The sequence below is a fragment of the Podarcis filfolensis genome, assembly GCF_964270895.1.
Source record: "Podarcis filfolensis genome assembly, chromosome: 3".
NCBI lineage: Eukaryota > Metazoa > Chordata > Lepidosauria > Squamata > Lacertidae > Podarcis > Podarcis filfolensis.
In genome coordinates, this window is record NC_139606.1 from 98,481,529 (window position 1) to 98,553,617 (window position 72,089).

At 42.4% G+C, this 72,089-nt stretch overlaps 1 protein-coding gene across 7 annotated transcripts; it reads left to right on the top strand.

The window, feature by feature from the left end:
* The first annotated feature begins 3,681 nt into the window (after positions 1–3,681).
* On the top strand, positions 3,682–28,665 carry BICRAL (BICRA like chromatin remodeling complex associated protein). Of its 7 annotated transcripts, XM_083604960.1 has the most exons (13): positions 6,832–11,636; positions 11,742–12,599; positions 13,006–13,054; positions 14,722–14,770; positions 14,855–14,923; positions 15,492–17,189; positions 18,668–18,758; positions 20,236–20,336; positions 21,028–21,089; positions 21,223–21,368; positions 21,536–21,630; positions 23,433–23,535; positions 24,646–28,665. In XM_083604960.1, the coding sequence occupies exons 3-13, from the start codon at positions 13,011–13,013 to the stop codon at positions 25,449–25,451; spliced, it is 3,264 nt and encodes a 1,087-aa protein (XP_083461086.1). In that variant the 5' UTR covers positions 6,832–11,636; positions 11,742–12,599; positions 13,006–13,010; the 3' UTR covers positions 25,452–28,665. The 7 variants fall into 7 exon arrangements, with proteins under 7 accessions (XP_083461082.1, XP_083461085.1, XP_083461084.1 ...); XM_083604956.1 differs by lacking the exons at positions 6,832–11,636; positions 11,742–12,599 and adding an exon at positions 3,682–4,388; XM_083604959.1 differs by lacking the exons at positions 6,832–11,636; positions 11,742–12,599 and adding an exon at positions 4,488–4,759.
* Positions 28,666–72,089: the final 43,424 nt, after the last annotated feature.

Genomic DNA, 72,089 nt, shown 5'->3' on the forward strand with positions numbered 1-72,089 from the left:
TAGAAGCTCATCAACCATTTTGTCCAAGCCTGAAGAGAGTTTGGCCATCAGCCTGATGAAGACAAGCCTCCTGGTCAGGATGTTGCTAGCACTCCAAGCATCACTGGTGAGGTGGTAGACGATTTTGTCTACTTGGGTTTCATCAGCACTGAGCTGGACAAGCGTATTGGCAAGGCAACCATATCAATGGCTCACCTCTCCAAATGGGTTTGGGGGAGTGTGATGCTAATCGCCAAGATTACCAGGCTTGTGTGTTGAGCACACTGCTTTATAACTCATGGGCAACACCTCACTTCAGAAAATTGCCACTTGAGGGCAATTCCGCCACAGCTGGAAGTATGTGCCTTATTCTTGCCCATATCCAGCATATCTGAGAAATTGACTGGGAGATGTAGCATCATTTAACCTATGTGAGATGCCTGCAAAATATGATTTTAATTACCATTTCATTTACTTGTGCTGACATCAAGCAAAATGATTTGCCATTCCATGGTTTTTTCCAAAGCTGTATCACTCAACTCTGACTAGGTCTCAATCTCAACATATCTTGTAAGTTTTCCATGTCCAGAGTCATTAACAGATGGTAAATTTTGGAAATTTGTCTTTGCTACTAACATAATTCCTTCAAAGTTCTCATGGCCTGTTTTTTTATGCTTTGTCTTTGTGGTAAAGGAACTTACCGTATTTTTCGCTCTATAACACGCACCCGACCATAGCACACACGTAGTTTTTAGAGGAGGAAAATCCGTAGGCATGCCACCCGTAGGCATTCCCTCCATAACACGCACAGACATTTCCCCTTACTTTCTAGGAGGAAAAAAGTGAGTGTTATGGTGCAAAAAATACGGTATTTGCTTCATATCGAGCCAGTTGTTACCTAACATATCCAGTGCCTCCTGCAAAGTTCTTTCACTCTTGGGACCTACACTTGTATAGAACTCACATGGTCTGTACTGTTCCTTGCCTTTTCGGCCCTTAAACTGTTGCACTCCATGAAGGAATGAACTATTAGATTGGTAAAGCAAAGGCTGGGTTGGTGCCAAGCCTTTCATCCAAACCTTAAGTGTTACTCTGAAATATGGATTGGAGACCCATGACAGAATTTTTGGACATTTGCCTAAACAGGGGAACTGCATTTACTCTTCAGCACAAGAGGTTTCTGGAGTGTCTTACAAAAATCCGTAACGGGACACTCCCTGCCCTCAGTTTTGTAGACACAATTTGAGAGGACAAGAGATTGCAGGGAGGGGGAAAAAAATCAAGACACTAGTTCTTAGTTACAAAGTTCTTACAGACCAATGGAAATAGGTCAAGGAAAAGAAAAGCCAAAAGTTGCAGATCTCTTAGTTGCTTCTCACCATAACCAAAACAAGGAAGAGATAGCACTGGATGCAAGAAAAGAAAAGAAAAGAAAAGGGAAGAAAAGGGGGAAAAGGGGGGGGGAGAAAAGAAATGTTTTTCCAAAGTGCCCTAAAATGTGTATTATAGTTGTTCATTCCCAATGCATTTTGGAAAAAGTTTTAATTCTGCTGGGAAATCTAAAACATATAAAAAGGAATACATGATGTATCATTTTTTTTTTAAAACTGGAACATCTTGAAAACTTTTAAACACATCTTAACAAAGAAATGCACTTCAGAATAACTAGTTGAATATCACACCTCTCAAACTCACATATGTAAACAGAAAACCGGTGCTAGTATAAAACAAACCTATTAACTTAAAATACAAAATCATACTGAAGTCATACTGAACCCACTTGTACCAAGAACAGCAAATACGCTTTATACAAATTTAGTTGGGCATGAACAAGTATTCACTGACAGCAGGCTATCTTTGGGGCGTAGGGTAGACACCTTGGCACACTACACCCTCCAAGGTTTTGCTGTCATCCCTCAGCATCTGCTGCCTCAAGTGGCTGCCTCACTCTGTCCAGTGACTGGACCAGCACTATTCGCATCTCTCCCTGTCCTGCAACCTGATGGAATGGTGGCTGCCAGGTGACAGTTGATGGAGGGAGGAACCTGACAGAGTGGGCAAAGATAAGATGGGAATCTACCTTCCTACATATCTATAAATTGATTTAAGTGCATTCAGACACTGAATGTCTTTCATGCATGCACACCAACAGTAGGAGAAAGGTTCCACTCTTAGGCAGAGTAACCCATGGGTGCAGAAGCCATGGTATCCATTGTCCTGCCATTTCACTATGGCCAGGATGGGAAGGTATGGGGTCCCTTCCTCCTCCCCCACTGATGACAGCGGGATGCAATTAACACTGATTCCACTGATTGTGTGGGCATGTCAGAATTAGGTGGTTTTAGATTTGATGGATCCATGATTGCACCCAACACACTCAATTTTCCTCTGCCATCCGCCACAGGAAAAGCTATGCTGCCAAAACTTTTGGCTGGTGGGCCAGGGAAGCTTTGGCAATATGCCGTTCCATCAGACAACCTTACTCTCTGCTGGCTGAGTGGGACCTTCTAAGGCTTGTTTACAAAGCTATTGTACTACCAACCTTACTATATGCTTGTGAAACAAGGACCACTTATAAACGCCATCTCCAACTCCTTGAAAGATTCCATCAACCGTGTCTCCAAAATTTTTTACACATCACTTGGGAAGACAGGTGAACTAATATCAGTGTACTGGAAGAAGCAAAGATCACCAGTGTTGAAGCAATGATTCTTCAACATCAGCTTTGTTGGACTGGTCATGTTGTGCGAATGTCTGATGATTGTCTTCCAAAGCAACTACTCTATTCCGAACTTAAAAATGGAAAGCATAATGCTGGTGGTCAACAAAAGAGGTTCAAAGACTTTCTCAAGGCAAATCTTAAAAAATGCAGTATAAACACTGACAACTGGGAAACACGGGCCTGAGAGCGCTCCAGTTGGAGAATAGCCTTTACCAAAGGTGTCATGGGCTTTGAAGACACTCGAACTCAGGACGCAAGGGAGAAACGTGCCAAGAGGAAGGTACGCTTGGCAAATCCACTCTGTGATCAACTCCCGCCTGGAAGCCAATGTCCCCACTGTGGAAGGACGTGTGGATCCAGAATTGGCCTCCACAGTCACTTACGGACTCATTGTTAAAACCATGTTCCTGGAAGACAATCTTACTCGCCAAAGAAGAAGAAAGAAGAAGATAGTCTACATTGCCTCTTCAACTATTGAAACATACTCGAAGAACAAGATACTGTATATGAGTTTGCCCATTGTAATGTACTCTATCTATCTCCCAATGAGAAATAATCTGTAAGCCATTTTTTTTACTCACCAGAAAAGGTTTTGTGCATGTTTTCAAAGGCAGTTAACAAAAGGTTTTGTAATGTTAAAACAAGGTGGGATTGTTATGTTTCTCAACAGGAAATCAAGTCTTTCTTAATTATTTTAAAAGTTTTTAGCATGGGTTTTTTTTAAGAAGGTGGGCATTGCTGAACAATAGCATTTTTTTTGCACAAATAGAACAGTGAATATGGACATTGTTAAGAATTCTGGTCTATTTTAAACGAACTTTAAAATAATCCCCCCCCCCCCAGAACAGAAAATGTGAAATCTCATGGCCACTAATTTAATCTTTTATGAACTTATAATAGGCTCTTGTCAATAGCATGTCAAAGTATGGTAACCATCACAAAGTGACAATACTCAGGTCAATCCCTAAGAAAGTTAGGAACTGTGTACGGACAGATTTTTTTTTAAAATAAAAAGCTTATCATTCAGTTCCTTTGAAACATTTCAAACCTCAATTTCCTTTGTGTGTGTCATTTTGGGTGTGCATGTAAAAAAGAGTGAAAAATTAAAAGCGGCGTTTTGCTCTTTCCAAAACGCGCAACTGTGTCACACACTGAACTGGTTGGGGCGGACTGCAAAACGTTCTATTAGACCGGGCGACTTAGTCACTCACTGCACCATTAACTAAGAGCAAACTTAAGTTTTGCAAAGGGTCAGCAGATGACAGCTCGGAAGCGATCAAGGGGGCTTGATTTTCTTTGCGACCAAGAAACAAACAAACAAGCAAGCGAGCGAGCGAGCTCTTTTAAAGGGGACCCTCCTTTCACGCCGCGTTTTGCAAATGGCAAAAGGCAGCTCGCTCAAGTTCGCCGAAGCGCCGTTCCTTAATAATGCTCTGTGAATGCGGCTCGAGCTGCGGTGTTTCATTTTCTTCCCCCAGCCTGGTGCGCCGATCGCCTCTCCTTGTGGCTGGCTGGGTACTCCCGCACTGTGTGCTTGTTGTACTCTCTCTCTCTCTCTCTCTCTCTCTCTCCCTTTCTCTCTCTCTCCCCCCTCCCTTTCTCTCTCTCTCTCTCTCTCTCTTACACTGCCAGCCCCTGATGTGATGGCGAAGAAACCCCGTTGACAAGGCACTGCTTTTTCATGACGGTGAGTTTCCCTTTGAGTGTATTATAATTTTGTGATAAAAATTTCAAGGAAGAAAAAAAAAAACACACAACCTCCTTCCTCCCTTCCTTCGGGGAGGGAAAAGAGAGAGAGAGAGAGAGCGGGGGTGGTGGTGGTGGTGGGGGGAAGAAGAAGAGAAAGAGAGAGAGAGAGAAATCTATCTCCAGACCAGACAGAAAAGAAAAAAAGAGGAGCAAATTAACAACCAGGAGTTGCCAAAACCAGGATATTAGGTTTCAGCCCAGAGAGCTATTGGCTCCGGGGCTATGTATATAAATATATATCTAGAGAGAGAGGAGAGAGAGCGGGGGGGACGCGGGGAGGAAGATGAAGGAGAAGGCGATTTGGCGCGGGTGGGCAGGCTGCTAATTCGCAGGGAAATGAAATATTTATTTCTTTTTTGCAGCGAGAGGCCGCGGCGGCGGCGGCTACTGAGGGCACTTCCCAAAAATGCTGTTTCTTAAAGGGGGAGAGACAGGCAAGGAGAGAGAGAGAGAGAGAGAGAGGAAGAGGGAGAGGACAGATAAGGTTTCAGGTCTAGGCTGATAGCTGAGAGAGAGAGAGAGAGAGAGACGGGGGGGCGGCTGGGAGAGAGAGAGAGAGGACTGGGGTGGGTTTTTCTCTCTCCCCCCCCCTTCTCTCTCTCGCTGATGCCATGCAAATTTAGGAGAGGAGGGAGAGAGGGGAAGGCGAAAGAAGGAGGAAAAAAAACAACCTCGTTTTAATGACTCATTGATTGAGCCGGTTTAAAATTAGTTGTTGTTGTGTTTGGGGTGGGTTTTGTGTGCTTTTTCCTGGCCGCCCCCTTGGTGGCCATCAAGAGGGAGGAAGAGGGGTGTGTGTGTGTCTGTGTCTGTCTGTCTGTCTCTCTCTCTCTCTCTCTGTGTGTGTGTGTGTGTGAGGAAGAGGGGGATCGAGAGTGTGTGTGTGCGAGGGAGAAAGAAAAATAATCTTTTCAAATCTCCTCCCTCTTTTCTTCCCCCCTCGTTTCTTTGCTTTTCTCTAAAGCTCTCTGGTCTGTGAAGCACTTTTTCCCTTTCCTCCTCCTCGGGAAAATGGAGACGCTCCGTCTTCTCTCTCTCCTGGGCGTGAGGCTGCCAAGGATTTTTCTTTTTCTTTTGCGTTCCTCGTTGGATTTGCTCTCATCGACCACCTCTTATCATCTTGTCATAATTTTCCGCTATATCTTTTTAGCATGGGCTGCGCTTTTTTGGTTTTTTTACGGGGATTCCCAATTCGTTTCGTTTATATGGTTTCCCCCCCTTCTTTTGTTATTCGGTGTTTTTCTTTTTCTTGTCTCCTCCGGTATCGCGTTTAAAGGAATGGAAATGGTGATTGTTTCTGTGTATGTGATTCTACGTCGGTAGCATTAAAGAGGGTGGGGAGGGGGAAGAAAAAAGAAACCTTAATAGTAGGCTGTAATATACGTTTTTTAAAACGGCAAGAATAATAAATATTCTACATCTGTAATAACGCCTTCGTTTTTGTCTTTCGATGAACGTGAGTTTGTTAACTGCCGCCGGATTAGTCTTCCAACAAAGTACTTTTTGTGGTTAATTGATTTTCAGTTATGGTTACATTATAATAGCGGGGGATGGGGGAAGAGAAAGCCTTAGTTAAAAGACTGGCTTGAAAAAGCTCTGAAATGTTGGATCATTTTTGAGGTGGGTCGCCGATTTTCTTCCCTCCCTTTAAAACCGAAATGGGTTTCCCGAGGGTTGGGGTGTAAACGTCGGTAACGTTAAAACAGCTTGTTATATGTATCTTGTTCTGAGAGCGGAAACAGGTTTAGCATTCGTAAAAATAAATAAATCGCCTATTGCTGGGCGAAGGAAGGACAATGAGGCCTTTACTTTTCCCGGGGTTAGGATGTTGTTGTTTTTTAAAACCCTTAAACATGCATGGCTTTTGAATATCTTAAGCACTGATCGTGCTTTTCCAAAACTCAGTCGAGGAGGGTGTTTTCTCTCTCTCCGTATATGCGTTTACATGGCGGGGTTCGGTCTGGTTTGTGCCCCGCTTTGGAGGGACCAGGAGGAGAGAAGATGGCGCTGCCTGGCTACCGGCCAGGATTTGTGGCGCAGTTTCTCTCCGTTCTCTCTCGTCCCCTTCAAGCCGCCATTTTGAGAGACTCCTGACATTTCTAACCGGGCCGGGGCGTTGCCCTCCGTTGCTTCCCGCGGTCTGGTCTCGTTACCTCAGAACAGACTCCAAAATGCTCCCTCACGAGCAAAATAATAACTCCTTACCCCACGCACTGAGGAAATTTATTTTTTATTTTTTATTATTATTTCCTAGAGTAATCGCTTTCCTAACACCCCACCTCAAAATTTATGTGGAATGCGAATCGAAAGGTGTGTGTGTGTGAGAGTATATATATATTTTTAAAATGGCTACTCTTATTTTAAATTATCCAGTCCTAAGCACGCAGTTTACCCATTCAGTGCAATGGGTAGCTGTTAAAACGCTGCTGCTCCCTTTTGCCAGATTCTCCTACACTATAGTATAGTGGATATGGAAATCACTTAATCCCACGTTATGTCTGCCAAACAACAAAGGGGCTGCTGGAAAATAAGCGATATGTAAAATTTAAAAATGGAGGAGCAGCACTTTCTGAATTGGCCTTCTAGATTTCATTCGTCGCTGTAGGTGGGCATTTTTACACGGTGTACCAAGGAGGTCCTGTTTGCTAAAAATCGAATAAGTGAGCAAAATACGCCTTCTTGGGTACAGGCATCCCTGTTGCTAAAGTAATAAGGGAATAAAGTATGTGGAAAGCAATAGTCTGTGTTGATTGGATTGAATTAACTAAAAATGCTTCCAAAGTTTAGAAATGGTTTGGCTTAGAAAGCCCAGTAATGTGGCTTTAAGGCAACACATCATAGCATTGTGCTTTCCTGTGAGATTTAAATCCTGGGCATTTAAATATCATTTTTTGCCAGTCATATCTTGCCAGCAACAGACTGTTATAAGACATACCTTTCTTTAAGCATTTTAGAATTAAGACCTTTTATGGTGGGGGGGGGGATTAGGTTTGAGATTCCCTACTCTCCCCTCCCCCAAATATCAAGGGGAGTCCCTTGATGAGATACAAATTTATGTTTCACTGCTTACTGCAGTAATGTTTATCTCATGATTTTACAAAATGGCCTGGATGTTGTTTATTTTAGTTTCTAATGAGTAGATAAGATATACAGGAAAAAAAGATGGAAGAATGTTGCTTTATAGTGGAATATCAAGTTATCACATGAACTGTTATATGGACTTTCTGCAGTTTAAGCTGAACTGAACTCTTGCAGCCACTGGGGTTGCCTTATTTCAAAAAGTAAAAACCAGGACACCCCAAAAATTGTTAACCAAACCGGAAAGTTTTTTAGACAAACCCCCAAAGTTGTTGAGCCAAAAAAGCATGATTTTTCAATTGACTTGCCTAAGATCCAGAACAAAGCACCGCCTTTCGGACAGCCCCCCTCCCCGATGTGAATTCCGCATTTGAAATCCCGGTAATGTCTGGGAAAATCCGGACATATGGCAGCCCTACCATTAACACCAAGGCAACTGAGAAGTTCCTGATCACATAAGCAAAGTCATTTTCTTAATGTTTCTAGTGTACAGTACTCCAGGACCAAGGATGTAGCTTATAGAACAGTTTCTGACAAATAATACTTTTTGGTGAATGACAGTTAGAACTGACATACTACTGTATTAATTACTTAATAGGATTATAGTGTTCCTTTCAATAGATACGTAGGCAAAAATTAATTTAAAACAGTTACTTTATAGCATAGTGAATTAAATAAAATTGCTTTCTTCACCTTGTTATCATGAGAGAGAGAAAGCAGAAAGTTCACTGGGAACAGGATTGAGTGGATCCAAAACAAGTCAAGTTTCAAACTGAAGCCAAAAATAGTGTTCTCGTATGGGGAAGGGACTTTTCTGAAACAGAGGCATTTCTAGTTTCACATAACATTCCTATTCCTCTCCACCCACCCAAATTAAAATGCCAGGCTGCTGAATGTGTTCATTCCCGCCCCCCCCAGACAGGAATGGGTTCTGTGTAAATTTCTTCAGGCGCAGAGAGATAACCTAAAATACTAACTAGATTGTACCTCAGATACATGGAACAGGGCAGATGTTCCAGAAAACAGATTGCCCTGTGGTATATAATATATGTGAAATGAGGATAGAAATCTAGCTGGTAGATTAATGGGAGGAACACTCAAAAGATTTCTTGGCCAAAATAAATAAATAAAATTAGTAATTCTTTTCCAAGTTAAGAAGAAAACATGATAGGGTTTGCCTTTGTACTTAAGCTCTTCCTTCTGAGGGTACACATACAGGCCAAATTTTGCCAATCTGGGAGGTTCATCCTTGATTACAAGTATTGCTTGCACTTTCAACCATATACTCTTATGCTGTGATTCATATAAGCACTGGTAGACTATAAAGTCAATTCCATATTTTTCTGCCATTTTTATAGAATTGAAACAAGGCAAAAGAAAGAGCCATTCATAGTGATTGAGACAGAGATTCTAATTTCAGGTTTATTCAGATCTTTGCTTTAACAGAGAGTATATATTACCTATTTTTGTTGAACTGAACATTTGCAATCAGGACCAGTTTATACATACTAACTTGTAGCAATGTGCTAACTGCCCCCAAATTAAACAAATTTGCAAATCAGATTTGCTAGGATTTTAAATAGGCCAAATTGCAAGCCTGTGTATACACTGCTATGATGTCATGATTTCCTGCACACCCATTTTGAGCATTTAACTGGAATTGAAAACATAATTCCTTTCTTAACTTGAACTGTGCGGCTCCGGACAGGCTTTCATTAGTTCTGTTACTGTGGCCTTTCAGATGAGTGCTAGAGTAAAGTGCTGTGTAGTGGGCGGTTGCCAGTCTACACTGGTATGCATGAACTGACCTTAAAATCATAATTTGAGGCCCTTTGTGTGCCTCTCCCACAGGAAGTTTGGAGGGTGACAACACAAGATGGGACTTCTTCTGTGGTGTCCCCTGGCTTGTGGAATGCTCTCCCCAGGAAGGGCTGCCTGGTGCCACCTTTTTAGGATTCAGGCAAAGACTTGCCTTTTTATCTAGGATTTTTGGCCCTGAATTGAAGGGTGGCATCTAGCCAGGATGGGAACTTTTAAGTCTCGTCTTTTATCAATATAGCTGTATAACCTTTATCTGTATTTTTAGAATTTTATTGAATATTCTTAAATGGTTTTAATATAAGCTGCTTTGGGTCACTCTGAGAAAAGTGACTAAGGAATATAATTAATAGCAATAATAACAAAAATAAATCAAAAGGATTTAAACAGCATTTTAAGTATATAAAGGGTGTGATCCTTTCCTACATGGGCAGAGTGTCAATGTATGGAGGCACCCTGCATTTGGTCAAGGAATGTGAATTCAGAGCTCTGTTGGAGGGATCACATGTGGACATTGGAACTGTTCACAGACTTTCATTCCCCATAATGCGCTGACTGCATATGTATCTATTTGCACGGACACAGTATACCCAGATTGTCATGGATGGGACATAAAGTGTTTTGTAATGCTTCTTCCTACAATACCACTGTGTAGTAGGTACTGACTTGCCCATAGCTACCTGGAGGTTCCAAGTATAATATGTTCTTGAATGGCTTTTAGTGTCATTCTGTAAAAATATTATATTTGAAACTGATCATTTTACTTTACATAAAATAATAACCTTGTGAAATGGTATCCATTATATGAAAGTATGACAGATACATTACATGGTACTGTACTGTGGCCTGTGCGGAAGAGTCACACAGAAAGAGAAGTTCACTTCTTGATATGTGCAGAAAATCTTCACATAGGCCTATGGACAATGCAATTTTATATTGAAAGGATTGCACACAGGGTGAAAAACAAGTGCTGGAGTCCAGCAAAGGAATTTGACTGGAAGCCATATGGAATGAGGAAATCGGAGTAAAACAAGAATGTGAGGCATGGAGTTCAAGAAAGGGTGGGAGAATACACCTTCCTCCTTGGGGCGAACTTCATGCAGAGATAGAGTTTCCATGGTTTTTTTTTTTCTTGACAGGGTTTTTTACTTTTAAAGGTTGCTTGATGAGAAAACAATATCGGCAATAAAAAACAGCAGATGCAGATTTCCCTAAAACTACATTTGGGGAAAAACTGTAACAGTTAAGTTCCTACCAGTCATGCAGCTTTTAAAGGCATAGAAGTGGTTCCTGAACATGATGTCAGTCCTCTTAGTATCTTTATCTGACTATCCTCAATATGGCATACAAGAACTAGCAGGTCAAGTGTGGGAAAAGCTTCATCTGCTTGTATTCTTCATATTAAAAGCCGATTAATGCTGCTAGGAAAATGAGGTGCCAGATTTATAGATGAGATCTGTGGAAACTGTAGGATGTCAAGGGTGTGTAAGTCATACCCAAATCTCAGGGCTGTAGATCATTTGTAGAGCATCTGTTCAGCATGTAGACAGTCACAGATTCAATCACTGGCATCTCCAGGTTGGACCAAAAAAGACCCCTACCTGAAATCCTAGAGAGCTGCTGCCGTTAGTGTACATGATGCTAAGCTCCAGTTGTGTGACTTGGAAAAAGACAGCTTCCTTTGTTCCTAAGGCTTTTGTACTGTTAAGAGATGGATCTTTGGGTGAGCTCCCATCAGGTGTAGCTGTCGCCATTACTGCAACTCTATGATGAGAAAAGTATTGCCTGGTGAAATTCTTGATTCTGTTCTAATCCAAATACAGGACACTTATTGTTTAGAAATCTTAATGATGTGGGGCCCAAGAAGCAATAAAAATAAAAATTTCATAAACTAATATGAATTAACTAGCCATTTGTACTGTACGAATTAAATAGCCATTTGTACTTGGGCCAGGCTAGGCCTGGGTATGTTTCTCAATCGGGGGTAGATTTAGGGGCAGGTGATTTAAGCAACTACCCAGGGTGTCAGGTTTGGGGATGCCTGCCGTGGACGATCTTCTCAGCTATTAATGGTTGAAGCAAATAGTATAATTTGTTCATCTTCACATGAAAAGCTGGCAATGGTGCCCTACATGGCTAAATCATGCAATAAGAAGTTGTGAACTGGACTGGAAATGCAATAAAAAACAAAGTATTCCAAAGCCGAACAAATGAAAGGGAGTGCCAAAAACTCTATGCCTGAGTGTTAATTGGTCTGGGGGTACATCTGCAGGGTGCTGGGCTGCAGCATGTTAGAGACCCACACTGTACTTTGGCTGCCTCCCTTTGTTCATTGCAGGAACTCAGAGACAGAAGTGTCACCCATTGCTGAGGGACATGGCAATGTGGGGCCCAGCCTGATCCCAGCCTTCCTTTACCCCCTTCCCCCTTCTAAGCTACAGTCTAGAGTGGGCCACTAGTTTTCTGTGGTAATGTATGCATATAGTTGTAGATCATTTATATATTTAACAGATTTCTATACCGCTTTCTGCAAAATGTATCAAAGCAGTGTGTAGCAATTTAAAACAATAAAACTACATAAATATACAGCTGGCCAAGAATAAATAGCAAAACATAACTAAGGGGGTCTATAAATGCTTTGGCAAGAAATAATGTTTCCAGTTGCTTGTGGAAGCACATCACGGAAGGTGCCTACCAGATCTCTTAGGGGAGACTTCCCTAATGAGGGAAACAGACTTCAACTTGACAGCTGTGGCACTGCCAAGAGGGCTCCTCTAAAGACATCAAACAAGCAGGTTCAGATGGGAAAATATATTTTCTCAGATATCCATTTCTCAAGTTGTTCAGGGTCTTGTAAGTAAATAGTAAAACCTTAAAACTGGGGTCCTTTAGGATAGGTGTTATATGCATGCAGTAGAGAGCAGCAGTGAGCAGCTTAGCTGCAGCATTCTGTACCTGTTACAGCTTTTGAACTCCACAAAGAGGATGTTACTGTTATTTAATTTCAAGGTTACCAGTGTGTGAGTCACTGTTGTCTATATGTGTATGGCTATAACTTGGTGGTATGCAGAATGTTACAGACTGAATCTCCTAAGTGAGGGAAAATCCAACTGCAGAAAGACAATACTCAGCTGTCACTGGTTAGAACACTCAGCTGATCAAAAGTTACTGTAAATAGAGGGAAAACAGTGCTGAGTATGAAATGCTGATTTAGAAGACTTTTACAAACAATATTTGCATGGAAGCAATATTGGTAGGCATAATTTTTTACCCACTTATTTCAGTTATGCCACTGGATTTTCCAAATCACAGATCATCAAAGTCAAATCATATCATGTTCCCACTGTTTTCCAGGAACCACATATATACTTTGGAGAATAAATGCAAAAATGAGCACAGATGTGTAATACAAGTATATACTATGCCTCAGAGTACCATTTTACTCCTATATTCAAAGCAGCATGCAATAACGTGTGCCCTGTTGTAAAAATATGCTGTTGCTCGTCTACGTAATTTGCAGGTTAGTGAACAATGGGAGCATTTTATAAATAAACAATACATGTTAGGAAGAAACATGTTGAAAAGCATCCTCTATTTTTAATTGTCGTGTTCTGGAAAGAAATAGAAAATCTTTATGATACAATATTATTTTTCCTTAGTTGTCATGGATGATGACGATGATGAATCCTGTCTCTTTGATCTTATTGGGTAAGATTTTTTTTAAAAAAAAATTATGCAGAGAAATAATACAAAGTTCACTTTGCAAAAAGAAAATTTGCACAAATTTGTGTCTGTTAGAAAAGGGGCATAATCCCCAGATCTGCTGGCTGGAGAAGGTTAGAATTTCATGAAGGTTCCTCCCTGCTGGTGTAGAAGATGTCCTACTCTGTGGGTGGGGCAGGCATCTCTGCAGTGAAGTCCCCCACTTTGCCCAAGTAAAGTGCTGCATGTTTATTTCTACCACTGGTGTTGCTGCTGCTTACAGTAGCAAGTGTTAGGCCACAAAATGGGGTGGGATGGATACAAAGCACCTTCATTCTCAAAGAGGCTCCAGGTTTGGGCCTCCTATTTGTGCTAACATGAAGCTGGCATAAATAATTCACCTCCTTGAAACCAATGGGGAGATTTTGTTTTAAAAGTGCAGAATTTAAACACTGGGTAAGACCATCTCTCTGTCTCCCTGCTTGGTTGGCAGAACCCAATCCCTATTAGGATAGCACTCTAGGGCTGAAATCAGGTGCACACTTACTTAGGAGTAAATCCCATTAATCTCAGTGGAACAATTCTCAATGAAGTTTTATTGAGTTCTTTTTTTGACAAAAGGTGGTATAAGTTTTTTTCAACAAACAAATATGCTTTGGATGCATGTTATGATATGGTTGAGTAAATGAAAGAAATGTTTATCATTTATTTACAGTTATTTATTCACGAGTATATAAGGCACCTTTGTAAACCACTTCGAGGTTGTTGTTTTTAACAAGCAATGTATAAGTTTTAATGAAATTAATAAATAATTCAATAAAAATTATCCCAAAGGCATACAAGATATTTAAAATTTACAGTAAAAGAAGTAATGACAAATATTACCTTAATATATATTAAGGGCCACTTGGACAAACTTGAATTTCCTCATAGGAGGAGTGTCCCTGAAAGTAGTGATTGAATGTAGTTCTCTGATGCTCCATTTGGCACCTCCAGCACCAACCTTTTTACTTAAAAGGTCAGTACCAGAGAGTACCAGAGAGTGGCACTTTGCCTCCTTTCTTCCCATCAGCTTGATCGCTGCCTTCTTAGCCTTGGTCATTTTCCCCAGGTGGGATAGGGACTTAACAGTGGTGAGCAGCAGCAGAGGAGTGGGAAATGGCAGCAGGAAATGGCATGAACAATGGTGGCAGTGGTTTGGGAGCTAGTGACAAAGTATGTAGATAGCAAAAAGTGTGCCCACCGTAGATAGGTCTCTTGCCAAAGGCCCCAGCATTTGGAGCTGGTCCTTCACAAAACGACATACAATGATGTAGGGAATAAACAGAGTTATAGCCAGCTAAGTCAGTGGACTAGTCATTAATTTCAGTGGTTCACCTCTGAATATGTCTTATTTGGTTCAATCCATAGCTGAGAGCTATTTTAAAAACAATGGAACAGTTAAATATATTGCTTTATAAATATATATTTACACTATTGATAGGGTTTGTTGCAAACAAGCTAGGGTTGTTGCTTTGAGATGCATGCTCTAAAATAGTTGGGGATCACAGCCTCAGTATTCAGATGGTGTGATTCAGAAAGATTCTTCCTGCTTGTGCCATTTTAGTATATTTTAAACAGATGCAAGATTCTCAGACTGATCCATCTTACTTTCCTTGTTTGTATTTTTAAAGAGATGCACAGGCACTGAATTATTTCCTCCATGGAGCAGGCAGTAAACCTGTAAGTATCATATATTCTGGTATGTTAATTTTCTAATTTTGCAAATTGTGCTGCTCTTATTGTAATGCTTTTTCTGTATTACAGAACAGTGAAGACTTGACTAATGCAGGATATTCTGCAGCCAACTCAAATTCCATATTCGCCAATATCAGTGTAAGTTTATAGGAAAAAGTGTAATTTTAGTGCATGTTAGTGTGTGCCTAAGTTCTCCATTCTTATAATACTCCTATCTGGTGAGGTAAATGCCAAAAATAACATGCAGGCAATTGCTATTTAAACCAAAGGATTGAATATGGGTGAAGAAGGAGAATTCTGAGCCTGTGCACTTGTGCACTAAGCTTTATAACTGCTTCAAACTTCTTGCTCAGTCTTAATTTGGGTTGATGCTGCATGCCACTCATGGTCATTAATCTAATGATACCTGACTTAGTAGTATTCTTGAGAGATGTTCTGAAAGGAGGGGGGAAGAGAAACCTATAATGAGCAACACTGTACTACTACTAATAATTTGTTTTAAAATAGTGTTTTATTGTTATTGTTATTACATTTACATCCCACCTTTCCTCCAATGAACTATATGGTTCTCCCCCTCTCCATTTTATCCTCACAATGCTTTTGTGAGGTAGGTTAGGCTGAGAGACAATGACAGGCTCATCCATTGAACTTCATGGTTGAGTGAGGATTTGAACCCTGATGGTGTGTATTACAATTTTTCTTTCAGAGTTCTGATCCTAAGTCATCAATCAAAGGTGTCGGTAGTCAGCTTGGAGAAGGGCCTAGTGATGGACTACAGTTGCCAAGTAGCCTTCAGTTTCTTGATGATGAACTTGAATCTTCTTCCTTGCCTGATCTTAGTGAAGATCAGCCTTTTGATATCCTCCAGAAATCTTTGCAGGAAGCTAATATTACCGAACAGACTTTGGCAGAAGAGGCTTATCTGGATGCCAACATAGGCCCTAACCAACAGTTTGCACAAGCTCAGCTTCATCCTTCCTCATCAGCATCTTTTACTCAGGCTTCTAATGTTTCTAATTACTCAGGTCAGACGCTGCAACCTATAGGAGTTACTCAAGTGGTACAGCAACCAGTTGGAGCATCTTTTGCAAGCAATACAGTTGGTGTGCAACATGGCTTTATGCAACATGTGGGGATCAGTGTTCCTAGCCAGCATTTGTCAAACAGTAGTCAAGTTGGTGGTTCAGGACAGATACAATTAATTGGTTCATTTAGTAATCAACCTTCCATGATGACCATCAATAATCTTGAAGGGTCTCATATTATTTTGAAGGGTGGTGGGCAGCAAGCACCTGGAAACATGAGTGGTGGTCTCTTGGTTCATAGACAAACACCTAATGGTAACTCATTGTTTGGCAACTCAAATTCCAGTCCAGTAGCACAACCTGTAACTGTTCCATTTAATAGTACAAATTTTCAGACATCTTTGCCTGTGCATAACATCATTATACAGAGAGGTCTTGCTCCAAATTCTAACAAGGTTCCCATCAATATCCAGCCAAAGCCTATTCAGATGGGCCAGCAAACTACCTACAATGTGAATAGCTTGGGAATACAGCAGCATCATGTGCAACAAGGGATTCCTTTTGCTTCGTCAAACTCCCCTCAGAATTCAGTAGTTGGTCCACATATGTCTGTTAATATTGTTAGTCATCAAAATGCAAGAAAAGCAGTTACCTCTCAAGCCGTAAGTAACGCCGGTGGTAGTATTGTGATCCATTCTCCTATGGGACAGCCTCATGCACCTCAGAATCAGTTTCTTATACCCACAAGTCTGTCGGTAAATCCTAATTCGGTTCACCATGTCCAGACCATAAATGGACAACTTCTTCAAAATCAGCCTTCCCAGCTTGTTTCTGGCCAAGTATCCACTGAGCATGTTATGCTAAACAGGAATTCTACGAACATGCTTAGAACTAACCAGTCATATTCAGGACAGATGCTGAATAATCAGAATGCTTCTGTACAGCTAGTTTCTGGTCAGACATTTGCAGCTCCTGGAAGCCAAGTTATAGTGAACCATGGGACTTCTCAAATTGTTAGTGGCCAGGTTCCACTACAACAGGGATCGTCTGCTGTGTTGCATTTATCCCCCAGCCAAGGAAACATTTCCCAAGGTAGAACAGGCTTTACCACAATGTCTCCTGGACAGTCAACAGGTTCGAGTATCTCATCAAGCAACCGGTTTACAGTTGTAAGTTCTGCTGCTACAGTGCATCCCAACATTGGTCCATCAGCCCAGACTGTTGCTTCCGGAGGAAATTTTGCTGGAGATCAACTTACACAGCAAAACAGAACACAATTGTCAGTTACTGTCTCACATCGTCTTCCAGTTTCTTCTTCCAAATCAGTCAACACCTTTAGTCACACATCGGCATCCCAGCCCCAGTTTTCCTTTGGCCAGGTATGGATTGATGCAAGTTCAAAATCTTTAGCATCTTTAAAATCTTTGCGGCTGCTAAATGTACATATCTATGATTTTATTGTTTTACAGCAAACAATGCAAACAACTAACACCCTAAGAACCTTTAGAATCTGTGTCAATGGATCAATACTTCTTGGTTGGAACTATTGGGTTGTATCCATTGTTGTGCATGGAAAAGATGGCTCTTTTGCTTCCCCTGTAGCCTCCTGTACCCTCTGAAAAGCTTATTTAGAAGGTTGAAGGGGAGGCCATGGGCTGTGTCATACGGGGCAGCAGTGAGAGGTTGAAGGATTGCTGAAATTGGGCAGAGGAATCTTGTTTTAGTAGAGTTAAATTCTTGACATTAGAAGACCTTCCTCCTCACTGCACCAACATGTGACAGAACCCACACATAGGAAACTGCTTTATGCTGAATCCATCTAGCTCAGTATTGTGCACACTGACAGGTAGTGGCTCTCCAGGGTTTCAGACTGGCAACATTCCCAGTCCTAACTGGAGATACAAGGGATTAAAGCTGGGACCTTCTGCATGCAGAACAGGTGATCCGTTACTGAGCTACATCTCTTTTCTCCAGGAAGACACCTGGAGAAGCTTTTGGTGTAGGGGGAAAACGGGAAAGGAAAGATCCATTGTTTGAACTTGCTTTCTACTTGTGCAACGTTTAGTACAACCCATTATTTCTGTTCCTTCAATAAGTCTTGTTTAGTTGCTAAAAGTGAGGTTTTCAGAATTCTCAGTAGTGATTTAGATATTCATTTAAAAGTATTGAAGTCACATTGTAGCTGATTCCTGAATACTATTTATTGTAATTTGCACGTTGAGACTGCATGAGAGATAGGAAGGAGAGCTCTTGAGGTCAGACCATACTCAAGTGAGTGAGAAATGATTCCATTTAATATATATTTGTACTACTTGTTCTCTGTATCTTTAAAGATCTGGAACAATTTAGAATTTGATGATGAAGGGTATTGATTGAAAGTCCAGCAATGGAAAACCACGCCTTAACAAATTTCAGTTACAATCCAACATGGCTCAAGAAATTTGGGAAGTCTTTAATTCTTATGTGCAAGCAAAAGGTGAAGGTAGAGCCTACTGGCATAGTGCTTCTTGGTCTAATAAACCAGAGATGTTATATCTGAACTGTACAAGATGCCACAGATGTTTGTACTGATTGCTAAGATCATATGAGCCCTAAAAAACCCATATCTAGCCTTGCATCCTGTTTTGCACAATGGCCAACCATTGAAAAAAAGGCAGTGATTTTGTTTGCCAACCTTTCAGATAAACAAATTCAAATTCTCTACCTATCAGAGCTCATTTTATTTGTAGTGCAAGGTAATAAAACTGGAACTGCAGATAGAGTTTATATGTTTTCTTTTGTATATAGGATATTGGCTTTTCCCTATCTTTTACCTTTAATAATCTGCATGGTATTTATGTGTGGTGTCTTTTTTCAGACTCAAAAAAAAGTTACCAATTTGGTGTCTTCAGTTTCAACGTCAAAGTCACAGGATAATCTAAGACCACCTCAACTAACAAGTCTTTTAGGTAATAAATTGCTAAGGCAGATAAAGTTTTTGTTTTTTAAATACCTTTATTCAACTCCTTAGCTGTGAAGTGGATTCTTAACTACACCAAAGGGTTGTCTTGAATATTACTTGAAAATTTGAACTTTCAGGTTGATGTTAAGCTGTGCTACTGAGAGTTAACACATATGTGTCAGATTCTGTTTGTTTATTTATATGCCACTTTTAAAACAGTTTTCTCAAGGCGGCTTCCAATTAATGCAATAAGAGCTTTTAAAATCAATCTCTAGAAAAAAAATTAGCTTAAAAGGGCAGCATACAACAATTTCCAGTCAGACTGGTAAAAAGCTACATTACACTTTAAAACAGAGAGAAAATCCAGTTAAAATATGTATAGATAGAAATTTAGTTTTACGTTCAGTAGGGTGGAAATTTAGAAAATGCACTTTACAAATTGCTAAAAGTCATCTGCAAATTTAGTTGATTCCCCACATGGCTTTTACAAGTCATAAATGCTTTACAGAGAACCAACAATTTACCGAAATACATGAAAATGTAATGTTAGAAGGATGTTTTTATTGGTTGCAAAGAGAAGATGCATGAGCAACGGAGCTGTTTCCTGAAGTTAGCTCTGCACTAATTTCTCAATGCATGTATGGCCTTCCAGTATTGTCATTGTGCATCTCAGAACATGGGTGAACTTCAGGGACTGTGCCTGTGGCCTAAGGCATTTAGTAGTATGTTAGTAGTAAACATAAACTTGGGAGCTGTGATTGGAGCACACATTTATTGTGGAACACACACGTGCCCTTTAGATGCTACAACAAAAGTGTAGCTGACCTGTAGTGGAAGTGCAGGAAGCTATCTTTTGTTTAACCTTGAAGTGACCCTAAGATTTGAGACAAGCTGCATTAAGATTGCCTGAGTAATTGAGCACATTAGTTCTTTGGGAACCAAAACGAGAAAACTCACGTACTCATTGGAACTTGCTCTTGAAAATGTGTACTTGGGAGCACAACTTAAAGAAGTCTCTACAAATAACAGCAGAAGATATTTCAAACAGAATATATATGTCAATATAGTAAAAAAAGAGCATGATGCTTTGATTAATTTGCCTGATTGAAACAAGAGACCGAAGTGTGGGGGTGGGGGGAGACTAGACAGTACTTTAGTATGTGTGCTATTTACGTTATGAAGACAGGGATTAGCTGGGCTCCCCATGCCTTTTTCATTGATTCCTGTATACAGCTTTGGCATTCTGAAGTTCCATGAAATGGCAAGTGGTTAAATGCTGGCTTAAACCTCACAGGCTCATAAGATAGTTTTTATAAATATTTGTGTTTTGTATGGGCCTGCAGTAGTTTTGTGAAAGCATTGCTATTTAAATACGTTTGGCAACATGCAAATTAATTTTAAATCATTCAGTGACATAACTAGACAAGATTCCAAATATTGTATAGGGGATTGTTAAAGAATCTTCATAATATATCTTCTTATAGGACAAGATACCGGGGGTAAAATCATACAGCAGCCTATAGGCACAGCACTGACACACCAGGAAAAAGCAGTAGGATCATCTTCTGCCCAAACAAATGTACAGGTAGGAGGCCCTTGAATGTTCCTGAAAAGGCTAATAGTGCACCAGTCATTTCTTGTTTGTACTATTTTCTACATAGAATATAATAACCTTTCCATTGGTCATTTGTGAGAGGAAATCCATGATAGTATATACTAAACATCCCATCACTTTTAAATATTAAATGAATATGTGCTGGCTAAGCTTGATGGTAGCTGGAGTCCAAATAAGATGGAGGGCACAAGGTTGGAGAAGGCTGTGTTAGCATATCTGTTGGCACTGTAAGCTCTAGTCATGTGCTGTCCTTGGATCAGGCTGCAAAATATGCAGTCCAATCCTGTTCTTATTTCCTTGGAGATAAATGCTTCTGAGTTTAATGGGGCTTATTCATGAAAGTGTGCATTGGATTATTGCCTTTGTATCTGTCAGATGCATATATTCAGGCATATATAGCCATGCTGTTTATTTATTATCTTAGTATCTCAAAAGATAAAAAAACGCCTTTTTGAAAATCCAAAAATCTGGTCATATTGGTAATGCAGTCTATACAAAATGCATTTAAGAGATTTTTTTTTTAAAAAAAACCCCATAATTTTATTATCTTAAAGAGATTTTGCGGCCATTTTTATTTCTGTTGGATGATATGCACAACTGTATAATTGATTATTATAAAAGAAATTTAGCCCAGTGTATTTGATGCACGTTTTGAATCTAGGTCGATGGCCATACAATTGGACAAAAGAGGCCTGCTGCTAAACAACTAACAAAAGGAGCCTTGTAAGTTGTTTCCTTTTATGCATCCTTTTGCTTTAGACATTTCTTCCTCTCCTTCCCTCCCTCAAATTTTGTCAAGTTGTTACACACATGTGGTGCTATTGTAAACAACTGACAATAGCAATCTTCCCATTAGTATTCTACAGCAGCTACAGAAGGACCAGGCACATGCTGTGACTCCTGATAAAACTCAGTTCAGATCTTTAAATGATGCAGTCCAGAGACTCCTCTCATATCATGTGTGCCAGGGATCACTGCCAACAGAAGAGGATTTAAGAAAAGGTACTTTTTCGCTCTCCAAATGCTTATGAAAATGCTATGCTTCTGGGGTTTTATACCAGTTAAATGTTATATATTGTACTAGCCAAAAAGTAAGAATCATATGCTTTAAATGACTATTTTAGTTGTTAAGAACTACTATTCTAAATGTATTTTCTTCACCTTTCCAGTGGATAATGAATTTGAATCTGTAGCCACACAGCTCCTGAAAAGAACACAGGCAATGTTAAATAAATACAGATGTCTGCTCTTGGAAGATGCTATGGTAAGACTAATAAAAAAAAATACGTGTGCATGTGTGTATATTATGGATTTGTGCATCTTATCCCACATGGCTTAATTTATTGTAACACAGCAATGTGCAGCTTTCATCTAATTCCATGGCCCGTATCTCTCAACATGTGGTACTTAGGAATGTTTAACACTAACAGTAGATTTCACTAAACAGATAATGTTATCATTCTGTGTTGACAAGTTCACTGGGTGAGAGCGTTTTGACTTCTACCATGTTCCCCCCTCCCCAGAACTCTTAATGAATTTCAAAAAATGTGAGCGGGGGTTGGGGTCGGTCTGCCTTCACAAGGTAAGCTTGCTCAGAAGAACTCTCCTAGCCCATCAGGGATAAATGTACCGGAACAGAAAGGTCTGAGCAGGCATATCTGCAGGATAATTTAGTCCTTTCAACTATTTGTTGATAATAGCCTGGCCACAATGATTCATGCATTGGTAAGCTCAATATTCTATTATTGCAATACGTTCTATGTGAGGTGGCCGGTGGGTCTGGTCCAGAAGCATCAGCTTCTGCAAAATGCTGCATCTAGACAGTTGGTAGGGACAAACTATTGCCATAACCTAAATGATGCTTAAAAGCTTCTATTGGGAGCTCATACACTACTGAGCCAAGTTCAAGATTCCGGTATTAATTTACAAGGCCTGTAACAACTTAGATCTTGGGTACCTAAAGGACCACTTGATGTCTTTTATCGCTGCTTGATCACTGATGCCTCTGGGAGAGTCACTGTTACTGATGCATACAGTGACCCGGAATGCAGCGCCCATGCAAACAGAGATTTGCTTGTAGCAATTACATACACGAACACTGATGTTGCTATCTCATCACAACAGAGAACATTAATCAGTACCAGGAAAAATACACAATTTGGCCACATCACACTCACTTGCATTTCACAGAAATTGCTTAGAAAGTATAATAATAATAATAATAATAATAATAATAATAATAATAATAATAATAATAATAATTTATTATTTATATCCCGCCCTCCCCAGCCAAAGCCGGGCTCAGAGCAGCTAACAACAATAAAAGTAACACAGCATTCTAAATCAATTCATTTTAAAATCAATTCAAAGTACCTGCACATTTGCCCCATAACTTCAATTCTAGGTGGGATAGAGAAGTGCTTCTTTTTTCAAAATGAAAGTTATGAGTCTGGGGGACTTTCCAGAGGCAGCAGTGAAAGCCTTCATGGGGCACCATGGTGCCCATGGGTGCTGGGTTGGTAATCCGTGATTTAGTGTTACTTGTGTACCGGCCCACAGTCTTCATTTTTTATAGAGGCCTCTTTAAAAAGACAACATCACATCATGGCTTTTGCATCCACCTGTTTTACAAAACATGCACACACTTTCAGATCTGGCATATTTAAGCAAAGTTATTACCTGCAAAGTTAGGGCTGCAATCCTGTGTGCACTTTGGAGTAAAGCCCCATTGAATTCAGAATGAAATCACTTCCAATTCAAAATACATAAAGCTGTGCTGTACAAACACTTTGATATGGAGCAATAATATTATAAAAATAGGTTTTCTCCTATGTTAGATGACTTTTCCTAACAAACCAATTTCCCAAAACAAATGTGTGTATTCATAATATGCAAAAACACCAGTTTTTCTTTAAAAATAACCCCCATTATGAACTTGCCACCTCAATTTGCCCGTTGAACTTAGCATTCTGTTTTATAGTATTGTTAGGAAACTTCATGTTGTTCCTTGCAAGTAAAAGTTAAAGTTGTTAATTATAGAAATTATTTTGTTTGTTTCTTTTCCAGAGGATAAATCCTTCTGCAGAAATGGTCATGATTGACAGGATGTTTAACCAGGAAGAAAGGCAAACTCTTTCCCGGGATAAACGCCTTGCAATAGTAGATCCTGGTAGGTAACGTAACCATTTTAAATGAAAGCCTCTTCGGCTGCAGTCCTATACAAATAAACCTGGGCGTAAATTCTATTGAACTCATTAGGTCTTACTTCTGAGTAGACATGTATAGACTAGCACCGTACCATACAGAGAAATGATTTTAATATTTATAACAGTGGGTTTTTTGCCATAAGTAAAATTAGAACGCAGGAAGGATTTATATTTGTGAGTCAGACATAGAGATGCAACATCTGTGGAAACTTGGGTGCTGCAGGAAAAATATAGCTTTTTTGGATGGGGGGAGGGGAAACCCAATCATTTTGACATCCTTGCCAAACCTAAAATTTATTTATTTATTTATTTATTTATTTAAGAACTTTAAATACATTCTGCATGATTAAAGCTGCAATGTTATACCAACCTATCTGAGAGGAAGCCCAATTAAACTCAATAGGACTTGCTTCTAAGTTGATATGAGTAGGACCACATTGTTAGCAGTTAATATACAAAACAGTGTTACATTTATAAAGTGAAAATGTATATATTAATTCATTAGCATTCAAATGAGCAATTCTGTCCAGAGAGATGGAACTCCAGTCTGTTACACTTTACATTGACTACACATACTTTTTTGCCAGTTTGCCAACAGAAATAAATAAAGTTGAAAACAAACCTAATCAACAGTGGGTTGGTGCACATATAATCCTGGTTACCTGTAACCCCATGTGTCAGCGCATGCTTCCTCTCTCTGGAGCAAATTCCCTTTTTCTGGTCTTAATTGTAGTTAAGGGAAACAGTGGCCCAAGCCTTAACCATGGTTAACACTAACCTGAATTCCCCTTAGCTCAGGACCTGAAACCCACTAAAACCACATTTTAGTACACATACTTTAGTTATTCTATTCAATGGTCTTCAGCTAGTGGGCTGGGACCACAGCTGGGTCACAGCCAGACCTTGATAAGTGGGTCCCAACAGCAATACCATACCATATGGTAACAAAATTCAGAAGGGTCTGAAAGTGTGTGGGTCCTAATTCTGAAAAGATTGAAAGCTACTCCATTCCTTGTTTTTCTGTCCATGATATGTCACAATTCTTTACTAAAATGCTTGCTTTCAAATTTCAGATGGTTTTCTAGCAGACTTTTGTTGTCCATCCACACAAATTGACAAGATCGCTGATGAAACACAGCCAGCTGAAAGTGATCATCAATCTAACAAATCTTCAACGTCTCAAAACCAGACTGCTAATACCCAAATCAAAGACAGATCAAGTTCAAGCACAGCAGAGTCTTTAAATCACAGCAAACTTCAAGTAGTGCCTAACAATATTATGAGTTCACAACAAGGAAACAGTTCTGTTAAAAAATCAGAAAGCCTTGCAAAAGCTTTAAAATTTGAGAAAACAAGCTCCTCTCCTGAAAGCCAACATATGGCTGATTCAGAACAAAAAATCGCTGGCAAAAATCCAGGAAAGTCAAATGAAAACTCTTTAGGTTCTGAAGATCATTCGTCAAAAACCTTATCAAGTGTAGATCATGGTACGCATAATAAAACATGTCGGAACACAGTTGATTCTCACTCAGAGACAACATATAATCATTCCCTCCAAGACAAAACTCCTCGGAGTTCTCCAAAGAATGAGGATTTGCATCCAGACAATTTGAAAGGTTCTGGGGAACCCCAAAAGGATTTGCTGCTCAATAAGAGTTTAGAGACTACATTCAAAAACATATTGGAACTGAAAAAGACTGGGAGGCAGCCACAGAGCGAAGCAACCGGCAGTGGCTCCCTAGAATTAGAATATCCAAACTTTTCGCTTATTTCTTCACAAGAAAACTGCCTGGAGAAATTTATTCCAGACCACAGTGAAGGTGTTGTAGAAACAGACTCTCTTTTAGAAGCTGCTGTAAATAGTATCTTAGAGTGTTAATAGTTACAGTACCATGGACATATTTCTCTTAGAAGTAAATGTGAATGACACCACAAGAACAGCCTGACAAATGTCAAAGGTTACCCTTTCTAAAGTAGATTCTGTTTTGTGTTTGAAAGCAATACTCATTGTGGTTACAGTGAGGTGTCCAGTAATGTAAAACCTTGAGAGAAAGCTGTCTGGTAGGGCCTACACATTATGATACAGCTTTGCTGATCGTTTTAACATTGCAGTTTAATGAAACTGCAGTTCACTAGGCCCTAAGTTAACAAGGTAATATGCTGACAATCACAGTCTAGTAACAGGTTTCTTAAATAAAATGTTAGGAATGTTGCATTTAATAGGAAAATATCCATTGCCTCCGCCCACTATCACTTGATTTTGAGATTTAATATTTGGGGCTAAAAAAAATCCCCAGTACCTCTGTTTAGAAATGCCTATCTCTTGAGGTTTGGAACAGAGAGAGAGGAATTGGAAGGAGAGAAAATGGCGCCAGTGTTTACAGGGCTTTAAACTTTTAAAGTGCTTTTCTATGCTCAGTGAGCAGAAACAAGTATCTTACATAGGAATTTGCTGTATTGAATTACACTGTATAGTTTTTGTCACTTTCAGCACTGCGTAAAACGATACATGCTAGTCTAAGAAGCTAGTAGATGGAAAATTGTATACAAAGAGGCTATAATATAGCCATAAAATTCTGTATACACACACACAAATGTATATATATAAACACACACACACACACTAGTTTCATCAAGAAAAGCTTTTTCATTTTCTAATTGGATATAGTCAAACTTAATCTTTCTGATGTGGTATAATTTTTTCTAGACCAAGTGTCAAAAGCACTTTTATTTGGAAATCATTGTAGTAGTTTATACTTTAAGGAGATAATAGCCTTAACCTGAACAATTTAAAGGCCAGTGTTTGCTATTTGCTTATTTCTGCTTCTTGCTGTTCAAGAATGTCTGTCATCTGTAGCAGCAGTTATAGTTACCAAAATATGTACAAACCAAAGTTAATTTTCTATCCCATTAAAAAATTATAGGTTGAATTTAGAATTTGCCGTCCGCAAATTTGGACTTTGCCTTCTGTTCATGGAGGGCTTTTAATCCAGTGGAGGAGCCTGATGGCGGAGGAGGCTGCAACTTTTGCAGATTCTTCCTTCCTCCTACAATGCTCAGTACCATTTCACAAATTGTTCAAACGGGTTTCCCAACCCGCATCTGGAGTGGATTTTCATAGGGCTGCAGGGGAAGGGATAATTAGGAAATGTCACTTCTTCTTCCTCATCAACCAACGGGAGAGTCCCTGAATCCAAGCCTATCTCTAAAGGCATTTAATACATAATCTAGAGCCAAAGGAACCCCTTGCATGTTTGCATTTGGCTAGTTGTCATCATGACAATATAATTATTTATTATTTTAACCCATGGCATTTCCCCATTCTTCCTGTGTGTTTTAGAAATTATTCTACCACCATCACCGGTGCTGCTAGGTAAATTGCTTTTGTGCCACTAGTAAGAGGGATGTGGCATGTATGCCTACTAAAAAAAAAAAAAAAACTCCCAAGAGGTGTGTTTTTTGTAAAGCAATCTCTGCAGCTTCCCTTTATAAACATATTCAAAAGCTTCCTTATGGATATCGTCATAGCCTTAGAGCCCTGAGGTGCAGCAGCCTCGACCCAGTGATAACTGTGTGCATACAGAGGTTTGGAATTCAAGCATTCCCGGTACTGCTTTTGGGGAGCTTCCTCTTCCATGCTTGTGTGGAGCTCCATGGAGCTGTGCGACACAGAAGGAGTAGCTAACTGTGGTTGTCAGTTGGATTGCCAGAGCGCCCAGATAAAGGGCGGAATTTTGCTTTCTTCGCTCTGATTTTATTGTAGCGTTAGAACCATGTTCTGCTCTTTAAGTAAACACAAAACACTACCACCGACCTTGTGTTGAAACAGAATAACTATAGAATAATAAAAGATAAACAAATTCAGCAAAATAGTAATGCAACTTAATGTTCTGTTGACTTTTAATAGGATTAGAAAGATGGGGGCTTTAAAAATTAGTTTTTATTACCACTTTTTTTTAAGTGCCAGTTTTAAAATTAAATATTTGTGAAACCCCACATTCCACGAAGACAGCATTGCCACTTTGGTTCATTTTTGTAGGCATGGATCCTGTACTTGCTTTCTTGTCAATGATAGTGCAGCAGCTACCTTTCTATCAAAGATGCTGCAAAGAATAATTCATTGAACTGTAACCATAATGAGATGTCTAAGAAAGCAGGGTGTATATTGCACCAGTCACAGAAATCAATTGATCAAGAATCTGATTGGAAGAATGATAAATTTGACACATACTTGTAAATTTGTCTTCTTTTGGTTTTATCTCACAGAATAAAGTTTCTTATCAGCTGTACAGAGTATTCTGAACCTAAATACCAAAACAAAGCTTACACATTTTGAATATTATGTGAGAGTTTACTTTTAGATAAAGGTTTAGCTGAGACATCTGAAATGCACTTCCATCATATGTGGATTAAATTCCACCTATATTGATTCCAACATTTATGCTGGGTACCCACTGAACAAAGTTCACCTAAATTAACCTATGGTAGCTAATGTATTTTATTTATTGAACTTGGTTTTAGAGCTCTGAATATTTTAATTGGTAATGCAGTAAAAATATTTTTGTTGTAAAAAAAAAAGTGTGAATTTGTTACGCAGCACATGGTCCTGAATCCAGTGAAGACCATTTATTTGTGCATAACTGCTTTGTAGGATTGGTCTCTTTACTTCCTGGATGTCTTTCCATGTTGTCTAAGGTTAAAAGAAAATTTTAGTTGGCAACTATGAAAAAAAACCTGATTCAACAATGTCAGCATAATTGAGCTGTTAGATTTGGGAGGCCTTACAGACTGACTTTACTGAAAGAGGATGTGTCACTTGTTGTCAGTGTGGTATGGATTTTATTTGCTTAAATACTTTCATTTGTATAGTATGTCTCACTTGAAATTGCTTTGTATACATTTTGTAAAAATATTTATAAAATGTTTTGTAAAAAAAAGTATAACAAATTGCAGTTTATTTTGTTATGTTGGATAAATACTGTTAAAAGACAACACGTTGGTAAAATATATTGTTAACCCATGGATAGGAAATGTTTAGCTGGAGACTACGAATTGAAACAACAATTGCAATACAGCCAAAGATTTGGGAAAAATGTGTTATCTGTGATTGTCTTGATTTACCCAAGATTAATAACTAGGTTTTGAAAAGGATTTCTTTTTTAGTTTCAAGTATCACAGTGGCAGTATATTTTTATTACGTTTATATCCTGGTTTTCTCCCAAAATGGTATTAAAAACAAATATATATGGATTTCTAAGTGGATTCCCAGCTAGACACCGATCAGACCAAGACCTGTGTAACTTAATTCATAGGCTTTAGCTATTCTCCAACAGAGCTGGAACAGGTTCAGAAAGGGACAGCAAAATTGATCCCAGGACTGGAGCAGCTCTCCTGTGAGGAAAGGTTACAACATTTTGTACTTCAGGAAAAAGAAGAGATTAGGTGGAGACAAGACAGGTCTATAAGATTATATACACAGTACAGAGAAAGAAAGGTTTTCTTTCTGTCTGTTAATTCAAGCCATCTGATGAAGCCGAATGTTGAAAAATTCAAGACAGAAAATGTACGTTTTCACTGCATAATTTGTTGAATTTGTGGAAGATGCAGTAATGACCACTACTTTGGATGGCATTAAAAGAGGATTAGACAAATTCATGGGATAAGGATATGTTTTGCTTCTAACGTTGGAGGCAGCATACTGCAGTATAGCAGCGGGACTTGCAAGTAAGAACCTAAGAATGCAACCAAAGTTCTGTGTCAGGCTAAAGACCCATCTAGTCCAATGTCCTGCTTTCATGACGCCAACCCAAGGACGGGAGAGTGCTGTTTCACTTGGTTCCTGCTTGTGGGCTTCTCATTGGCAAGTGGTTAGCCAGTGTGATGACAGGATGGTGGACTAGAAAGGCCTTTGGCCGCCAGATCCAGTAGGGCTCTTTAGTCTTAGCATTTCTCATAAGCGCTGGAGAAATACACAAGAGTGGCTGGGGAAACCCAGTTGGATGGATGGGATATAAATATGATGATGATGACGACCCTTACTATTCTCATACAAAGGATTTCTGTCCACCTTGCAGCATTACATGCTGCTGAATAGACCTTCCTGATCTGCTATATGCTGTATTCATTTATTCTACAGCAGTCAGCCCTTCACTGGTCTTAAAAGGTGAGATAATATAGTTCTTTAGGCCAAAGAACTACTTGTCTGACAACATTTCACCAACTGTTTAAAAATTAACCTCACCAGCTGGGGTATGTGGAACGGCAGCTTGTGCAGTGCTCAAGGCCTCGTTCACCCACCATCGCCCAGGTCTTCTTAATTTTAATATTATTAACTTATTTCTTAGCCGTCCTTCACCAAGAAGCTGCAGGGCTGCAAAACATTGTGTACAAAAACACAACATTTTAAAACTGAAGCAAGCGGCAGTCACTGTGAAGGACTAGGAGGGGCAGAATGGGGGCAGAGTGCTGTTGCGATCAGATCCTCCTTGCAGGTGTGTGCATGGCCGTCTTAAGCATATCCGGCACTGTGGTGCAAAGCTCCCTCCTGTGCCCCTCCTGTTTCCCAGAGTTATTTAGGGAGGACGGCACTGCCGGCGGGGCTGGAGGAGGCGGGCAGCGGCTGGAGGGCGGCTCCTCCGGCAGGGAAAAGGCGGAGGATGGACGTGGCGCCTCGTGGCTCAGCTGGCCGCTTTGTGCCGCGGTGGCCACGGCAGACAGAGGCTTCGGGCGTGGCGCTGCTTCGGCGTGGCATGGCAGAGGCGGGCGAGGGCAGCGAGCTGATGCCAAGAGGCGCTGCGTCCAGCCTCCACCTCTACCCTGGCGCCCTGCAGAACTTGTGCCACTAGTCTCTATGGGTAAGACACTCCTGGGTGTGTGATCGGTCACTGTGAGAACAGGATGCCATTGGCCTGATCTGGCCGGCTCTTCTTATATTATGTCAACAGGAGTTGTTGACAGACGAGACAGGCAGCTTCTCCCTGTGGAGCAGCTGGAGAAGGCAGATAGATAATAAACAGCTGGGAAGGAGCTATTAGACTTGAAATTTCACAGCTCCTTATAATTCAGGAGGGAAGGTGGAGAGGGGTTGGCTGGCATACTGTTGGAGCAACAAGAAAGCAGGGAGAAAATGCCTGGGGAAGTCTGGAGCACCCAGCTGGATGTGGAGAGAGGTGTCCTTCTGCAGGCTATGCTTCACTACTGGGAAGCCGACTGGGAGGAGGACAGAGGAACTTGGGGGCCTAGTGAGCTACAGGCCAGGCCTGAAGAAGTTAGCTCTTCTCTCTCTTTTTAATATATATATTTTATTAATTTTGTAACATGTAAATTCCAACAATCATTTGACATAACTTCTTATCTCATACAATATTTTGGACTTCCGTCAACAACCTCCGAAGATGTTCCGTTCTTTATCACTTGTTCTGCATTTCTTAATTTCTCTATTACTTTTCATTGTCCTTAACTAATAATTATTTTCAAAGTCTTCCTTGCAATATTTCACAAAGTCCTCCTTACGGAACTTCTTGCAGTCCTACTAGCGTAATCTGGTTATCATAATTGCTTTTCAAACAGTTCAAATATTTATTCCAGTCCTCTAAGAATCTCTGATCCCGCAGGTTTCGAATCCTTCCAGTTAATTTATCTACTTCTGCATAGTCCAGAAGTTAGCCCTTCTCAATCCACAAAGCAGGAAAGCTAGAGTTGCCATATGTCTGGAATTTTCCGTACATATCCAGAATATTGCAGTTGGAAGCAGTGTCCGGGCAAAAATCACTAAGATGTCCGGGAAAATCTGGACATATGGCAACCCATGTCGGCAATGTCGTTTGAGGCAATTTCCCTTAAAAATACCGTATTTTTCGCACGATTAGACGCACCGGACCATAGGACGCACGTAGTTTTCAGGGGGGAAATCAAGGAAAAAATATGATTCCCCCCCCCAGCTCTGGGAGCAGTGGACAGGCTGCACGCAGCCTGTGCGCTACTCCAAGACCTTCTCCCTGCTTTTGCGGGAGGTGGCGGAATTCCCCCACCTCCCGCAAAAGCCCACAGGAGCCCCGCGTGACTCCTGCGGGCTTTTCGACCAGGAGGGAGAAGGGACTGAAACGGCCCGTCAGTCCCTTCTCCCTCCTTGGGGAAAAGCCCCCAAGAACCGCTCGCTCTTTAAAGGCTGTGCGGCTCCTGCGGGCTTTTCTAGGAGGTGGGGGAATTCCTAGAAAAGCCAGCAAAGCCGCGGAGCTCCTTTAAAGAGCGCATGGCTTTTGCCTGCTTTTGCGGGAGGTGGGGGAATTCCCCCATCTCCCGCAAAAGCCCACAGGAGGGAGAAGGGACGGACTCGGCCAGTCAGTCCCTTCTCCCTCCTTGGGGAAAAGCCCCCAAGAGCTGCGCGCTCTTTAAAGGCTGCACGGCTCTTGCAGGCTTTTCTGCGAGGTGGGGGAATTCCCCCACCTCCTAGAAAAGCCAGCAGAAGCCACGGAGCCCCTTTAAAGAGCGCGCGGCTTTTGCCTGCTTTTGCGGGAGGTGGGGGAATTCCCCCATCTCCCCCAAAAGCCCACAGGAGGGTTGGAGAGTAGCGGGAAGGCGTCGCTGCCTTCCCGCTGCCCCCCAATCTCTGGGGCTGGCGATGGGGGAAGCGCTGCTTTCCCCACCACCAGCCTCAAACCCGGGTTGGAGAGTAGCGGGAAGGCGTCGCACGCCTTTCTGCTGCCCCCCAATCTCTGGGGCTGGCGATGGGGGAAGCGCTGCTTTCCCCACCGCCAGCCTCAAACCCGGGTTGGAGAGTAGCGGGAAGGCATCGCTGCTTTCCCGCTGCCCCCCAATCTCTGGGGCTGGCGATGGGGAAAGCGCTGCTTTCCCCACCGCCAGCCTCAAACCCGGGTTGGAGAGTAGCGGGAAGGCATCGCTGCCTTCCCGCTGCCCCCCAATCTCTGGGGCTGGCGATGGGGGAAGCGCTGCTTTCCCCACCGCCAGCCTCAAACCCGGGTTGGAGAGTAGCGGGAAGGCATCGCTGCCTTCCCGCTGCCCCCCAATCTCTGGGGCTGGCGATGGGGGAAGCGCTGCTTTCCCCACCGCCAGCCTCAAACCCGGGTTGGAGAGTAGCGGGAAGGCATCGCTGCCTTCCCGCTGCCCCCCAATCTCTGGGGCTGGCGATGGGGGAAGCGCTGCTTTCCCCACCGCCAGCCTCAAAGAGCAGACTCTCCTGGCTTCAGCGGAAGCAACGCAAAGCCTCCGGAGCGCAGGCTTCGGAGGCTTTGCCTTGCTATCGCTGAAGCCAGGGAGCCTGCATTCGCTCCATAGGACGCACACACATTTCCCCTTCATTTTTGGAGGGGAAAAAGTGCGTCCTATAGAGCGAAAAATACGGTAGCTGGAAAACGTCTTTTTGAAGATGCCTGCCTAATATCAATAGGCAGGGAGTTCCAGAGAATAAGTCCTGCCACACTAAAAGATTTATTGTAAGGCTGAATGAACCTCTTGTGGGGCATGCAACTGTTAAAGCTTCAGGGGCTGTCTCTTCTGTTGCAATCCCTGAATGGGGTAACTGTGCCCCTGAAGGACCAGGTGCGCAGCCTGGGAGTCATTTTGAACTCACAGCTGTCCATGGAGGTGCAGGTCAATTCTGTGTCCAGGGCAGCTGTTTACCAGCTCCGTCTGGTATGCAGGCTGAGACCCTATCTGCCTGCAGACTGTCTCGCCAGAGTGGTGCATGCTCTAGTTATCTCTCGCTTGGACTACTGCAATGCGCTCTATGTGGGGCTACCTTTGAAGGTGACCTAGAAACTACAACTAATCCAGTTACATGGGTGTAAAGGAATCTTATTATGGGACTCTGTGCCAAGATTTGGATTTGGATTTGATATCCCGCCTTTCACTCCCTTTAAGGAGTCTCAAAGCGGCTAACATTCTCCTTTCCCTTCCTCCCCCACAACAAACACTCTGTGAGGTGAGTGGGGCTGAGAGACTTCAAAGAAGTGTGACTGGCCCAAGGTCACCCAGCAGCTGCATGTGGAGGAGCGGAGACGCGAACCCGGTTCCTCAGATTACGAGACTACCGCTCTTAACCAATACACCACACTGGTATCTAGCTCGCGTGCTACCACATCTTTGGGAAGATCCACTGAATTGCATCTACTGACTGATCAGTATCCTACTTGCAGCAAATTAAGTACAATAATCAAGGAAACAGCCATTCACATGAGGAAGCCTCAGATAAATAAACTGCTTTATAGGGAGAGGTGGGGGAAGGAAATTCCGTACAGGACCTGCAGTTGATGAAGCATTTTCAATGAATTCAGCATCACTCTATTGCCATCTGCTGGCAAGTGGCAGGTTGAACATCGTTCATTCTCTTTAAGAATGTTGAGTCACTTTTCCAGACTGTCAATATTTTGCTGAAGGATTTCAGCACACTTTAATGTTTGCACAAGTCAAGCGGATCAAAGTGCCGTGTTGCCTGCAGCAACCAAGCCACATTAAAAAACAAAAAACCTGACTTTTGTGGGTTTGAAATGTGATGGGGAAATGAGGAAGTGTGGGATGAACGAAGGACTAATGGTAAGGTGTGTAAACAGCACACAGTCAAATCAGGATGAATGCTCCTTGTATAATAAGCAGAAAATCCTTGGAAATTTCACTTTCCCAATTTTTGCAATGCAGTTCTCCAGCCAAATAATGTGTGTAAGAATGTATATGCTAAGGTAAAATGTGCCTATAAGTACGTATATTAGTGAAAATACCATAAAAAATGGATTGAATTAGGGGAAATTGCTTTGCAAAAAAAGCACATATCAGCAAAATTGCATACAAACTAATGTATAGTAGGAGAAATCTGACTAAAATTCTGATTAATTTTTAGCAGGAAGATTTTTTTAAAAAAACATTGCAAACCGATGTGGAAATATGGAGAACTGAACTTAAATTTGGAAAAATGAGAAACGGAGAGAAAGCGAAAAGATAAATGCTACTGGTGGCCAGTTGGATTACTGGTAAATAGGTAAAGGTAAAGGGACCCCTGACCATTAGGTCCAGTCGTGACCGACTCTGGGGTTCCGACGCTCATCTCGCTTTACTGGCCGTGGCAGCTGGCATACAGCTTCCGGGTCATGTGGCCAGCATGACTAAGCCGCTTCTGGCGAACCAGAGCAGCGTAGGGAAACGCTGTTTACCTTCCCGCCAGAGCAGTACCTATTTATCTACTTGCACTTTGACATGGTTTCGAACTGTTAGGTTGGCAGGAGCAGGGACTGAGCAACGGGAGCTCACCCTGTCGCGGGGATTCGAACTGCCGACCTTCTGATCAGCAAGCCCTAGGCTCTGTGGTTTAACCCACAGCGCCTGGTTGTTTATTTGCACTCTCTGCTGCCTTTCTGAACTAAAAATCAGGAAACAATTTGCTGTGAACTCTATAAAAACTAGGTTGGCCTCGCTATTAGAAATAATGATACATAAGTTTTTTGTCTGTTGAACAAAGAAAAGATTATCTATCCATCCACAATTGATGCAGGTTTATTTGAGTTTTCAATTCTGCCGCTAGAGGGAGAAACTATATTACCTTTTGACAAGCTGTATACTGTAGATATAAAAATGTTTATACCAATCTTTGCCTGTTTTGAATTTTTAGAATCAGAGCCAGTTAATATGCATTATATGTATTTGTTGTCCACTACAAAAAATGTTGCATTCAATACCTAATTGAAAAACATCAAAAGATTAAAGAATATATATTAACTGAACGTGCTCAGTCTGCAATAGCATAAAAAGGGCACACCCGACTTCACTCAACTAAAAGATGAACACCAATTAAGAGCAAAAATAAGAATGTTTTCACCTGGCACTAAAGTGATGGTACAGGTGCATCTCTCTGAGAAGAGCATTTAACAGTTGGGGAGCCACCACTAAAAAGGCCTATCTTGTGTTGCTTGCTTTCGCATCTCTCTCTAAGGGGGCACACAAAGAGGGGTCTCCGATGATGAATGCAGGGTCCAGGTATTGGAGTCCTGATATAAGGCTGTAAGGTTTTATAGGTCAAAACCAGCACTTTGAATTGAGTCACTTTACTAATCTAGACATTCTTGAGCCCTATTCAGGTGTTGGTTTCATGTAGCGCATAAATGCATAGACTTTGGAGCGAGGCTGAGCTTTTAGCCCTCCTTCCCCTGATCTCATATCTTCTTCCTGTGTCAAGTGCCTGTTGGGGATGATAGCCAATAATGAAAGCTAAATGGGTGATTGTGTAGGTTCATTTTTTTTAAAAAAATATATATTTATTTTATTAAAATAATTCAACATTAATACATACATATTACGAATATACAAACAAACATACATTTCATACAGTCCTTAAAAATATTCATACATACCCACACTCAATCCCACACATGCTTCATTTCCCACCACCATCCCTCACCCCTCACCCCACCCTTGTGTTAGACTTCCAATCTACACAATTGCAATTTCTTTCCACTTCTATTACTTTCTTTCACACACTTTTAAACGAACTTTTTGCTTCCTTTTCTGTTACACATTGTTATCTATCTTATTTAGTATTTCAGTATTTATAACAGAACTTGTAATGGTTCTAGGGGTTTCTCGTGCGTAAATCGGCGCCACACCTGGCTGGGTTACCTTGGTGAACCCTTTCTGTCCGGACAGCCACTCACCCGTGGCTGTCTCAATCGCTGGCAGAATCCGTCAGTGGGCGTTTCTTGAACTTCTTCCAGCAAAGAAGCTCTTTGACGCCTAGTCGCCGCCTACTCTCCCTGTGTGGAAGCCTTCTGCGCAGGGAGGGCGTGGGCAGCGGAGGACCCGTGCTCTCCCCGCTGGTCTCCGGCGAGGAGTCATGGAGCCCCCTCGCCGATTCCCCCATCTGCCCCCCCTTCTCCACTGGTGCTACGCTGAATTCCTTCCCCAGAAGGTGGGCTGCTTCTCTCCCTCCCGGGACGCTCTCCGGAATCCCTCTGGAGCCCTCCCTCTCCCTCGGGCTCCGATGGCAGTTCCCTGACAGAACTTATTTATTCTAATAGGAGTTCTGATTTTTCAATATGATTTTGCAAATATCCTTTAAACACCTTCCAGTCCTTGTCTATCTTCTCTTTTGGTATCCTTCCGATTTCTCCCATTGTTTTGGATATATTGTAATACTTCAATAATTTGGAAAGCCACTCTATTTTTGTTGGTATTATACCACTTTTCCATTTTTTTGCAATCACTAGCCTTGCGGTTACTGATGCGTATAAATATAATGTCTTGTCTTCTTCCTTTAGACTTCCTGGCACTATTCCCAATAGAAAACCTTCTGATGTTTTCCTAAATGAATATCGTGTAGGTTCAAACTGTGCTTGTAAATGGAGAACTTCAAAACCATCACCCATCACTGTAAGCCCCACTTGCTGAGGAACAACTGGGATCATATAGTAAACTCCCATACAATGTGAGAATAAGTTTTAGCGGTTAGCTAAATACACCCTGGGATGCGGGTGGCACTGTGGGTTAAACCACAGAGCCTAGGACTTGCTGATCAGAAGGTCGGCGGTTCGAATCCCCGCGACGGGGTGAGCTCCCATTGCTCGGTCCTTGCTCCTGCCAACCTAGCAGTTTGAAAGCACGTCAAAGTGCAAGTAGATAAATAGGTACCATTCTGGCAGGAAGGTAAACAGCGTTTCCGTGCACTGCTCTGGTTTGCCAGAAGCGGCTTAGTCATGCTGGCCACATGACCCGGAAGCTGTACACCGGCTCCCTTGGCCAATAAAGCGAGATGAGCGCCGCAACCCCAGAGTCGGTCACGACTGGACCTAATGGTCAGGGATCCCTTTACCTTTAAATACACCCTGCCACACCTGGACATGCATTACTGGAGGCTGCATGTCTGAATTGTTTCCTGTAAATATGTTATAAAGGCATGCCACATTTCTATAAAGTCATTTTTCATTCAGTGTTTCTATTGTCCTGACATTTTGTCTCCAAACAGATAACTGCAAATTATCCAAACCCTTCCAATTTTCAGCAATCATTTAACAATCTGCAACCAGCAGCAATGCAATCTATTCTTTTTGTAGACGGTTCTTCGGCTCAGCCTTGACAATTGTTAACAAAGCGAACTGAGGTATACACTGAACAGTCTGTTTCCTTATCAAGGTTAAGGAAGAAGCACATGGTTCAGTTCAAATAGCCTTGTGAGCACTTTCCCCTGTGACTATCATTTCACTCCTATGTGTAAAAAACATGTTGTGTTTGGAACCCAATTCTTGGCACAGAACTTCTATCATGAGTACTAATTTTGAATGAAATCAACAATTTTCACATGATTTCCTAGAATGGAATGTGGGACTTCGGTCATATATTTGGAAGCTAGTGCAGAAAGCAATGAATCCAAGTTGCATTTGGAGTGGCTTTGTGAACAAGCTAGGTCAGCCCATTCTTCCTTTCTGTCATAGGTACAGCAAAGTTTTCTTGCTCTTCAAAAACTGTTTGTCCATCCATGTTTTGAAAAATAATGATCAAGTGGCTGTTTTTTTTTAAAAAAACTGGCACACATTGTTTCTAAATACCTCAACACCTATGATGGTTCCAAACGTAAATTTGCTAGCATCTTGCCACATTTCACACACTGAAGTATTTTTTCGGTGCAAGTGAAATTTTCCACGTATTTTTTTTACATAATTTATGTTTTTATTAAGAATAACATGAAAGAATACAAACAACAATAAAAGGTGCAGTCATGGTGTCTATAAGGCATAAAATAATAGCAGCATGTTACATTAAATAACCAAGCCGAAAAGACGTATGAGTTACTCGGGGTTGAGGTTCCTCTGGGGGACAGTTAATAAAAGAAATAAACATAAACCAATCAGCAGTGAAAGTATCTTATTTTAATTTTCCATGCAACACTCTACAGTGTTGTGCAAGTTTATCAGCCAAAGCCAAGTACCATCGCCTTTCTTACAGTTGAATCTTACCTGAGCAGTTGTGGTGCCCACCACTGCAACCAGGGCCGTCTTACCCATAGGCGCTAGGGGTGTGGGGCACCCAGGCGCCAGGCTCTCAGGCCAAGAGTCTGGGGCCCGAGAGTTGAGTCCGGGGAAGAGCCCACCCATCGGTTGGAGCACTGCGACAAGCTTGTCTGCTGTGGGCTGCTCTGCGCCGCAAGTTCGGGGGCAACTGAGCCAGCAAGATGCTGAGGTGGCCAGCTAGCTCTGTCCTCCTGCACGCCTGGTACTGGGCAACCGGGGGGGGGGGGGGGCGCCAGGCGAATCTTTGCACCCCGGCACCGCATATGCTCAAAGGCTTAATTCAGCAAATTAACAAAAGGCAATTACTGATACAAGCTACTAGAGTTATTCTGGATTTATTCTAGAGTTATTTTGGAATGAAAATACATAGGGTCATATTGCATTTTTATGGTCACAAATGTAATTTTTCTGCTTTAATGCATACCTTGCTCAAAAGATTGCTTAGGAAAATCATAAACTAAATGGACAATCATGTAAATCATGTAAAGTTACTATTTTCTTGTTCACGTCTATCTAATTCTTTGACAAATACTATGTTGATTAACCAGGCGTTTGGCCAAGACACAGTCTGACCCCCTCCTTTGGTAATCCTCATAGAACTCTAGCCCAATGGTTGCCATTGATTTGATTCTGAATTGATTTTAGAATGAATTGATTTTAGAATGTATTTCAATTAATTGATTGTGATTTTATGTAAACTGTGTTACTTTTACTGTTGCTAGCCGCTCTGAGCCCGGCTTCGGATGGGGAGGGCGGGATAAAATAAAATAAAATATTATTATTATTATGATTAAGACAGCTCTGACTGCAACCGAGGGCAGCAGACCAGTTTTGGCGGGCGGGCACAGGCCAAGTCACGTGGCACACAGAATCATGTCCCCCAGCACCCCCAATACTTCTCCACTGCTCGCCAGCAGATGGCTCACTGTCTAATGGCTGATCCAGCCCACTGAGCTGGGAAATCTGTGATTTTCCTCTCAACTTTGTTTGAAAGCTAAATGCAGCTCATGCTACAGAGAGAGGCCGCTAATGTGACTGGGGGAGTTGGGGGTGGGGGGAATGGGAGCATTTAAGCCTTTCCCCCTGCATGCTTCCCCAGTCTAAATTGCTCTGCTGAAGCAATTTGCTCCAGAGGGAAAAAAATATATACAAACATCTATACTATGCCTGTATTTTCACCCTACAGAGAATATGGTTTGTGTGTGTGAGAGAGAGAAGGCAGGGAAGTTAAATCAGGAAAATGGTGTCCCTGTGACTGTATTTAGTAAACAAAAAAACCCTGGAAAATCGTCCCTAGCTTTTCCATCATAAGATGTAGTTTGCTCTGAGTATGGAAGTAGGAGCCGTGACTCAGTTTCATCTGCTTTCAGCGTGCTCATTTTCGCCCTACGTCTGTATCCAAGCGGCTCGTCAGTAACAGCAAATGTGCAAATAAACAGTAGACTTCAATTATCTGTTGCTAATTATCACTCAAATCTGATTTGCACACACTTCAAAAGAGCCCATATCGTTCCATTTAGTTATTTGCTTCAGTCTGATGGGTCTGTAATTCAAACCAAACCTGGGTCAACTGCCAGCCGGCAATGAAAGGAATGTGTTTATCCATAATCGTATCTTTTGAACATGTATCTGTGGTTCATGAAGTCACTGGGGAGGCAAATTTACCTCGTTTCTCAAATTGACATTGCTTGCTTGGGTCAGTTGTTAAAATGGTTTAAGCAACTTTGCAGAGTGGAAGCTTTTTTTTTTTTTTTTTTGGACAGGCACCAGGAGAAGCAGTGGAAAGAAAAGCAAGAAAACCAGATCAGCCTTGGGCTTCCCCACAATAGGACTCAGAAGAGGACAAGGGATAGAGATTGGTGTGTGTGGCAGGTTCCAGTTGGGATGTCCACAGTGATTTCTGGAATGATCAGAGGACTTTCTGCACAGATTTGGATCCCTTCCAGATACAGCACATGAACTACACTTTGTTATGAAGTTTAGGGGGAGGCAGACACCCCATAATCCTAAATTTAGTAAAGGGTAGAACTTAGCTAATACAGTGGTACCTTGGTTTTCGAACATCTCTGTTGATGAACATTTCAGTTTTCGAACACTGTAAACCCAGAAGTAAATGCTTCGGTTTTCAAACACGCCTCGGAAGTTGAATGTGTTTCACGGCTTCTGCTGAGTGTAAGATCCTGAGGCCTAGCTGTCGGCTATTGAGTTTTCGGTTTTCGAACGTTTCAGAACTTGAACGGTCTTCCGGAACGGATTACGTTCAAAAACCGAGGTACCACTGTATTTGGAGTATGGAGGGAAGATATTTATGACGCTCTTAAAAAAGCAACAGTCTCTGAGTTGTATCTACTCTGACCTTGGAGTAGAGAACTGCAGGCCACAAACTGCTTGTAGAAAATGCATTCTTCCCCAGTTCTCTGGGAAGGAGGAGATGGCAAACCGCTAAAATGTTGACGAACCTCAAGCAAATCATTTGCAAAATGCAGAATGTTCATTGCAACCTTGGTCTTTTAACATCAGAAAATTATCCAATAGCTGACATACGCTATAATTTGTGGCCGTGAATACCATTCCTTAGGAATATTCCTCTCATTTTTGGGTCACTGCCTGATAGCCAACTGCACTGTTTCAAAAGTCATAACTATTATTGTACACACATACTAACCAACAATGTAGCTCATGCCCCCCTTTGAATTCTAGTCTGTTGTCAGTGGAATGAGTCGCAAGGGGCCAGAAATAAGGATAGCAGGCAAATATGTCAGTTTTCTCAGTTTCTCATTTTTCCTGTGTTAAGTACAGTTCCCCACATTCCCACATCAGTCTGTATTTTTTTTAATTAAGTAAAAAATGCCTCATGAGGATTCACCGGCATTTTAGTGTGAATTTCTCCTAATATACATAAATCTGTATGCGATTTTGCCTAATACTCATGTTTATACAAAGCAATTTCCCTTAATATTGTTGCATGCCAACTCAATCTCTGAGCAGTGTGAGATTCTAGGGATTCCAGGCACTTATCCAGAGTTTGGTTTCCTCAGAATGAGGAACAACGGAGACTGTGGTGTCTTTATGATATATGGTTTATTTACACATATATCCAACTGGAGCCTACAACGGAGGGGCCTCCAGTATTAACACTCCAAGAAAGTCTTACTTAGTCACAACCTTGGATTCCAGCAGAAACCAGGCATGACTCTGCCTCTCCCAGCTGCCCAGCCTGCAGCTTCCAGCTTCTAGCTCACATAACTCAACTCTCAACCCTGGCCTTTGTCTTTCTGTCTACCAGTGTTGAGGAAGGGAGGTCCACCCATTTTCTGTCTGGCACAGAGCCACTTTCTTTGTTACCTTAATGGCACATACTTAGAGAGCCATTATCTCACCAGGAAGCTAGCCTGGCTATTCCATGTTGGATTCAGGAATTAGAAGGGGACTCAGGCATACAGCCTACCCCCCAACTCATAAGAGTTAAATGCATTTTTTTGGTATATTAGTCACATTAATATATGCATTTATATTCATGCTTTATCCTAGTGTCTGTATTTCTCTGCACATTACTTGGCTGAAGAAGTGCACCACAAATTTCAGAGAAAGGTGAATTTCCAAGGCCATGCTTTAGTTTGCATAATGTAATGTGTGTAATTTATACCCCACCCATCTGACTGGGTTGCCCCAGCCACTCTGGGTGGCTTCCAACATATCTATCTGTCTGTCTGTCTGTCTGTCTATCTATCTATCTATCTATCTAAACATAATAAAACATTAAACATTAAAAAAAGCCTTCTCTATGCAGGGCTGCCTTCAGATGTCTTCAAGGTTGTAATTTATTTATCTCCTTGGCTCAGGGCATGTTGGATAACTCCATACCCTCCAATATTTCTCCGATGAAAATAGGGACGTCCTAAGGAAAAGTGGGACATTCCACATTCACATCAGACACCCCGACAGCTTCTGTAAATCCAGGACTGTCCCTGGGAAATAGGGACACTTGGAGGGTCTGGTATTGTAGGTCATATGGCTACCCTAAGAGACACAAGGAGGAAGGGAAAATGAGCCATGCGATTTACCTTCCTCTCTCCCATTCAAGTGAAATAGGTTCTTAATTATAAACAGTGAGGCCCCAAGCAAGGGACTGAAATGAAGGGCAACTGCAGTGACCTGCAGGCAGAACCAATCAATGTGGACAGATTTAACAACATAAGCACCAAGGGCGACATGCCAGTCTTCTCCTAGACAAAGAGCAGGGATGGTGGCGGGAGAAGCTGTTACGTACATCTTGGAACACATGATGCATTTGGAATGAAAACATTTGCTTATCAGTGGAGGCACTGTAATGTCAAACATACGGTGGCCGCTTGATATTTTAACCTTATGTCTGAGCGACGAGAAAATTAGATAGCTGGTTTTATTTAGGGCCTTCAGAGTCTGTGAACATGAAAGGTCGGGCTTAGTTAAAGCGGGACATAAGCTGCCTGACAAAGCTGAGGGAGCTGGAGAAACATGTCCGTGTTCTCTGGCTCTCTCACTATTTATTTAGAGGAGCACCATTGGTGCAACATGGTGTTTCCCAAATTTGGGTCTTGGACTACAGTTCCCATCATCCCTGATCATGGTGCATTGTGGATGATGGGAGTTGGAGACCCAAGTTTAGGAAACACTGGAACATTTTGTAGTGGTTTTTAAAATATCCAAGGTTAAACACAGAAGAAGGGGACAGGAAGAACAATGACAATGCTTCTTGCTTGCCTGGACAGAGGATAAAGAGGGATGTGTGAGGGTGAAGAAATTGCCCAAATGTACAAAGGTAAAATTCACTTTGGCCTCACCCACCAGTGGAGCCTGGCCTTGGAAAGTTACCTAGAAGGGATTGTGGGCCTCAGGCTTGAAAGGGTTCCCTACCCCTGAGATAGAAGATAGATTCAGATGTAACACCAAAGCATGATTTGGCACCACACCAACAAGTCCTGTCCCTGTGCAGTCCCAATCCAATCTTGGATTCCAGTCCTGGATTACAGAGTTTGGACAAACCATAGTTTACCACTTCTGGCCTATGGTGTATTGCAAACCAGGAAGCCTGAAAGCTGATTGCTGGAGAAAAGCTGACAGACATTGATGAGTGTCGAAGCTGGAATAAATCATTGCTCAGGGATGAAGGTGAAGATGTCCATGGTTATGTAAATGGGACAGGAGAAGGATTAAGGAACGCGGAAGTAAACGGAGACATGATAAAATGCACAGAAGCCAAAGACAGCGGTGGAGGGATCCTGCGGCCTCCGTACAGAGCTTGAGCAGCACTGCGCATGTGCCGTCCATACGAGCATCGTATGAGTGGCGGCAGAGGGTGCAGCCGCGAGCCAAGGATCCTCTGCATGAGGCTGGGGCAGTGTGATGGTGGCAGAGCGAGCCCCCCCCACGGGGTGCCTTCTTGTCACCCCCTCAAAGATGGCACCCGGGGCGCTCTGCTCCCCTTTCTCCGCCACTGGCCAAAGAGTTGTAGGTAAAACGTGCATGCCAGAGACACTGAGAGAGAGAAACCACGTAAAGGTGTTTGTGGCCAATGCTAGAAGCCTCCAGGCCAAGGTTGGAGTCCTAAAGGACAGCAAAGCTATCCTAGAGACACTGACTGGAAAATAGGAATTGTTCCCTGCAAATAGGGGCAATTGGAGAATATATCAGTCATAAGGTAAAGGTAAAGGGACCCCTGACCATTAGGTCCAGTCATGACCGACTCTGGGGTTATGGCGCTCATCTCACTTTACTGGCCAAGGGAGCCGGCGTACAGCTTCCAGGTCATGTGACCAGCATGACTAAGCCGCTTCTGGTGAACCAGAGCAGTGCACGGAAATGTCGTTTACCTTCCTGCCGGAGCGGTACCTATTTATCTACTTGCACTTTGATGTGCTTTCGAACTGCTAGGTTGGCAGGAGCAGGGACCGAGCAACGGGAGCTCACCCCGTCGCGGGGATTCGAACCACCGACCTTCTGATCAGCAAGTCCTAGGCTCTGTGGTTTAACCCACAGCGCCACCCGCGTCCCTGGCAGTCATAATATGATCCTAAACAAAGATGGAACTTAAAAGAGGTGTCCCACGACAAAGTCCAAGTATATCAGTATAATTGTGTTAGGAGAAAGACTTGAACGATGCTTAGGAATTTCTGCCTTTGCCATCCACTTCTATAGAAAATGATCCAGGCTATGCATTACTCTAGCCATGGCACTAGTATCCATTGCTTAATACTCATAATAGAAAATTAATGCTGGAAAACTCCATGTAACAAGCTCTAGCGTTACTAAGCCCTGTCTTAAGCTGAAATTCCTCCTGCCTAGGGATGAACTATTGAACTCTTCTAACATTTCTGGAAACTCAGATTTAGAAAAACTGGCTTTGTCCCAAGATGTTTATACCTGCATGCAGATAGGTACGTTAAGATGGTACATGGTGCCTATATTTGGAGGATAAGTTCAATGGCTTTGCGGTAGGCACCAGGGATGAGGGATTTCTCCAGCAGGATCCCTTGCTGGAGGGAGTAAAACAGGGGTGGAGAGCCTCTGGTTTCTTGGGTGCTATAAGCCGAGACTTGCTGGATCCTGTCAATGGGAAAACAAGAGAACTTGCTTCACTTGCGATTCCCAGTAACTGGTATTCAGAGGCTTATTAGGGCTGATGAAAATTCTAATTCCCATGGCCAGCATGGGATAATGGGCATTGTAGTCTAACAACGACGGGAGGGCTCCATGCCTGAGTGAAGATTAGATTAGATTGATTTGATTGATTATATTTCTGTGCCGCTTTTCATTTGAACGAATCTCAAAGCAGCTTGCAAATGATAAATAACAGTAACATAACAAAACATGGTAAAGGTAAAGGTAAAAGACCCCTGGACGGTTAAGTCCAGTCAAAGGCGACTGTGGGGTTGTGGCACTCATCTCACTTTCAGGCTGAGGGAGCCGGTGTTTGTCCACAGACAGCTTTCCGGGTCATGTGGCCAGCATGACTAAACCACTTCTGGTGCAACAGAACACCGTGACAGAAACCAGAGCACACGGAAACGCTGTTTACCTTCCCTCCACAGCGGTACCTATTTATCTACTTGCACTGGTGTGCTTTCGAACTGCTAGGTTGGCAGGAGCTGGGACATAGCAACTGGAACTTACTTCATTGTGGGGATTCAAACCGCTGACCTTCCGATCAGCAAGCCCAAGAGGCTCAGTGGTTTAGACCACAGCGCCACCCGCTGTCCCCTTATAAAACACGACATCACAAGTACAGCATAGATTGTATAAAATAATTGACAAATCATCAACAAAACAAACATAATCTATTAATATGACACTGTTCACAAAACAGCAAATAAAAATTAAGATAAACATCATAATTGCAGCAAAATGTTTAACAACATTAACAAAATAGCAACTAACAAAAAAGCTACACACTGTTTAGTTCATACACACATTCTCTACACCCCCATGACTCATAATCCTTCACTCCATTAGTTTATACAAATACATATAAGGTACTATATTGTCCGTTGTTAAGCCAGCTGGGGTCCATTGCTGAGATGGTGGGGTTCTTGGGCCTTCCACCAGTGGTAAGGTGAAGGTTGACTCTGGTAGCCTGCTCAGGCATTGTTGATGAGGAACTCGCCCACATCCCTCTCCTGATTGTCAAGGTCCATTCCTACTTGAAGAAGTCTGAGATGAGCCTTTCCCTCCAGAGTGGTGAGTCATGGCTACACTCAGTGCAGAGGCTGACCAGAAGGTCCAGCAGTGTCTCAGGACGCTCTTGCTAAACCATGGCCTGTCCACCAGCAGCTGTTTTGCAGATGCACCTTGGCTGACATGGTGGCAGAGAAGGCTGATGGGAGTGAGAGGGGAAGCTAGTTGAGTCCACTAGGCAGGAAGGAGAGGCTATGATAAAGATGCTGAGGGAACCTCAACAGGGCCCCGGCGGCCTAGATGAGCTCGCAGCCAGGTGTCCAGGCTGCTGCCCGTGGAAGTCGTGAAGCAGAGGGCATCGGTCGGTGGGGGGTGGAGGATGAGATGCAAGAAGCAAAAACATACCTGTGTTCCTGGACAGCTCCCTATATTTTCAGAGATTTATTATACAAGAAAAGTTGTTAGTGGATTTTTGCCCCCAAATCTCTGATTTCCTCCCCGCAAAGGTGATGCCTTGTTAAAAGGCCAGGGCTTATTGATTTCAAAGCCAGAAGGTAGAGTTGAATGAATAATGAACAGCAGCTGCTGGAAACACTTTGTGGCAGGCTTGGGACTGTCTTTCCCTATGTTGCAATTACACTTTGACTGACCTCCAAGAATAACGAACAAGAGTACCCAACTGGATCATAAGCTCCGTGTCTGTGTTGTCCAGAGTAGGTGTAGCGTTTCACATCCACGGGGTCCTCTGTGTCAGTTGAACATTATACCACTGTACACCCGTCAGGCTTGCAAAGCTAACTCTCAATCCTTTATTTTTATGTTCTGATTCAGCATTACTTTGCAAGCTGTGCTGAAAGTGCAGATAAGATTTTCCATTTCCGAAGAAGAAGAATGATCTCTCTTATTTTCTGAAGGCAACAGCGTGTGTGTTAGTTGTTTATGGCCTGACTAAGAGCAGGTGCTTTCTAGTTTACAGCAAGCGGGGAAATCACGTTACTTGGGGATTGCGAGGAGATTGTGGATGGTGGTGGTGGGAAATCTCTGTTTTATAAATTATTGTCGTGGAGTGCCAAAGTAAGCTCAAGCACTCAGGATTTCATCCATAACTCCTGTCGATCTGAATGGCAATTTGATCTGTCTGCTTTTAATGGGGCATGAAATGCAATGTCTCCAGGTTTATATGTGGAGCTGAAGCAAACCTAGCAACTTAGACAACCGCTGCTTTGGTGTTTGCATTCCCTCTATCTCTCCCACTTATGTGCATTTGTGCATATCTGCCCATCTGATGAATGGGCTCCAATCTACCAAAGCTTTACAAAAAAGAAAGGTAAAGGACCCCTGACAGTTAAGTCCAGTCGCAGATGACTCTGGGGTTGAGGTGCTCATCTCGCTTTACAGGCCAAGGGAGTCAACTTTTGTCCGCAGACAGTTTTTCCGGGTCATGTGGCCAGCATGACTAAGCCGCTTCTGGCGCAATGGAACACCAAAACCAGAGCAGCGCATGGAAACGCCATGCCACAAAGCTTATGACACAAAAAATCTATGAGTTCATGGTGATGCAAAGCTCCTTTTTGTCTGGTGTCAGGAAAGCCAATGACTTGAGGCCCCCCGGTCATGAAACTTCCCCAGGGGTCAATGGTAAGCTGGAGCCAGACCTCTTCTACACCTTCCCCTTTTAAAGGGAGGAACTACATAGGAATTAAATCCAGAATGCACCTGCCAGACTGGTGACTGGGAGTGGCTGCCAGGACCATATAACACTGATTCCAAATGAACTACATAGGCTCCCAGTACGTTTCCAAGCACAATCCAAAGTGTTGGTGTTAAAGCCCTAAACGGCTCCAGCCCTGTATACCTGAAGGAGCGTCTCTACCCCTTTGGTTCAGCCCGGACACTGAGGTCCAACTCTGAGGGCCTTCTGGTGGTTCCCTCACTGTGAGATGTTACAGGCAACGAGGCAGAGGTTCCCAAGTTTTCCTGAGGGAAGCCATGGCAGCTCAACTGGGATCAAATAGATAAAACTGTACAGAAACCTGCATGGTTTGGAAACATTTCCAGATATTGACTCTGATCTTGGAGCTTGGACTCAACAAAGGCTTTGCAGTGAGTGACCGACTTGAGTGGTTTCAGGACTGGAGCGAGAGGGTCTTAAGCGCTGGTATCGGCAAAGGGGAATGAATGACACACCTCATTTCTGCCGTTGCAGCACTTTAAACAGCAAGAGGCAATTTCTCAAATAAGCAGATTTCAAGTCCTTCAGGGCCTTATAAGTTACGGCCAAGTAACAACACAGAGCATTCCATCCAGAAACCTACTGGCAGTCGCAGCAGATCCCCGGGTACTTTTGCAAAATATTCTTTGCACACAGGGTCATTTAATGAGCGGGAGGCTGCCTTTTTTTTTTTTTTTTTTGCGCCAGATCCGATTTCTTCCAGGTTTCGGTTCCTAGCTTCTTGCACAGGCCATCGCGTTAATCCAACCACAAGGTGCCAAAGGCATGGTTAGCTGAAGCTACGCTTCTCCACTAGCAAAGGAAAGATCTTAATTGCAGATGTCTGGAGCAGCCTGCCTTCCCTTTGAGGCCTTGGAGCTCATTCTCAAAGCCATTCCAGCCCATAGCAGTTGTAGTTATTCTTCAGTTCATGCTAATATCCTGCTATTGCAAGGGTGGGAAACATTTTTCGGCCCAAAGGCCACATTCCCACCTGGGCATCCTTCTAGGGACCATGTTCCAGGGTGGGCAGGGCCAGAGGCAAACGTAGGCAGGGCAATGCATGCAAATTTTACCTTGTACAATAGGCCCACACCTCTTTCCATAGGTGCCAAGTCCCTGGGGCCCTGGGTGCCTGAGCACCCACAAAATTCTCCATGAAGGGGCCGGGCATCCACAAATTTTGGTGCTAGGGCTATGCACGCTGCATGGTACCCACAGTCTCAGGCACCCACAGTCGCAGGGCCAAGCTGGCACTCCTGCCTCTCTCTGTGCTCCTTCCAGGGAAGCAGACAGTCATTCAAGGTCATTCAAGGTTACATCGCAGCAAGGCAACTAGGAGGGTACTTACTATGGTATATTCACAAACATATGCATTTTAAATGCACCACTTTCCCATAATGTACACATTTCGGGTTCGAGAACAGCATTACAAAAATCAAATAAGCATGAATTTTGGAGAAAAGCTACATTTCAGTCCTTGTGCTTTTTCGAGAAGTGCAATTGACACAGCTTCATGTTAAATGTGATCTGAACTGAATTCTTCCTCCTCCTCCTCCTCCTCCTCCTCCTCCCCCTCCTCCTCCTCCTCCTCTTCTTCTTCTTCTTCTTCTTCTTCTTCTTCTTCTTCTTCTTCTTCTTCTTCTTCTTCCAGAATGCTATCTGTCTTGGTTGTTGTCTGCCTATTATAGTGTGAACCATGCCTATTTTATTTCAAACTACACCCAAAGCTGCGTTTAAAGAACCCACATTAATTTCCTCTGGAGCCTTATGGAAAAAAAAATCAAAATCAAGGGTAAGGCAGAGTTGTGGTGACAGACCTTTTCAACATGTTGGGAGAAAAAACTTCTGGTCACACATGGCAGGCAGATCCTGCGTGTACACACAGGGGTGTACAGAGCTGAGCTTGTTCATTAATTTTCCCTTTGTGAATGTGCCGGCCAGATAACTTTGCTGGTCACACTTAATGTACCATCACATGTCTGGTGGGGAGGGGGGGTGTCAAATATTAGCAATATCCAGCTGCAGTTCAGGCTGGATTTCAATAAGGCTTCAAACCTGACCATGAAATCCTAATATTTTGGGGTGTTATAAATCTTTGCTGTCTCACATGCCGCATGAAGCACTCATAAAAGGGAAAGGCTGGTTCTGTTGGCTGGTGTACGACACAGCTAGGAGTTTTGGAGATCATTCCCAGCTTCTCAGCGTTAGCCTTAATAACGCAATCCTAAAGCAACTGTTTGAGACAAAAACAAGCAAGCCATTTTATGTCAGGGCTAAGATAAGATCACAGACAGATCCTGCTCAGCAGGATCTAAGAAAACTCAGATAGCCAGGAAAAGTCTAGAAAACAGCTCTCAGCTTGAGATGATTATGGAATCATGCAAGTGCCCATGTAAAGGAAAGGTTCCCTAGGTCAGCAGATGATTCGAGAATATTAGGTGCATGAAATGCTAGGAGCCTAGTTTCCCGAGGTTAGCAGATGATTTTAGAATATTGGGTACATGAAACTAGTGAAAAATGAATGGCATGCACTATGCTATTCCAGAGGGATCGTATTACAGTGGTACCTCAGGTTACATACGCTTCAGGTTACATACACTTCAGGTTACAGACTCCGCTAACCCAGAAATAGTACCTTGGGTTAAGAACTTTGCTTCAGGATGAGAACAGAAATCGTGCAGTGGCGGTGCAGCGGCAGCAGGAAGCCCCATTAGCTAAAGTGGTGCTTCAGGTTAAGAACAGACCTCCAGAACAAATTAAGTTCTTAACCCGAGGTACCACTGTATAGGGCTCTCCCATGCTACCCAAGGCGGGTAATAAACAAGAAAGCACCGAGCTCAGTCTATGAAGCTCTCATGCCTTTGTGTCCTCATAGTCAATCAAAAACAGTAGCTGTTTCCAGACATTCTCATGAATACATGTCATGAGAGCGGCTTTCGGGTATAGATAATAGGGCTGGTTCCAAGTTACTGTCTCCCCCTAAAGTGCTCTGTGGGAGATTCCTCCTATGTCAGTGGGTTCCCCCATTCACACTAGGGCCCCCTTCCATTCATTTGCTTACACATCTGCACTGGGACATTGTGCTCACTTAAAATAGTGGACAGCTGACAGAGGCTGGGTCTGAGAAACCACCCACCATTTAAAGTGCCCATAATGCCCTGGTCACTACTACATTGGTCATATTGTGGGAAATTCAAAATGGCGGCAGATTAGCTGTCACAGCGAGGGAACAAACCCAGGGTATGTGGACCCTGAAGGATGCTCTAAGATGCAAAATATTGCTGCTGGCCCAGAATATTGGTTGTTATTATTATTCTTACTTATTAAATTTGCATACCGCCCTTCATTTGTGGATCTCAGGGCAGTTCACAACATAAAAATACAATATAAAAAAGTGAAGTATGTCATGGAAGCAACAAGCAAAAAAACCCCCCACAAACCCACTCGCTTCCACAAACACATTTAAAAGAGTATAGGATCTTATTCAGTCAAAGGCCTGATTGAAGAGGGACATTTTCACCTGGGGCCTAAAGGTGTATAATGAAGGTGCCAGCCGAACGTCCCTGGAGAGAGCATTCCACAAGTAAGGGGCCACTGCAGTAAAGACCCATTATCGTGTTGTCACCCTCTAGACATCTTGTGGAGGAGGCACACAAAGATGTGTGAAGAAAGCCTTCCTTGCACACAGTTGTACATACATATAAGAAGAGCCCCAATGGATCAGGGCAATCACCCATTTAGCCCATCATCCTGTTGTCCCATTGGCCAACTGGATGCCTATGGGAAGCCAAGAAGCAGGAACCGAGCACAACAACACTGTCTTGAGATTCTCAGCAGCTGGTATTTAGAGACATACAGCTTCTGACTGTGAAAGCAGAACCAGGGGATCTCTGTACACACTAATAGTAAACACAGCTAGGTTGAGGGTAGAGACTAACTTCTGCAATGTTGTTCTGCATTATTCATTATCCTCACTGAATACCTGAATAGGGTTAGGGCAAAGCAAGAAGAGGAATGTTTGGGTTGATCCAGGGATGTGTGGGTTTTTGTGTGACAAAATTCAAAAATCGCTCTCAGGTTATTTAGCAGCTTTAAAACAAGGCATGCTCAATCCACCCAACGTGCTAGTTAGCATAATGATCCTGTTCTCGGAAGCACTGAGGAATCATAACAGGCCAAACTCCACTGCTTTCTAAATGTTTTAGAAGATTACATCTGGCTTTGCTGCCAGCTGAAAGACGGATTCGGTTTTCAACCAATTAGAAGAATGGATCGGTTGACCAATTAAATCATTCATTTTATTTTGTAGTAATAATCATTGCCATTTGAGATCTCTGAAATGTGTAGAGGAAAATTGGATTAAAAGGGTCAAATGGCAAGCTGTCGTCAGCCAGTTCTTTCCCCTTGTATGCGTAGATATTCCCAGCACTGAATTTAGAACAAAACATGATTTCTTTTTATTACTTTCCTCCACTTTACAGATAAAACTTAAAAACAGAAAACAACAAGAGAAAGCAGGAATCTCACATATTGATAACTTATGCTTTTCTTCTTCCTGCGACTGTAAGCAGCTGTCTTGACTCTACTCACACTGCTTTTGGCAACTGAAAGTCTTCTTCCAAATTCATTAGCAACAATAATAAATGAATAAACCGTATATTGCTGTGCTTTTAAAGTTTTCTGCAGGTTGTATGCCACTGAGAGGTGCTAATGAATCAAACTGGGAGGGAAGGAACAAAAGCAGTTACGTGCAAGTGTACTCACAATCGAAACCGTGGTTGTTTTACTCTCCCCAATCTTGATGCTGCAGGAACCAGCAAAACAACATCAAACCTAGTGTTACGTAAAATATATTCAACAAACACACAAAACATAACCGGCTGTGTACTCACAATCAAAACTGTGGTTGTTTTACTCTCCCCTGACAATCTTGCTGCTGTAGGAACCAGAGCAAAGCCATGGTTTGTCTTAGTGTCACATCTGAACTTGGGTTGTCCATTTTCCTCCCCCGGACAAACTGCCACAAATGGTAAATCAAGAACAAAACTTGGTTGCAATTCATGGTTTGTTTGGAGGGATGCAAACCATGAGCTTGGGTTTGGACATAATGAGCCTAACCATGCCTTACACCTGGGTTGAGTGGAAGCATCTGTACCTGGGGAGCAGTGAAGTAGCTTGGCCATCTTTTGGCTTAGCGTTATGTGTGAACTGGGTGAGTATAGAGGAAATTTGCAATTGCCCACCGCTGGCCAACAAATGAAAGCCCATTCTCCTTGCCTAACATGGAGGGGTGCACTGGAGCTGGTTCATTTCGGTCAATGGAACAATGGCCACCAATCTCAGTCTGCCCTCCTTAAAGTTATAAGTTTAATGTACATAAAATCTTAAGATTTCTCAGTACATTCAAATATATTTCAAAAAGCTGGTATTGCCTGGTCTCCTGACTCAGCTTGTGAGTTTGAAACATGAGAAGGTGTTTATGTATAATCAAGGGAAATTATAGCAGCTAGTTATGCCTGCCTGCTTGGTCTGTCTTAAAACTGCAGGCTTTTACAATAATCCTGCCAATGTCTTGATCTGTTTACAGTTTGTTTGTAAATACTCAATAAACCATTTCCATTCCTTTCTAAAAAGTTTGTTATCTTGATTTCGTATTCTTCCAGTAAGTTTCGCCATTTCTGCATACTCCATTAGTTTCTGTATCCATTATTCTTTTGTCAGGACCTCTTCATCCTTCCACTTTGGGGCAAATAACATTATTGCAGCTGTAGTTGCATACATAAATAAATTTCTATACTGTTTAGGTAGTTATAATTCCATAATTCCCAAGAGAAAAGCTTCTGGTGTTTTTTAATGAATGTTATTTTAAACATCTTTTTCAATTCATTATATATCATTTCCCAGTAAGCTTTAACCTTATTATAAGACCACCACATGTGGAAAAAGGAGCCTTCTTTCTCTTTACATTTCCAACACTCATTTGACTTCGATTTATACATTTTTGCCAATCTACTAGGTGTTTAGGTACCATCTATATAGCATTTTCATATAATTTTCTCTTAAACCATAACATGCTGTAAATTTTATATCTGTATTCCATAATTGTTCCCATGCTTCCATTTCTATATTATGACCAGTATCAATTGCCCATTGTATCCTTGAAGATTTCACTTGTTCATCTTTTGACTCCCATTCCAATAACATCTTGTACATCTTAGACCAGGGGTCAGCAACCTTTTTCAGCCACTGTCCCTCAGACCATGTGGTGGGCTGGACTATATTTTTTGGGGAAAAAATAATGAATGGATTCCTATGCCCCACAAATAACCCAGAGATGCATTTTAAATAAAAGAACACATTCTACTCATGTAAAAACACCAGGCAGGCCCCACAAATAGATGCATTTTAAATAAAAGGACACATTCTACTCATGTAAAAACACGCTGATTCCCAGACCGTCTGTGGGCCAGATTGAGAAAGTGATTGGGCCACATCCGGCCCCTGGGCCTTGGGTTGCCTACCCCTGCCTTAGACATTACTTTAAAATTACAATTTAACAGGTTTCGCTCTAATTGTGATAGTTGTTCCCCAAACCCCCGCGTCCTTTCTTTTTTAAATATTTCATTCAAATGATAATATTGTAACCATGTTGTTAACATTCCTGGTAAATCCTTAAACTCTTTTAATTTAAATTCTCCACCCTCCCCTCTCAGCAAATTTCTGTAAGTCACCCAACTTTCTGTCAAATATTTCTTTTTCATCTCTATGGCTTCTAAAGGTGAAAGCCAAAGAGGTGTTTTAATTTCCAATTTTTTTTTATATTTGCCCCATAATCTATACATTTCCCCCCTAATTATATGGTTTGTGAAACTTTTATGTACTTTCAACTTTACATAAGCATGCCAACCAAAAATATGACCTTCCAAATCTAAAATATACGGATTCTTCAATAGCAACCATTCCTTCAACCAGCACAGACAAGATGCTTCATAGTATAACCTCATATCCGGCAGGGGGAAACAACCTATCTCTTTCATGTCTATCAGTATTTTACATTTTATTCTCGGTTTCCCCCCTTGCCAGATATATAGAAGGAGGAGGGATTCAACATAGGTTCAGTGCTGGGAGTCCTCTCCAGCCTGAATGCGTTTCAAAGCATTTCACAGACCAACAGAAGGAAGCTTATAAAGTCAGCATAATATATTGCAGAATCACCAAACCCCTGTGTGCAACAAACCTTCATAGACATTTGTTTCAACGGTAGTTTTAGAATCCTAAGTAGATCGAAAAAGCTGTATAAACAATGTTAATCTATTTCCACTCTTAGCTCTTGCTTAAGTGTTTTATAGGAGCTGGATAATTTTTTATTTTTTATTTTTGGCATGGAAAAGCACCAACCTTTTTTTTCTTTCTTCCAAAAGTGGGATCTAGACCTTGGCGGTTTTCTGTTTCTGTGTGTGCTCCGTGCCTCGGAACGACATCTGCTAGCAGTTAATTTGCAAAACGGGGATAATGTCACCGCAAAACGTAGGCTTTATTTTAAAATAAACACTAGAAAAATATTACTTGGGCAAAGAATAAATGTGTATCAGAAAAAGAAGGTGGGTGGCGGCTGCCCACAAACTGGATGGTCTTCATAACAGTTCAAAGCAATCGGCGTATATTGGTGGAGACCGCCGCTCTGGCCCTTGTGGAGAAAAGAGGCTGCCAGAGCCAGCAGCCTCTAAACCAGGAGTTGTTCTCTCTGCACCATCAGCTTTCTTTAAAGAATGTCCTGATCACCTGACTGCTTTCCTGGGCAGAAATGCTGAAGGAAAAACATACCCCACTGCCAATCCCCGTCTCACCCCAAGTGCTTGTCAGCAGGAAAAGTCAGGTTTTTTCCCTTTGCTAATGGTCGCAGAAACATGGCCGGCACAGCCTGCCAGTAATAGAGAGAGTGAAGGGAGAATTCTGCAAATAAGTCTCATCTTCCTGCTGTGGGTTGGCTGGGTTTGCCAGCAGAAAGGAAAGAGCGGATGAAATGGCTGGCTGTTTTGGTGGGTGTTTGGCACTCTCATCCGACATCCCTGTGGGTAGATTAGTTTATTTTATTTATAACACCTATATCCCATTTTATATGCCTGTTGTCTTTGTCCATGGAGTTTTCTTGGCAGGGATACTGGAGTGGCTTGCTGGTTCCTGCTCCAGGTGGATCACGTTTGGTCAAAACTCTCCATTATGACCTGTCCATCTTGGGTGCCCTGTTCGGCATAGTTCATAGCTTCTCCGAGTTATTCAAGCCCCTTCGCCACGGCAAGGCAGTGATCCATGAAGGGGATCAAACCTATCCATTCTTAAGGAAATCGGCCCTGAGTGCTCACTGGAAGGACAGATCCTGAAGCTGAGACTCCAGTACTTTGGCCACCTCACAAGAAGAGAAGACTCCCTGGAAAAGAACCTGATGTTGGGAAAGATGGAGGGCACAAGGAGAAGGGGAGACGACAGAGGACGAGATGGTTGGACAGTGTTCTCGAAGCTACAAACATGAGTTTGACCAAACTGCGGGAGGCAGTGGAAGACAGGAGTGCCTGGCGTGCTCTGGTCCATGGGGTCACGAAGAGTCGGACACGACTAAACGACTAAACAGCAACAACAAATATCCCAATTTTCCTCTGAGGAGCGCAAGGTGACATACATAGTTCTCCTCAGCAATGGGTGATATTTAACTAAGGTTCCCTCAGAGTAGAACCTTTGAAATTAATGCATCTAGCTTAGCCATGTTCATTAATTTCAGTGGGTTGACTTGAGTGCAACTTACAGTGGTACCTTGGGTTAAGTACTTAATTCGTTTCAGAGGTCCGTTCTTAACCTGAAACTGTTCTTAACCTGAAGCACCACTTTAGCTAATGGGGCCTCCAGCTGCTGCCGTGCCTCCGGAGCACGATTTCTGTTCTCATCCTGAAGCAAAGTTCTTAACCCGAGGTACTATTTCTGGGTTAGCGGAGTCTGTAACCTGAAGCGTCTGTAACCTGAAGTGTCTGTAACCCGAGGTACCACTGTAGTTGAATATTGCCCCATGGTTACGAATGCTGATGCCCTGACCCAGGAAATGTTTATATAGGACTGCTAGCCAAACAAAGGCCTACAGGATAGGGAATTTCACATATTGTCAAGTCTTCCAGTTAACTGGTTAAAGGTCTTGGCAAATGACCAGGCTTCTGGTCCTGTTGATGCCAGCACCTATTCCATTGCATACTAGTTAATCAAGTCCTTCCTTTTGTTTGATTTTTTTTCTTTTTACAAAAGGAAAATGAAATGAAAGAGAAATCTGGTGTTTTTGTACAAGGCCACCCATTTTGCATTGCTCTCAGTGCCACATTTTTAAGCTACTTGTCTTGACCACATTAATCTCTTTTAAATATTATAAAATATGATCTAATATATTGTATAACTTAACTGCCAATGTGTTTCCACGGCAGACAAATAGAACTATTCTGGCTTCTTGGGGGTGGGGGAATGCAACAAATAGCTAGTAAAATTTGAAGGTAACATTCTTGCTCAAACCTTAAGAGGATTTGGCAGAAGCAGAAATCCAAAGAAATGCAGCTCTCTGTTGGAAACCATTGGGAATTTTGCCACTGACCCCAAAGGAGCCAGGATTTCATTCCAAGAATACATGTATAAAAATTCTATTTCCAGTTTCTCAGGGGCCTCAAGAGGCTTTATGATAGTTCTTGTGGTTCAAGTCAAGAGAGATCCTCAAACACTGATGAAAGGGGATTTGACAAATGCTTGCTAAGCTTGCTTAATATCAATGTGATAATCCCTTTGGTCCTGTTTTGGAGGAAAACAAACTCTTATTTCCCACAATTGCACAACATCACTATGTGCGGGGGCGGGGGGGGGGAGCCACAACACCGAGCAAACTTAGAAAGGATTTTGCTTAGAATCCATAAGGAAATAAGAAACACATGACTGGATTTGACCAAAGGACCACCTTATCCAGCCCTTTGCCTACAACTCCCACCAGCCCAAGCCAGCATATTGCCTGGAGGTGATGGGAATTGGAGGCCATGCAACACATTACTGGCTTATAACTCAGCTAGGCCATCCATCTTTTCAGTTAAAGCCAAAGCTGTTTTGGGAAAGAAAGTCATCAAAACACAATGTGTGACAGGATAGAAACAGGATAGGCATTGATGGTGGCTTATGCTGTGTTTATACAAAAACACATTATATTAATTTTGCAAATGATTTGCAATATTGCAGTTTTCAACAACAAAACAATTATTGGATTGCACGCGTTGTCATTTTTTTTGATCATCTTGACACTATATGTACTTTTCCTTGTTTATTTGTTTTTGTAACACAGAAAAATCTTCAATAGAAGTTTGAAGTTATAGTGTGCACACAGTTTTATACTGTGTCAGGCATATCTTTCTCATTTTCTGCCACATGATCCTCTAAACTGGAGCTTTCAGAGACTGAACCCAAGTTCTTCCACGTAGAAAGCACCTGCTGTATGACTGAGCTATCCCTTCAGCTGAGTTTCTGATGCTGTAATTAAATCAAAAAGTCTCCTGCATTGACTATCATGTTCCCCAGGGTTTCCCCCCCAGCTGGATCACACTGGAACTTAGTTCTGGCACCTCTCAGTTGGGCTCCATTGCCATTCTAAGATAAGGTTACCAGACATCCCCCTTTCCTGGGGACAGTCCCTGGATTTACAAATCCGTCCTCATGCAAAATCCATTGAAGTTAAAAGTGTCCCTGGATTCATTGAAAAAAAAATCTGGTAACCTTATTCTAACAGACCAAGGGAGATGTTCATGGTGAGTTCTGGCACCTCTTTTTCTAGAAAAATTTTCCCTTCTTCCTCTGAAGAATTCAAGAGTGATTTACATATGGCTCCTGGACAAATCTGCAAGCTGCTTACAAAACAGAACTATCAGTTGGACAGAACAACAGAAGTTCATCTAAAAACTCCCACCCCCCAGTGTTTATAGAATAAATATATTACCAGAGTTTTTAAAATGTTGCTTTGAAATTCCCAAACAATTATTTGCCTGATATAACCGTATTTTACCATAATCCAGGAATTCCCTCTTTTGCCTCATATCGTTGGGGCATATTTTCCCTGGCCTTCTGGCTAAGCCTCACCATCCTGGCCCAGATGGAAGCCTTCCTCTCAACATCAGCAAGGCGTGATTTTCATCGGGATTGTCGGAGGACCGGCAGCTAAACTCCCCTTTCCACGCCTGACGTTGTCTAGATCCTGCTCCACTATCCCTCAATGGCTATTTCTATCTGCACATTAAATTCATAACCGTATTTTATGACAAAATGGGCACTAGATGGCACTATCAGTACACAGAAATACAATTCTCCAGGCCTGGAGGGTCAAAGCAGGATTAAACGGGCAATTTCATTTAAGGTGATTTTCTCTTCTATGGGCCCAACTAGATAACGTGATGTTCAGTGCCCCCCATGAATTTAATGTGCAGATAGAAATAGCCATTGAGGGATAGTGGAGCAGGATCTAGACAACGTCAGGCGTGGAAAGGGGAGTTTAGCTGCCGGTCCTCCGACAATCCCGATGAAAATCACGCCTTGCTGATGTTGAGAGGAAGGCTTCCATCTGGGCCAGGATGGTGAGGCTTAGCCAGAAGGCCAGGGAAAATATGCCCCAACGATATGAGGCAAAAGAGGGAATTCCTGGATTATGGTAAAGATCAACAACTGGAGTCGGCTCCACCGTTAGGCAGAGTGAGGCTGCTGCCTCAGGCAACAGATGCTGAGAGGCAGACAGCGGAAAGTGTTGTGTGAGCCATGCAGCCTACCTGGAGGGCTCTGTCCATTGCTAGTGTTGAAGCAAGAGTCAGCTGCCAGTTTGGCTGGTTTTTGCACATGGAATGGGGGAAGTGCCATCGGGGAAGAGAGCCGGTGTGGTGTAGTGGTTAAGAGTGGTAGTCTTGTAATCTGGTGAACTGGGTTTGCTTCCCCGCTCCTCCATATGCAGCTGCTGGGTGACCTTGGGCTAGTCACACTTCCCTGAAGTCTCTCAGCCCCACTCAGCTCACAGAGTGTATAAGACGACCTGTAATTTATGCCAATTATTTCTAAGGAAAAAATATAGTCTTATACATGGAAAAATACGGCACTTGTTCTCTAGGAACAAGTTGCTAAAGAAGGAATGCTTGCCAAAAGGGAGGATGTCGTGTGCAGGGTTTTTTTTTTAATTGCAGGCCACCACTAGGGATAAAGGAGAAATGTGATAATAATAAAATTATTATTCCCATTGTGGAACGCGCTTGGAAGTCGAGGAGATAAATAACTATACAGCTTTTAGAAGACATCCGAAGGCAGCTCTGTATTGGAAAGTTTTCAATGTTTGATCTTTATTATGTTTTTATATGTGTTGTAAGTTGCCCAGAGTGGGTTGGGCAACCCAGTCAGATGGGCGGGGTACAAATAAAATATTAATAATAATAATACAGTTTGCATTTAAAGGCAAATTTACCTGATTCTTTCCAAAACAGTGCATGGGCTGAAACATAAACTCGCACTTCTCCAAATTTAGCCATGCACAAATATATAGATGCATATATTTGTGAAAGAACATGCAAAAATGTATTTTCTTAGAGGAAATTGCTTTGCAGAAGAGGTGTACATTAGGAAAGAAATGCAGTAAAATGCTGGTGGGTTTTACTGAAGACTTAAAAAAAATATCAAACTGATGTGGAAATTTGAAGAAATAATTGAAACAGACAGATTTGCCCATCCTTAGAGATGCCCCTTGCAAAATAATAAAGAAAAGTGGTTGTAAAGAAAAGTGTCCCTCTGAAATTTGAGTGCTTCCACTTTTTAGGATACAACACAGAAATGGCTTTTCCGTAGGATGCTTCAGATTGCATGGAGCAACCCTGTTTAACCTTGATCTCCTTACAGACCATATTGACTGATTTCCATAACGTTTATATATCACACTTTTCTCCTATCCGGGAGCTTTGTGCAGAAGGCACAGGATTCCTCAGCAGCACTGACCAGACACAGCCCTCTTTCCTCAAATTTCTACGCACACTTAGCTATATTTATTTATTTGGAAGGTTTTTCTCCTGCCTTTCCTCAAACAGAGTTCAAGGCAGCTGGCAAACTGATAACAAAAGCCTCCCTAATATTAGAATAAAAGAGCAAAGCAACAAAACTAGAGCAGAAGACATAAAGATGACATGAAAAGAAATCCCTTTAAAATAAAAGCCAGCAGAGCCTAAAACACACAAGACCCAAAACCGTTTTTTAAAAGGGAAGGTTTTGACCGTGTGCTGAAATATCAGTACTTGGTGGGTGGGTACAAGATGGGCCTCAAGACATAAAATTATCTAATTGGGAGAGGCTGAGATGTCTTCCCTGAGATGTCTATTCTACCACCAAACAGCTCTAAACACCAGGTACTTTATATCTGAATGCTTTTCTAGCAAGCTACAGCAAAGTTTTTGCAACGTGTACCCCCCAGACCATGGGCTCTTCCAGACGGCAGTTTACTTTGGATGCAGTACTGATCACACGTGCAATTTTTGCACAGTATCTGTACAGCACCATCCTTATCAAAATGCCATCCCATAAGAAGAGCCCTGCTGGATCAGGCCCAAGGCTTCTCTTGTCCTGTAGAAATGGTAAAACTGGATTAAATTGGTACTGGGGTGGGGGGGTATGTGAATGCATTTTGTTGAGGATGACATCACGTGGATGCTGAGAAAGACTTGCATGCGTGAGTAGTACCCAATCCACAACAAACAGCTGTATAGAAGTTGAAACTGGTGTGCAAAAAAAAAAGCCCAAACCCTTTTCAAAGCCTAGTTGCAGGTAGGTAGCCGTGTTGGTCTGCCGTAGTCGAAACAAAACAAAACAAAACAAAACAAATTCCTTCCAGTAGTACTTTACAGACCAACTAAGTTAGTTATTGGTATGAGCTTTCGTGTGCATACACACTTCTTATAAGTTAGCTCATACCAATAACTAACTTAGTTAGTCTCTAAGGTGCTACTGGAAGGAATTTATTTATTTTATTTTGTTTCGACTATGGCAGACCAACGCGGCTACCTACCTGTAACTAGAACTATGGAAGGCACCACATTGAACCGCGTGAAATTGAAGTCCATCAACCTCACCAAGAAACTTGCACAGGTACAGACTGACATCTTCTGGACTTCCGGGTTGGTGCCACTGCTTAATGGCGGATTCCCTCCGAGCTCCGGAGGGAATCGGCTCCGTAGCGTCTGGGTCTGGCCGCTGCGGCGAAGCGGGGACCCTTAAAATCACAGGCGCGGATGCCTGTGAACACAGAGACTCGGCGGGCACCATTTGCGCCCCCCCCAATCCGCGACGGAGCCTTTTTAAAGGCTTCGGAACGGAGGCAGGGTAAGGCGTGGTGCTGAGAGTACTCCCTCGTCTACGGAGTGAAGCCGCAAGCCATTGACAGAGAGCGCCAACTTCTTCTAAGAGTGATTGGATCCTAAAACATCAACCCGTGAGTAATACGGAGATTGGAACTTTAAAAAATTTCATATCTTGGATTTGGAACGAGCGGGAAGGGGCTAAAAAGGAAGTCCACCCCCCCCCTCTTTGTAAACAACTTAAAGCAAAGGACTGGGCAGCTAAGGTCGAGAGAATCTGTTTTTTGCTTTTTTTTTAACTAAAGATCCTGACCTCACGGTTTGGACATTATAAGAGGATATTCTGGAGGATAAAAAGAATTTTGGGAGCTGAAACTACACCCCCCCCTAGACCCGGGAACGTCCGATGAGAAAGCCTGTTGCATGGAAGATTTTGACAGCTGTCAAGTGAGCTGCTAGTCAGCTAGTTGTCAGCTGGAAAAAGAGAACATTGTTTCTGCTGTTTTTGCTGGTTTATTCGGGATAACTTGTTGAAAATAAGGTTGATACAAAATAACTGGACTTTTGGTTTTTGAGCTGAAAGGAAGATCAAGGAATTAAATCCCCCTAGAGGGGTAACAAGGATACTACATTACAAAAATGGCTGGAGTGTCTAAATTCCAAGCAGAATTGGACAGAGCACTGGTTCTCTTGGGAAACTTACAAGATGAGTACGATGCTTTGTCTACAGAGGTAGCGCTATTACACTGGACAGTAAACAACAGCTTGGAGTCTGATAAGGATTTGAAACAGGAAGCCTATTCAACTGAACAAATAAATGAAACCGAAAGCGTAGACACGATGGAGCAATATGTTCTTTTTGAAGAAAACGAAGGAGGAGATGGAGGTTTGCAGGAGTCAAAGGAGAGCTACAATATGAGGCCTGACATGATGATAAAAAAGGACAATAAAAACTGGATGCGGAAAGCCTGGTTTGATTGGGAATTTGGAAAATGGAGAGATCCTCTTTTGAGGAGATCTGAAGACCTGAGGATTATAAATTTGTTGAAGGTGGAAGCTGGAGCTGTGGGGACATTTGGATTTGAAAGAAATTTGAAACAAGAGTTGGAATACCCCATAGGCTTTGCTTTTGCTTTTAAGTATGGAGGACTGGCTAGAAGCAACACCGATTCTGTTGGGCCGGAGCCCCTCCGAGACCTGGGGCTTAACATCAAGGTCTATCAAAGAGACCGGCAGAAAGGAACTGAGAGAGACATAAGGGCCTCGGACCTGAGATCTCCAGGCTAAATAAATAATATAAAGACTGATGGATATTGGTTGGGGACTGGAACCGGGAGAAGGGTGGGTGGAGGTTGGGATTCCAAAGGGTACATAAGGATAATTTGCATGGCTTTGTTTGTTTTATATTTTGTTAGTGGTAAGGAAATTGGGTAAACCGTGGAAGGGAAATTTTGGTCGACCTTAGGAAAAAGGTTCAAGAATAAATTAATGAGGTATAAGTATTGATGTGTAATTTTAATAAGGTGAAATTGGTTTTTTTTCTTTCTTTTTTTTTCTTTAAACTAAGTGAGAATAAGGCTGTTAAAAATAAATGGAGGAAATGGAAAAAAGAAGTAAAGTAAAATAACAGTATGTTAGAATAAATGTTTAAGTTAAGGTGAAGAAATAAGTTAAGGACTTGCTGAATTGACAATTTAAATTGGAATACAAGAAGGGGAGGTGTGAGGAGGTCTGAGAAATAAGGTTGAGGAAAATAAGTATCAGAAACTGTATGTGTTTTTTCTATTTTTTTTGTTTAGTTTCGAATATTTTGTTTATTCTTTTTTGCTTTTGTTATTTGTGTGTTTTTTGAAAATACCAATAAATATTTAATAAAAAAAAAAAAACAGACTGACATCTTCTTTCTGACTAAATGCAAGAACCTGGACATTATACCTAAGGGTCTTAGAATTAAAGAACCTTTTAATGAGGGTGAAAGAGGAGAGTGCAAAATATGGTCTGAAGCTCAACGTTAAAAAACCCAAGATCATGGCCACTGGTCCCATCACTTCCTGGCAAATAGAAGGGGAAGAAATGGAGGCAGTGAGAGATTTTACTTTCTTGGGCTCCATGATCACTGCAGATGGTGACAGCGGGCACGAAATTAAAAGATGCCTGCTTCTTGGGAGGAAAGCAATGACAAACCTAGACAGCATCTTAAAAAGCAGAGACATCACCTTGCCAACAAAGGTCCGTATAGTTAAAGCTATGGTTTTCCCAGTAGTGATGTATGGAAGTGAGAGCTGGACCATAAAGAAGGCTGATCGCCGAAGAATTGATGCTTTTGAATTATGGTGCTGGAGGAGACTCTTGAGAGTCCCATGGACTGCAAGAAGATCAAACCTATCCATTCTTAAGGAAATCAGCCCTGAGTGCTCACTGGAAGGACAGATCATGAAGCTGAGGCTCCAATACTTTGGCCACCTCATGAAAAGAGAAGACTCCCTGGAAAAGACCCTGATGTTGGGAAAGATTGAGGGCACAAGGAGAAGGGGATGACAGAGGACGAGATGGCTGGACAGTGTTCTCGAAGCTACCAGCATGAGTTTGACCAAACTGTGGGAGGCAGTGGAAGACAGGAGTGCTTGGCGTGCTCTGGTCCATGGGGTCACGAAGAGTCGGACACAACTAAATGACTAAACAACAACAACACAATCCACTTATCCTAGGTAACTGAAGACGTGTGCATGCACACGAAAGCTCATACCAATAACTAACTTAGTTGGTCTCTAAGGTGCTACTGGAAGGATTTTTTAAAATTTAATTTAATTTAATTTAATTTGTTCCTTTTCAAAGCCAGCATTTCAGATGGAGCAGAAGCTTAATAGTGGAATGACCTTTTTTGGTTCAATTAATGAAGAAACATTTGGTTTCTTTCTTTTTGTAGTCTGTCAAACCCATTGAGGTTCATGTTCACTGGGCTGTTGTTTTGTTGTTGACACATTTGGCTCATTGCTTGGTGCTGCAGCACTAGCAACAGGGTGGAAATTTGGTTCTCACCGAAAGGCAAATCTACCTAATCTGCAATTTCTGAAATGATATGTGAACCTCTGAAAGCCACCAGTCTCTGAATTTTGCAATGCGATTCTCCGGTCAAGTAATGTGTCAAAAATGCATATAACCTGGTCAAGCGTGCATAGAAATGAATATGATAGTGAAAATAATATATCAAAGTGCATTATAGTAGGGGAACATTGCCTGGTAAAAAAAGGTGTACATTATACAAGGATGCGTATATTAGGAGAAATTCACACAGTGATTTGGAAATGTTGTGAACTGAACTTAATACTGGAAAAAGGAGAAACTGAGCAAAACCAAAACTGACAAATTTGTCCTTCTTGACACAACACTCATGCTTTTCAAAGGCAATGAGGAATATTTAAGCCATGTTTTCTGTTGGAAAGTAAATTTTATGTTGGGGGTAGGTGGGTGGGAAAGAGAGAGCACATTGATTTCTGGGAAAAAGCATAGCAGGTTAAAGAAAGGGACAGTTGTTTCTTTATAAGGTAGACTCAGGGGCTGCCTCACCCCAGCACGTTAACATATGATCAAAATCTAATGCTGACAGTTTTAAACACCTGCAATTGGCCTATGGTTGACCTCCCCCCACCACTTGTTTAATCATTTGCCTTGTCTCCAGGACAGCCTGTCGAAATGGAAGATTGGGACTTTTCACTGAAAGGCTCCTGTCATGAGCTGCTAAGACTTACGCATGACAGTCTGCCCATCACATAATATGCAGACAGATGACAGCCACTTAGCTCTTTTATGTCATGATAGAAGCCCAAAATTGCCCATAAATGAGGAAGAAAGCCATTATTTAATCAATCAAAATTGTGTCAATTGGCTGAAATTTGTCTCCAGTATAAACAAATGGAATGTTTCTTTTTTTCTTCTTTTTTTCTTTCCCCTTTTACTTTTTGGCACTCTGAGAAAACACAGCTAAATTACTTGCAGATCGAGCCGTCCGAAAACAACGTAGGAAGTGAACCGGGAGTCCGAGCCATTAAAAATAATTGCGGAGATTATGCTGAATCACTCCTTTGTACAGTGTGCATGCACCTTCGCTCTCCATAAAGGGAGAAATATCAATAGCTACTCTTCTTAAATTTGGCATTTGCTGAGTATGAACATGTGTTGACTGGGGACAGGGGTGCGCCATGATGCCGGACCATGGGTCAAGACAAAGGCCTGTGGAGGAGAGCAGTCTCATGATCCACGCTGGTGAACCAGATGTGGGTGGGAAGCCCACACTAACAGGAACTGAACACAACAGTCCTCACCTGCTTAAGCAACAACACTCATAGCCTGAACATGGGAAATAGAAGGAAGCAGTGCTGTTTTTCTAGAAAAAGGGTTGCTGGAGCTCACCAGGAACATCTCCTTTGTTCTCTTTGTAGTCAACGGGCTAAATCGGATGGGCCCTTGGTCAAATACAGCTATGCTACTGTACAGCTTCCGATCAACCTGACTGGACAAGATTCTCCAAGCTCATGCAAAGACATTTCAAAGAGGAGAAGGCAGAAATTCTGCTGGCCTGGGGTAGCCCAATGTCAGCAGGGTGTTCTCTTATAATACAGGTAAAACTCGAAAAATTAAAATATCATGGAAAAGTTCATTTATTTCAGTAATTCAACTTAAAAGGTGAAACTAATATATGAGATAGACTCACGACATGCAAAGTGAGATATGTCAAGCCTTTATTTGTTATGATGATCATGGCGTACAGCTGATGAAAACCCCAAATTAATCTCAGAAAATTAGAATATTGTGAAAAGGTGCAGTAGCTATTCAATCCATAACACCTGCAATGGGTTCCTGAGCCTTTAAATGGTCTCTTAGTCTGGTTCAGTAGGAAGCACAATCATGGGGAAGGCTGCTGACCTACAGTTTCACCTGTATATTCAATAAACACACAAGCATGGCAATGGAACCCACCTGAGAGGTGCCGGAATTGAGGTCCGGAGCGAGTTCCGGCTGAAAAAAAGCCCTGGAAGGAAGGGTATGTGAAGAGTCGGCTGAGCGCTAAAGAAGTTAACCATTAAGAGTGATAATTTTTTTGTTACTCCAGAATGGATAGAACCGAAAGCGGCAGTGTTGGGTCTTCTTGAAGGACTTGCTTGATTACACAGCTTTACGGGGCTCCCAGATAATTGCAGCATTCATTTCATTATTGCCAAATTCAGTTATAGCAGCTGAACTCTTTTCAGTTTGCTCTGTAGCAGAACAGTGTGTTTAGTCCCCAGAGTAAGTTTTCTGGAATATTTTAATATACATATTTTGGCCGGCCCTGCTAGACTGTCTGTAAACACAGTTGGGATTACAGCTGAACTGAAGCTTTGGCTAGGAAATATGATAAATTTCAGCTGATGATTCAGTAAGGAATTGCTCATGAAAACAATCCTCGGCCGTGTATATTGCTTCAAGGAAGAAAGCTAGCGCATCAAAGCCTCTCTTGGTGCTTTGATAGGTTCGAATATCATACCGGAGTGAAAAATTGATCATTCCAGAGTGAAAAATTGATCACTGGAGATGCAGGGGAGAGATTCAGCAGAGATTAAGGTTGGGTTCAGCCAATGTAATGAATGAATCCCAGGAATAAAGTCTCTCATCAATCACAGGAAGCTAGGATTTATTCGTAGAAGCACAGTTCCTAATATTTCCAATGGCTTGGGAATCTTTCTCAGTGGGAACCTGTTTGCCGACAAACTTTGACAAATAAACTGAGTGAAATGCACAAGAGGGAGAGCCAACTCTGTTTGTGTAGCTTGTAGCTTCCCCCCTCCCTGTCGACGATGTTGCTATGCTGGGGGAGAAAAGTGAAACGAAACAGTAGACTTGTCATTTAAGGATTTGGCTAGAGCTGTTGACAAGCTCCTCTCCTTGAAGACAATGTGTCCCTGTGCCTGAGTCACATGCTATAAAAGCTTCCCACTGAGGTCCTAATATGCTAAATGCATTGCCTGTCAATCATGTCAGGGTTTTTGCTTTTTGCTTACTTAATACAAGCACCCTCCATTTGGGGGTGGGGGTGGGAACCACAGCACAAAGAGAAAGCAGGTGAATGAAGCCCTTCTTGAACTGGGCTACTTCAGAAATCAGCCAGGCAGTGGGGGCTGGTGCCCATTGGGATTGGCAGGACCGAATGCAGGGAGCCCAAACAGAGTGGAACCAGAGCCAATGACAGGCAGAGCCACTTAACTCTGGTCCCCATCCCCTGCATGCTTGTTGTTGTTGTTTAGTCGTTTAGTCATGTCCGACTCTTCGTGACCCCATGGACCAGAGCACGCCAGGCACTCCTGTCTTCTACTGCCTCCCGCAGTTTGGTCAAAGTCATGTTAGCAGCTTCGAGAACACTGTCCAACCATCTCGTCCTCTGTCATCCCCTTCTCCTTGTGCCCTCAATCTTTCCCAACATCAGGGTCTTTTCCAGGGAGTCTTCTCTTCTCATGAGGTGGCCAAAGTATTGGAGCCTCAGCTTCACGATCTGATTTCCTTAAGTCCACGGGACTCTCAAGAGTCTAAGTGTAGGAATGGATTTAGACACCAGGAGAGGATATATTGTTTAGTTATTATCCTCCTTTGTTCACATTTGTGAGGCCAGCAGAGTACCATCCTTTGCAGCTTAAGCTTGGGCGCTAAGACAAGATTGATTTAACCTTCTGCAAACAACAATCCAGGAAGCTTTAAGGCAAACTGGGTTTTCCTGGTGTTACCCCTTTTCTACCCCTTAAAAACAATAATGACATACATTTTTAAATGAAGAAATAAACATAGCATTTACTTATGTAATCCAGGTCTTGAAGCATTAGTTACAGTAGCAAAAGGAAGGCAAATTTAAAACTATTATTTAAGTTACAAAAGTACAAAACGTTAAGTTCAAAACTGGTCAGACATGCATGTGTGGTCAGCTTGGTAGCATGATGAAGAACAGAAAGGCTGCCCAAGCAGGGAAGAAGTCTGAAGTGTTACAGCTTCCGGCCAAGACAGGCAAAGGAAGTGATCTCACAGAGTTCTCTCTAGCAAATTAGCAGGAAAGCTCCGTGAGCCTCAGACCCTTCATGTGCCTATCTGGCAAAACATGAATTGTTGGGTTGACTGCAATAATGTCCCACATTAAGTTCTACAAGAGAAACATGGAGACCAAAGAGGCAACACAGAGACTGCTGACAGAGTGAGAAGGCAGGCAGGTGAGGGCTGGCTGAGGTTGGTGGGGCAGTGCCCCATTTGCCCTGGCAGACCAGCCTCCACTGCTTTGTGTCAGTGTTCTGACCTCTCTTTGTCACCTCAGCCTGGTCCTCAGACCCTTGTTGGCATAAAAGAGTCCACAAGAAAAGTGTCCTTGCAGAGTACTTTCTACTTTTATTCATACAAGTCTTTCTGCAAAAGCGACTAACCAACTGTACACATCAACAGTACCAGCTTTCACTAACTAACCAACCAACCCAACAACAAACTAACATTTCTCACTCTATATATGCGTTGCAGGCCACTGACTCATGCTGACCCAGCTTTTTAAGCATTAAAGAAACAGCGGCCAATTTTCAGCCGTGACACTTTGCACACTTAAATTTTCCACCATGTAGAAATTACCACAAACAATTCGCTGGTCACAGACAAAACCAACATGCTAGAGGAGACTAGTCTACATCCTTTTCTTGGGCATTCTAGCTTTCCACAGGTAGGAAATACTTCTGCCAGTGGGGGTATTCAACCATGCAATCTGTCACCTACGTTCCACAGTGGTACAGCCCAAGGTGAGCTGTGCCAATTTAGTCTTCTGGATATGTAGATGGGCTCCTAGACTGGCCTTCTCGTTTTCAGAGCTCTGGCAATTGAAGAAAAGAGCGCATACCCTTCTAACACTTCATGTGTTTCCAGCTCTTAAAACGCTTGCATTTCAAAACTTCCATGCGGTTTGAAAAACACACACAAGTGGGCTGTGAAATGAATGCAATGAAAGGGTGGCAAGATGAACAATGCCACTGACAGGCAAGACAAGAGATTTTCAGTTTTCACTTTTGGAAGAACACCTGCAAATTTAATTAATATCCCCTCTCATTTTTTATATTTTAAAAGATCTGGGAATGAGAAACGTGCAAATCTGCCTGGTGAAAAGTTCACAAGGGAGGGTGTAGTTGGCAGCTGCAAGGGAATGTTAATGCATTCTCCCCCCTCCCAGGGGGAAGTAAGGAGGAGGTCTGCCAAATCCATGATGGATCCTTTAGATCTCTCCACACAGCAAGGTTTTCCCCAATTTAAGGCAGCCCACCCTTGAGGCCTCACATCAGAGTCAGCATATTTCTGGGTATAAAAAACTGGACAGGACTCCCTTCCGAGCCTGTCAGCACCTCTCCTGCATTCGCTCTACAGGGATGCAGTTGAATGACACGAAGCACTCTGCTCGCCTCCAAAGGTTTGGTCCATTGACTTTCTGTCTCATTCATCCCTTGTCCGACATGAGGCATTTGAAGCCATGATTTCAGATGTTCTCACAGCGCCAAGAGAACAGTTTTTCCTAAGCTGTTCCTTTTTATATCTCTACCCTTTGGATTATACAATACTGTTTTTTTATTATTACTGTTTTTATTGTTTTGACGTTGTGTTTCTGTATGTACGTTGCGTTTCTTAAAAAAATAAGTAGCTTAGAATTGCTTCTAAAAATAAATAAATGAATTTACTTCTTAATCAAATTCTGATGTTATAATGAGCTTCCTGTTGGACCAGCAACCTAGGACAGCCTGATGCCCTCCAGATCTTGTTGGACTGCAACTTCTGTCTCTCTAGACCAGCCTTTCTCAACCTGTGGGTCCCCAGATGTTGTTGAACTACAACTTCCATCACACTCCCATCACACTCCCATCACCCCTAGCTAGCAAGGCCAGAGCTCAGGGATGATGGGAGTTGTAGTCCAACAACATCTGGGGACCCACAGGTTGAGAACTGCTGCTCTAGACCACTCTAGATGATGGAAGTTGGAGTCCCAACAATGTCTGAAGGGTACCAGGTTGAAGAAGGCCGGTTTAAGATATCTCAAGTGTTGCCACTTTATCTTTGAACCTGCCTGGGTGCCTTGGGCACCCACAGCTCTGACAGAATCAGGGTTGGCAGTCCCAGAGGGACCAGGAGGAAAACAAAGAAGCAGCACATGTGGGGACGGGGGGTTGGAAGGCTGGAGGACAGAGGTCCTCCCCTTGTGCCGATGATGTCAAACAGGGAGAAGCAACAGAGGCAGATTTAGGGGAGTGTGACTGCCTCAGGGGGCGCTGCAACTGTGATGTAGAATGGAAGGTGAGAGGTGGGGCACGCCAGATTTTGGTGTTGCGCAGGGTGCTGTTGAATTTGAGACCCCAAAGTCTACCAATGGAAGCAGATCTGCTGTTTCTCTCCTCCACCCCTTTGGTGGAACCTCAGAAGGGCAGGGGGCAGACTGCCACCAGTTGTAGGGAGGGACTGAGCAGGAGATGGCGGCAGCAGAACTGGAATCAGAGAGACAAGGCACAGCCTTGCTACTGCGAACCAGGAGCTTCCTTTGCAGGTGGGATCAGACACATCAGTCCCAACAATGTGTATGTGTGTGTAGCAGATTCGTAGGGCGAGAGACTCCTGTGAGTTACCTCGTCTTGTTCCGTCTTTAAAAGCTTGGCGGGAGGGATGTGTCAACTGTTGGTACATCTTTGTAGCTTCTATTCAGTTATAAGCCTCTTGCCTTGCTCTTGTACCATGGAATC

Excerpts from the sequence above, each read along its gene's own strand:
- BICRAL (XM_083604954.1), top strand. The coding sequence starts at position 6,622 with ATGCTCCCTCACGAGCAAAATAATAACTCCTTACCCCACGCACTGAGG. Across the intron at positions 20,337-21,027 it reads CTGCCCAAACAAATGTACAG|GTCGATGGCCATACAATTGG; the intron begins GTAGGAGGCCCT and ends TTTTGAATCTAG. Across the intron at positions 21,631-23,432 it reads TGCTCTTGGAAGATGCTATG|AGGATAAATCCTTCTGCAGA; the intron begins GTAAGACTAATA and ends TTTCTTTTCCAG.